Source organism: Perca fluviatilis, chromosome 18 (genome assembly GCF_010015445.1).
Source record: "Perca fluviatilis chromosome 18, GENO_Pfluv_1.0, whole genome shotgun sequence".
NCBI lineage: Eukaryota > Metazoa > Chordata > Actinopteri > Perciformes > Percidae > Perca > Perca fluviatilis.
In genome coordinates this window covers 30,817,449-30,888,441 of record NC_053129.1, presented here as the reverse complement: position 1 = coordinate 30,888,441, position 70,993 = coordinate 30,817,449, and the positions used below count along the sequence as shown (strand labels likewise).

General features: G+C 40.3%; 5 protein-coding genes and 2 pseudogenes across 6 annotated transcripts in view; all 7 read right to left on the bottom strand.

Moving 5' to 3' along the window:
- Positions 1-543: 543 nt before the first annotated feature.
- Positions 544-6,486, bottom strand: LOC120546906 (annotated as a pseudogene).
- Positions 6,487-15,568: 9,082 nt separating this feature from the next.
- LOC120546900 (cytochrome P450 2K1-like) lies at positions 15,569-25,052 on the bottom strand. Of its 2 annotated transcripts, XM_039782152.1 has the most exons (9): positions 24,689-25,052; positions 24,377-24,539; positions 22,569-22,718; positions 21,505-21,665; positions 20,035-20,214; positions 19,337-19,478; positions 17,752-17,936; positions 16,466-16,607; positions 15,569-16,375 (listed from the first exon to the last, which is right to left on the bottom strand). In XM_039782152.1, exons 1-9 carry the CDS (start codon positions 24,893-24,895, stop codon positions 16,182-16,184), a joined length of 1,524 nt encoding a protein of 507 aa, XP_039638086.1. In that variant the 5' UTR covers positions 24,896-25,052; the 3' UTR covers positions 15,569-16,181. The 2 variants fall into 2 exon arrangements, with proteins under 2 accessions (XP_039638086.1, XP_039638087.1); XM_039782153.1 differs by lacking the exon at positions 20,035-20,214.
- A 2,950-nt stretch (positions 25,053-28,002) lies between these two features.
- On the bottom strand, positions 28,003-34,040 carry LOC120546913 (annotated as a pseudogene).
- Positions 34,041-38,164: 4,124 nt separating this feature from the next.
- LOC120546902 (cytochrome P450 2K1-like) lies at positions 38,165-43,387 on the bottom strand. The gene is made up of 9 exons (XM_039782156.1): positions 43,181-43,387; positions 42,866-43,028; positions 42,339-42,488; positions 41,855-42,015; positions 41,514-41,693; positions 40,527-40,668; positions 40,169-40,353; positions 39,143-39,284; positions 38,165-39,056 (listed from the first exon to the last, which is right to left on the bottom strand). Exons 1-9 carry the CDS (start codon positions 43,385-43,387, stop codon positions 38,869-38,871), a joined length of 1,518 nt encoding a protein of 505 aa, XP_039638090.1. The 3' UTR covers positions 38,165-38,868.
- LOC120546903 (cytochrome P450 2K1-like) lies at positions 38,165-50,711 on the bottom strand. Its single transcript, XM_039782157.1, has 10 exons — positions 50,505-50,711; positions 50,226-50,388; positions 49,973-50,122; positions 49,726-49,886; positions 48,288-48,467; positions 47,211-47,352; positions 46,903-47,087; positions 46,430-46,571; positions 46,151-46,334; positions 38,165-38,872 (listed from the first exon to the last, which is right to left on the bottom strand). The coding sequence occupies exons 1-10, from the start codon at positions 50,709-50,711 to the stop codon at positions 38,869-38,871; spliced, it is 1,518 nt and encodes a 505-aa protein (XP_039638091.1). The 3' UTR covers positions 38,165-38,868.
- A 7,094-nt stretch (positions 50,712-57,805) lies between these two features.
- LOC120546904 (cytochrome P450 2K1-like) lies at positions 57,806-61,683 on the bottom strand. The gene is made up of 9 exons (XM_039782158.1): positions 61,252-61,683; positions 60,961-61,123; positions 60,712-60,861; positions 60,460-60,620; positions 60,125-60,304; positions 58,828-58,969; positions 58,519-58,703; positions 58,261-58,402; positions 57,806-58,180 (listed from the first exon to the last, which is right to left on the bottom strand). The coding sequence occupies exons 1-9, from the start codon at positions 61,456-61,458 to the stop codon at positions 57,993-57,995; spliced, it is 1,518 nt and encodes a 505-aa protein (XP_039638092.1). The 5' UTR covers positions 61,459-61,683; the 3' UTR covers positions 57,806-57,992.
- Positions 61,684-67,160: 5,477 nt separating this feature from the next.
- LOC120546901 (cytochrome P450 2K1-like) overlaps positions 67,161-70,993 on the bottom strand; it is a 6,429-nt gene continuing 2,596 nt past the window's right edge. Inside the window, exons 6-9 of the mRNA XM_039782154.1 lie at positions 70,729-70,870; positions 68,524-68,705; positions 68,218-68,359; positions 67,161-67,602 (exon numbers count right to left, since the gene is read on the bottom strand). Coding sequence (XP_039638088.1) covers positions 67,406-67,602; positions 68,218-68,359; positions 68,524-68,705; positions 70,729-70,870 — 663 coding nt within the window. The 3' untranslated portion in view covers positions 67,161-67,405. The remainder of the gene's footprint in view (positions 67,603-68,217; positions 68,360-68,523; positions 68,706-70,728; positions 70,871-70,993) is intronic.

Here is a 70,993-nt window from a genome sequence, read left to right as displayed (position 1 = left end):
GTTAAATGAATAACTGAGGTTAAAGATTCATCTTGACAGTAAAGTAGTAAATATAGTAAATCTTTAAAATATCCAAAGGGAATGGAATAATCTAGTTTGAGGGCAGTTTGCAGTTCATTGGTGCAATATGCATTGGACCTGGAACTAGTTTTTCCGAGGTTAGCACGTAACACGTAAGCAGTAATTTTGTACTGTGCTATTGAAATTTAAACGAAAGAAAAGATGCAAGATAGTTTGGAAGCTTTTAATTATTATTCCTTCTCGTTGGTAGTCCATTTGTGATACAAAGAGCAGTGTGCTTTTATCACTAATGCCACATTTTCATAAACAGGGTTTAACTGCTGACGTAGTAGTCTGGATCAACGTACTACATGCATTTCCCGGATAATTGCCAGACATCTGTAATCTGTGTTGCCATTTTCAAACTCTGTTCGCTTTGGGAAACAACAACAAACTTTGAGCTAGCGAGCTACACGCTGAAAATGGCAAGTTTAGAAGAAAAATATGGATCGTGCAACAAGGCAGGCCTACTTGGTTCCTTCGGGGAATGATTGTAAAGATTTACAAAGAATATGTTTTCTGCATTTACTCTCTAACTGGGACGTTTTCATTTGTGGAAATGTGCAAATGTTACACCAAACAAGTTCCATTCTGCAGAGCAGCCGTGTCTGCGTCCAGAGCTTAGCGCCGTCCTAGACGATTGTAATTAGTTTAAAGAAGTGCAAACAACCCAGAGTGTTTTTTTCCCTCTTGATATTAATCAATTCTGTTGCACTACATGGAATATAATGCTGTACAAAATAGTTTCTACTCTCTTGAACTGAGTTGAAGTTAGGGCTGCCCGATATTTTGTTTCATCGTCTACATCGCGATGTGCGTCACCGCGATAGTCACATGGCATGACGTGCGATGTTTACGCTACAACTTTTTTGCTGCTCGATTGAAAAGTAATCTTTCACCGTTCTCTTTTTAAATGATTGTAAGCGGCCGACCCTTCCCCTTTAAGACAGGTGACTATGTGGGCAACGTGTGTATGTGACGTAACGTTAGTCCGACTAGATTTGTTATAGCCGTGTGTACCGTAAGCGGCAGCTGCCACAGACACAGTGATGCACATCCTTTCCCATGGGTAGTGAACATGCAGTGGTCAATGTTTTATGTTGTTTCATTTTGAAGTGTGGAGTTACCAGAAAGCTGCTATACCAGCCAGGCTAAAGCTAATATAGTTATCCTAAAGAATCAAGGGGTCTGACCTAACTAACGTAACGGTTCAGAGCCGCGAAGCTGGAAACGTAACACTTATCTACAACAGCAGCGTGTGTCTGATATAACGTAATTTACAATGATTGAAGTGTTCTTGGATACAGTTGCTAGTCTGTGACATGCAGGCTCTGCATGTGCAGCGAACCACCAATCACAATCAATGTTGATCAATTTATCCAACAACCACAACCTGAAATTTAGAGGAATCAACATGCATGCATTATTAATATAATTGACATGTGCCTGGATTGATAGTATTATAAAAATACAATGGTGTCATGTGAGTCAACCATTGTATTTAACTACCTTATTTCTAGGGCTGGACGATTAACCGAAAATGTATCGATATCGAAATTCTGGTGCTGGTATCAACGTATTTTTCCCAAGCAGATCATTTTGATAATTTATTACTGTTGATAGGCCTACTTTGTCCTTTAAACCATTCTACCGCGTGTGTAGTCACGTGACTTCGCCCGGAGCAGTCAGCCGAATGGAAAGCATAATGGAGGATAACTCAAACATGGAGTCCGAGTCAAGTGAGCAACTTGTGCCCAAAAAAAACCCGCAGTGTACGTCGCCTGGAAACATTTTGGCTTCAGAAAAGAGGATTTAGAACAAGGTGATTAATTTTTGTTCATATATTGTTATCGAGGTAGAGTGCAACTAATCGTAACTAATTTTGATTTTAGGTCATATCGTGCAGCCCTACTTATTTCCTTCTCCAAAATCACTTCAGAAGAGTAGTCACTGCGCTTACTTGCTTTGGTGTTTGTAAAGTATTAAAATTCAACAAAAAATGATTCACATAAGAAAAGTTAATTATTTTTTACACATTTTTTTATGCACTCCCCTACAAAATCACCACAGTAGTCAAGAATGATTTATTATTTCCAAAAAGAGCTATTTTTTGGCATCCTGTAAAGATTTGTCTGTAGTCTTTTTTCATAGATATATATCGCAGGAAAAGGTTTTTTCCAATATTGTGCAGCCCTAGCATTTTCAAGCCCTACTGCTCACATACAGGAAACAGCACACAGTTTATGCAGTGAAGGGCTGAGGGTGAAGCCCACACGTGGAGTCAGATCCAGTTCATCCTCTGAAACTCCAGGAGGAGGAGTGAAACGAAAGTGCTGCAGGAGGCTGGTGAAGAAGATGAAGAGCTCCGTCCTGGCAAGACTCTCTCCAGGACAAATCCTCCGACCTGTGAGAGAGAGAGAGAGAGAGAGAGAGAGAGAGAGAGAGAACAAAGGAAAATGTTCATCTCATATGCAAGTAAATGAACAAGTGATGGTTAAATAACCACCACTTGTTCATTTACTTGCATATGTGAATTTAATAAATTCACCAACCTGCAGAAAAAGGCATGAAGGCGTCCCGCTTGACAAACTTCCCATCTTTGTCCAGGAAGTGAGCAGGATAAAAGCTGTGTGGCCTCTCCCACTCACTCTCATCATACAGGACAGATGTCAACAGAGGAAATACTGTGGTCCCCTGCGGACAATACAGAAAAACATTCTCTATGAGCAATAATATTTTTAAACTACATTAAAAAAAAGTCACAAAGCACAGAAAGGAATTGCTACATCTTAAATTATTGTCACATTTTGTTTCCTGAAGATGCAGCTACTGTAAACGAAGGACCAAACGGGACTTGTTTGAACGGTGTATTGCATCGTTTCCGGTTGACAGTGCTTATGTTTTGCTGATGGCATCTTGCTCGGGTAGCTCGACGCAGTTAATTCTGTCATATTCTTCATTACAGCAGCTCATTATCCACTTTACATTTAAACCTCAAGCACTCGTATCTCTTTCAGTCTTTTAACGACTTTCTCGCAAATCCCACAGTTGTTTACATGCTATTAGCTCTGTTAGCTGCTTTAGCATAGTTAACGATGGCTACTTTTTTTAGATAACAAAGATGTTAACAAAGTTTTGCTTTGGGGACATAATATGAAGTTGGAATTAGGGTAATGAATTGCAATATATCGCAGAATATTGCAGTATTTTTAAAATCGCAATAATATTGTATCATTGTGATATCGTTTTTTCCTGTTGGCCTGGCTGCCTACCAGGCTCGTACCCTTGTAGGTGAAACACTGCTAGGTGTTTTATTCAGTCTGACCTTCTTAATGAAGTGACCCTGGAAGGTGATGTCTTGGCTCGTTTTGTGAGGCACTGCCATTGGGGCGATGTTGGCCAGTCTCTGTGTCTCATGGATGACAGCGTCGGTGAAGGGCAGGTTCTTCCTGTCCTCGACCTGAACGTTACGACTTCCTATCTCCCTGCTCACCTCCTCCTGGACCTGGTCTGAGAGAGGAAAAGTTTTTTTTTTTTCTTTTATCATGAAGACGATTTGCTAACCTTATTTGCTACTTACAAATCTTGCAAGCTTTTCAACATTGCCAATCCTGCCTTTAAGTTTCTTACCTTGTATTTTGGGATTCTTGGCCATAAACAGAAGTCCCCATCTCAGAGTAGTTGCTGTTGTGTCAGTGCCAGCAGCAAAGAGATTAAAAACTGTCTGCATAAGGTTGCGTTCGTTGAAGTAACTGTTAGCAATCCCAGATTCCTGCAGGTAAAAATAAATTGGTCCAGTTATATAGTCAAATCTGATCCAAAACTTTGTTAAAAATGAAGGATTGTGATGTATTGATGCTGCCGTGGGTTGCACTTTCTTTTCATTCCCTTCCCTCTATTCCTTCTTACTGATAACTACTGTTGGCCAGGGAAGGTAGATAGACAGAGACATCATACCTTGATCATCTACACATCCAGGACATCCCATTGTTCTGATGGCCCATTATTGCGAAACACCAATAGTCTGAAAAATTTGCCTTTGGACCGACAGATCATTATCCCAAAAACAAATGCCCATTGCCCAATCTTCCTGCATTTGAAAACGCGATTTGTGGCCTGCAGTAAGTCCATAAAGTGCAGGTCTACAGACTCTACAGCTAACATAGTTGGTACCAATGGATACTTTAATTTATAATACAGAAATAGATCGATACTGGATTTTGAATTGATATTGGATTAAATGAAAATCATTTTTTTTTTAAACCCATCCCTATTCATAAAGCAAATTTAAATCCAACCCAAGTTGACCAAAGTGCTAAAATAACTAAAATACCATAACATGGTAACAGAAAGAAAGCAGTAGAGATAACATAGCAATACTATCCCATGCTCAAATGGATAAGTAACAGAACAGATAGAAAATATAAAACATAGAAGAGTTAAAAGTGAGGAATAAATATCTTAATTATTAATAGTGATAAGCTTCCCGACCTCCAGATTTTGCTTTCGGACCAGAAAGGCGTCCACAAAGCCTCTGCACATCTGTGGATTGAGGGTCTCTTTCAAACGACTGAACAGCTGTAAGTTCTGTTTCTTGTTGACAGCGAATATCGCCTCTATTTCCTTCTTCCCACCAAACCATTTACCGATCCGTGGAAACATGTTATACAACTGTTTACAAAAATATAGATGCATCAGTATGTACAAAGAGTATTTAACAGGCAAGTAAAGAATCCCATGATTTCTTCAATTCAGTATTATGTATTTGAATATCACAATGCTTAAAAAAGTGTCAACTGAATAAACATGAAATGTCACCTGTACTGACGGGGAGCCCACAAGTTGAACGTATCTGTTTGTTCGATCTACCAGGGATGTAAACTCTGGATCATCATATTCAAATCTGCTGCCATACACAATGGAGCAGATAATATTAGAGACTGCATAGTTTATTGGTTGGGTCGTATCAAAAGCTTCACCTGTAACAAGGGAAACAGTTATGTGCCATTTTGTGATAATTGAACAAAGCCTCTCTCATCAAATCAGAACTAACCTTGAACCAATCCTCCTTTTGCCTGTTGCCCCTTTCTTATCTATCAGCTCTCACATCATCAAAGTGAATCGAGCGATTATTAGAAAATGTATATATTCTTGTCTCATAAAACCTTTAGAACATTGTGGAACTGAACCCTGCGTGTCACTATCTCTGAGCACTTGTAACTGCTTTAAGAGTCAACTCACAAAGGTCAAGCCAGTGGATGATAAGATACAAATCACCAAACAATTGTGAATGGATTGTTTCATTAAAAGAGGATTGACAAAACATTGTTCATCATGCAGTAGGTTAAAAGTCACTTACCTTTAAATTTCTTAAACACTTCAATGAGGTGTTCACATTCCTCAATGATTTTGTCCTCACTCGCCTTCTTGCCCATCCCAAAGTCTCTCAGGTTAGTCAAAGCAAAGCGCCTCATCTCTTTCCACGAATCACCATTGGCCCATATAACCCCTGAGATTAAATTAGTTTTTTTTAACTTAAAAAACTTGGAATGGGTAAAAGACAATAAGAGCAGTCCTTAACTAAAGACATTCTTATTTGTCCACTTTAAATATTTTGACCAGAGATGTGCTAATAAGCTTCTTGGAAATAAGTAATTCAGCATGAAAAATGCAAATGACTGATAGACTTAAGAAATCTTAGTTTCCTAAGACCAAAACGGCCGATGAGTTAACAATCTTAAAGACACATTTACTGGAAAATAAAAAGAACAGAAAAATTATTTCTAAAAAGCTCTTTCCTTACCATGCCCTTCATTATATTCTGCTATAACATTAGATCTCTTTAACCAAACTCACTGCACAGTACACAAGCTGCCGTTTGCCTTACTCTTGCAGCCAGGACTTCCGGTCCCCACGCTCGCGCACATTTACACCACGTGAACACTGATCCATATGTCTTGGAAAGCTAAGAACAGGGAATGTCATGATGTATTTATTATTAAACAAACATTTTAAAAAGAAGGCAATGAAGATGTGATTGTTGTAACAGTGTTGTTGCCTGGAGAGCACACACACAACAAATCCCCCTAAAAGAACAGCAATTTATTCCTCACCTTCAGTAATGTGTTGTAGAGTCTCTTAAGGTCAAGCTGCAGCAGGTTCCCGATTAGGGGAAATGGTTTTGGTCCTGGAGGTTCCTTACTGTCTTCCTTGGAGCTGAAGCTGGAGGAGACGAGGTAGACGAGTAGCAGGACCAACAGACCCCCCAACAGGGAGATAGAGCTGGAGGACTGGAGAAAAGGTTCTAATACCCCCATGACTTGTCTGAAGTTGCTACCTAACTGAGAAAATATGTTGCCTCCTCAAGCCTATAGTTTTGTGAGTGTTCTGGTTAACAGGGATTTCACAACTAACCCTAAACTGCTGTAATGTCCCAACTTCCTGCTGTACATTTATTGGTGCTTACTTGTGGGAGTGACTTCACAAAACTCACATGAAAGCGTTGTTGACCTTTGCTACTACTTCTCTCTTGACTACTGCTGCTGATGCTGCTGCTCATATGGCATTCCAAAAACCTCACGTCCAGTCCAGCATTAACCTAAAGTCTCTTAAACTTTAACTTTCAGCTGTATTTTGTCCCCGGAGGGCAATTGGTTATGCAGCAAGTTATACATGAAAAACAACATGCGACTTGAATACCAGTGTGCTGGAAGACCAACAATAGTCACTGGTGACCGACTTTGAAATTTCCAAGTGTACAAAGCACAGCATCAATAACATCTAAAAAAGCAGCAAAGGTACAAAAATACAAATGCCCACAATAAAGTGCAAAGTGACCAGGCATTTTGAATACATGATCAACATCTCTTCCATCATAACACAAATCATCCTAATCATCATCACCATCATCACCATCACCAACACGAACCCCATCATATCGCTAAGTAAACTACACACTTTGCCAAGTGAATTGGGAGTTATTACCTCCTCCCCCGGCCTGATTTAACAAGTGAAATGGCTGTGGGGATAAAGAAGTGCTTGTACCTGTTACTCTTAATCATAGGGAATCTGAACCTAGAGCCAGAAGGCAAAATCTGAAATTCAGAGTAAAGGGTGTGGGTGCTGGTGGACAGCATGGCTTCAGCTAGTGCTGGCGGTATAATGGTTCACACCGAATACCGGTGTATATTTTCGTTATGATATGAATTTCTAATATACCGCCACTAGCGGTGTTGAAATTAATCAAATAATCGATGCATCGAATCGTGGACATGGACGATGCTGCATCGATAATCGACCAGGCCATAATTGATTATTTCTGTTTACAATTTAATGTAGGCCTAACAACATTTCTGTTTACATATTCTGGTATGTTTTGCACATTCAGGAAGTGCCATGTGCTCAGTGCTGTAGTTTTATGTATCCAATTTATTTAGTATTAGAGCACTGCAGAATGTTTTGTTTTTGAAGCTTGAAAAGCTATGAATTAAATATCCTATATGGCTTTACTAGAAAAATTTATTTGACGCTGACAAAAAGAGGAGCTGTGTGTGTTGTTTGGAGGTTTTGGGGTTTTAAATAATTGTGCTTAATGTACTCGTCACACTAACGTTGGTCGGCCGTGCTAGACCTGTCACCTCAAGCATGCAGCGGAGCAACATAATGAACACAATAACAATCCACCAATGGTCCCACTACAGACCGTCGAGAAAGACGGGTTCAGAGCAATGATTTAAAACACTGGATTTAAGATGTCTTGCCTCACCGAAATACTTCCGCCAAAACACTAACGTTATTCAAACAACACCAAAGCAGCTGACAGCGGAGCTATGCCCACTTTTCTACAACAACCTAACGTTACCTGTGGTCAAGGTAGTGTTTAAACAGCAATCTTCCAACTTTTTGGTTTTGAAAAGGAAGCATGTTAAAGTTGTTTGTATGTGTATTTATTTAATTTAAGTTTATTTTACTACTTTCTATTTTGCACAATAAAAAAATAGTTTAGATTCTGTAACTGTTTCATGCATTTTCCTTCATATAACGTTATATAATGTTGTGGAGCCAAGCAAACCCTTTAGTAATCAAAACTTTTTTTTTTTAGTAAACATGATGACATTGAAACTTTTCTTTTTATATTCTGACAGTACTGAATACTGACAGTATAATAAGCCATTATAAACCTATATTAAAGCTGCGAGCAGCGATGGACGGGCCCTCGCGCCTCTGCGCGCGTCGGGGTTACCGGCGGACGCCGCTCCTTGCGACCGTGCATTCGCGCGGCACTCGGACGCCGCAAATCGTCACCAATGAAAAAGGAACTCCCCGCCGAGTTCAACGATACCTCACACAAGACTCTACGTCATACGGTTCATTAGCTGTGAAAAGGGGCGTGGCTAAAGCATAGGGGGCGGGTCAAACCATCACCAATTAAAAAGGAAGTCTCTGCTGAGTTCATTGATACCTCACACAAGGTTCTATCTTAAAAAGTTCAAATTTTATGAAAGGGGCGGGGCTTAAGCATAGGGGGCGGGTCAAACATAACCAATTAAAAAGGAAGTCTCTGCTGAGTTCAATGACACCTCACACGAGTCTCTACCTTAAACGGTTCAAATGTTATGAAAGGGGGCGTGGCCTGAGTAAGTGGGCGTGGTCATATTATAGGGGGCGGCTCAGTATCACATGTAGACCACACATTCTAAGTTTCATGTAAATCGGATGATGTTTGTCATATAAGGCAGATTTCCTGTGGCCAGGGGGCGCTATGACCAAAGTCAATTTTGGCCTGTAGGTGTCCTCAGGCCTGGACCCTTGTCCATCGCGTGACAAATTTCGCAGACGAATCGAAAACGATACCTCAAGTTACAACAACTTCTTTGGTCATCGCTAAACACTCAAAATGGCCGCCACGCCCGCCCACACCGTCTGAACGAAAGTTTTTCTTTTAATAACTTTTCATCGTTAAGGTGTTGGGATGGTACGGACCAAGTTTGAAGTCCATCGGATGAAATCTCTAGGAGGAGTTCGTTAAAGTATAGCACCTTGACTTTTAGGCCTACTTCCTGTTGCCACCAGGGGGCGCTATGACTTTAAGTAAATATCGGCCTTTATTTGTCCTCAGGGTCGGACTCTTATGAATCCTGAAAAGTTTCGAGGTAATCGGACAACGTACACTCGAGTTACACCCACTTCCTGTTTCGGTGGCGAAACGCACAAAATGGCCGCCCCGCCACGGCCACGCCCTATGACGAAAAGTTTTTCTTTTAACAACTTTTCATCTTTAACATCTTAAGATGGCACAGACCATAGGCGGCGCTAGGCTATTTTTAGGGGTGCTGAAGCACCCCTAAAAATCATCTCAGCACCCCTGAAAATAAAGTCCTTATTGTGATAATGTGAAATCGTTTAGTGCTCAAACTAGTGGCGGTTTTTGGCACGGGCGAACCGGGCAGCCACTTAACTTAAAAAATAAATAATCCTCTGTGCGCGAAAGCGTTTTCTGTTTTCTATCATTTCACTGTGTGGGGAATTGGCAGATCAGCGCGCCCCCAGCAGCTGCAGGTGCCCTGCTAGCTGAGAGAGGTCAACACCCCCACTTTCACAATAAAATGGACTAGTCCGGTCCACAGTACGCCGCGCGCGAAAGATAAACACACGGTGACAGGAGAAATGGGAAGTACACAGAGACAGAGCAGAGCGAAGTCCTAAACGCTCTAAACCTTTCTTTAATGTCAATGGTCTAAACGCCGAAATGAAAAAAGTTACCCAAGCGGCTCAAATAAAGAAAAAGCGAAAGACATGTTTTCGGGAGTAGCAAGACCTTCATCAGCTCCCGTGCCCGTGGGCGATGATAGTGGTATCGGCTACAGTGACATGCACAGTGAGGAGGAAGACGTTAAGGAGAGGGCAGAGTGAGGGAGTGAGGCTACAACCTGCGGTAGGCTAAGCACAACTCCCCTTAAAACACTTAACCCCTTGATAAAACTGAGTGGTGGAAAACTGTTGAAGATAACACTACAACAATAAAAACGTAGGCATGCTTTACTGTATGATTGCATTAGTAGCATATTTAAACGTTGCACATCATGCAAACGTTCTTAACGAGAATTGTAGCTTTTCTATCTGCATTGGCAGACAACAAATCATAATAGACCTCTTCAAATTATAGCATAGGGCCTCTCGAAATGATAATCATAAAGCAAGCTACATATACAGTACAGGCCAAAAGTTTGGACACACCTTCTCATTCAATGCGTTTCCTTTTTATTTTCATGACTATTCACATTGTAGATTCTCACTGAATGCATCAAAACTATGAATGAACACATATGGAATTATGTACTTAACAAAAAAGTGTGAAATAACTGAAAACATGTCTTATATTTTAGATTCCTCAAAGTAGCCACCCTTTGCTTTTTTATTAATAAGGGAAAAACTTCCACTAATTAACCCTGACAAAGCACACCTGTGAAGGTAAAACCATTTCAGGTGACTACCTCATGAAGCTCATTGAGAGAACACCAAGGGTTTGCAGCGTTATCAAAAAAAGCAAAGGGTGGCTACTTTGAAGAATCTAAAATATAAGACATGTTTTCAGTTATTTCACACTTTTTGTTAAGTACATAATTCCATATGTGTTCATTCATAGTTTTGATGAATCTACAATGTAAATAGTCATGAAAATAAAGAAACACATTGAATGAGAAGGTGTCCAAACTTTTGGCCTGTACTGTATATATAGCTTGTTTTATGATTAATTAGGAGTATACAGTTTTAGTGTATTAATAAATGGCACTTTGTTGAAGTATTTAATGTGTCAACTTTCACTGATTCTTGCTTACTCATTACATGGCATTAGTAGTTTTAGGAGTAGGTATACATATTCAGGGGAGGGCAAGGACGGGTACAGCTTTATCAATACTAGTTAAACAGTTGTACAGTTTTATTCCCTATTTTGAATATGGGGGGGCGCTCGGAGGGGGTCTCGCCCGTCATTCAACACAGCCAAAGCTATGAATTCTAGCATATTTTTCTTTCCGTTCCCCCAGTCCAACGCCCCTGGGTACGTGTGCTGCAATAATCATGCTTTGTAGTTTCCATCTTTTTTCACAGCAGATGCCTTGAATCTGTTGATAGTTTGTCATAATTGCATGTCTCAATCTGTCTATTTCTTTCCCCAAAACTCACAAGAAGTCACAATTTAAGGGTTTAAAAAACAAAAGAATCTTATGGAAGCATGCCCCCGAACCCCCCTAGCTTAACTGCTATCAACTTTTCATTAGGGGCTGAGCACCCCCAAAGGTCAGATCCTAGAATCGCCCCTGGCACAGACCGAGTTTGAAGTTGATCGGATGAAATCTCTAGGAGGAGTTCGTTAAAGTACGACATGTGGAAATGGCCAAAATCGCACTAATTTCGAACTTTGAAATCAAAATGGCGGACTTCCTGTTGGGTTTAGGGTATGGCTCTAATGACGTTTATTGTACATCTTGACATGTTACATATGTGTACCAAGTTTCGTGAGTCTACGTTAAACGCACTGGAGGGGCTCAATTTTCTTAACTTTCTAGGGGGCGCTAGCGAGCCATTTTTGTGCGCCTATTCCCGAAACCCTTAAAATACAATATTTTCAGAGCAGCGTACAGCCACTTCCCTAAACGTCTCAAACGGCGCTCTATGTCTGTCAGACGGTCTGAGATCTACCGTATCAGCAGACCAATCACGTAATGCGCAGCAGACTACGGTGCAGGTACATTATTTTCTGAAATATAGTGACTTTATTCTTGTAGGCTAATAGCCTATTATAACTTTATTTTTCACAAAATATCACGACTCCTCCAAATCTCAGAGAGCACAGGTGGGATGAGTTATATTTTGAATGTGCACAAGTCAACTCAAGTTTTGGACATGAGCAGAAATCTTGTTCAAACAACTGAAATATTACAGTCCAGGGATTTATTAAATGAATAATGTATCACTGAGGTGAAAAATTGTCATATGCACATTTACAGAGGTTACTTCCCCAACAAAAGATGCAAAAGAGGGAAGAATAAATTAGGCCTAAGCTACATGTGTGCTGACTCAGATATAATTAGAAAAGTCGATCTAAAGGAGAATAAATAGATGAATGCAATACAGAATGCCTGACAGCCTTACTGCAATATTTTCCATTATGTTTTTATTTTTGGATTGTAATGTTTCCCTTTACATAAAGATATTTCAGGCATATTTATTCAGAAAAAGGTAGAAGTAGATGCATACAAATTCACCAAAATGCAGGAAATATAGTGTTTAATGCTAAAAAAAATTCTGGGGGAGGACCCCCAGACCCCCACATCATAAGTCAGCACACAAATCTGTAAGCAAAACCTTGGCATTTGGGTTGCCAGGCCAGTTATGATTAGACCAAATGTTGGTGCCATCTAACAAACTGGAAGCTAAAATGAACATACACTGGCTATTAACAAGCTGGGCAAGCCAATCACTGTTAAAAAGGCTATAATAGTGGTTTCTGATTCTCTTAAATCAACATAATTTTCTTTGCCAACCAATATTTTCAAACATGTTCAATTTCATACATTTTCCAAGGGTGAAATCCGTTGCCTGCCTGTTAACATTAGCCTATAAAAGGTAAGAAATAATAATAAAGTAAGTGAATTGTAAAGTATTTCTCTTTGTTTGAACTAATCAACCCTACCTTACACATTAATACTGGAAAAAGTGCGCCTTTGGTGTAAAAACACATTAAGTCATTTTACGGCGCGATTTTGAATGACGACCATTCCCCGTAAATAAGGGCTCCCCCTCCCTACAAAAGCCAATTTAACCACTGCATACCGCCCAGCACTAGTTTCAGCCTTCCTCCCTACTTGTCTGTTGAACAGATCAGATAGCATACTCTGCTGTATCCCCAAAATTTTGCTGCTCACTTTCCCAATCCTGGATAGGGCGTTTTTGGCCTTGATGCTGAGGTTCCTGTATCAACAAATTAAAGAAAAGGTTAAAACGCATGATATAACATCTGTAAAATAGGATCATGAGGTCTTAGCAACATGAAACTGAGATAACTTCTAGAGGCAGAAGACGTTGCTCACCCTTCTTACACAGCATCTCAGTGTTATAATTAAAATTCAGCTTGTCATCAATAAAAATCCCCAGGTACTTGTAGTTATCTACAAAGTCTACAACCTGTCCCTTGGTTATACTACTCTCAGGGTTTAATGGCTTTTGCCTAAAATCGATACTCATATCCTTAGTTTTTGTTATATTCAGTTGAAGGAATGCACACCACTGTACAAACTCATCAACAATGGGACCATGGCTGTTTTCACCAGCATGAAGAAGACTAACTATGACAGAGTCGTCTGCAAACTTTAAAATCAATCTGTTGTCGCAACTAGGGATGTTACGAGAACCGATACTTTACTTCTAAAATGACAAAACACCAACGATGCCCATTTTTTTTAAGCACCGTAGGCATCGTTAGAGACAATGCGACGTCTTAGCAGCATCGGTGCTGCGCCTCTTCCAGAACTGATGGGGGCAGTATACGCTTCAGAGTGTTCCAGTCAATATATTCAGAAGTAGGAGGTCACGAACAAGTGGCCAAAGTCACGCCCTTCTACTTCCAGTACATATCTTTCGAAAGTCAACGGAGATACTGTAGATTCTACCCGACCTAAAAAACTGAATGTTCACTGTAAACTCACGGTTATTATATTTATTTTTATAAAAACTGTTGTAATGGAGCCTTTTATACATGTCGTGTTTCTTTAGAAATAAATAATGGACAAATAGAGTCTTTAAATGTAAAGTTATTCACTGTGAAAGTGACACCAAAATGAATGGGAGTCAATGGAATGCTGGCAGAAGGTGATGGCTTGTTAGCCTCAGAATTATTTTTTTTAACCTTCATCCAGGTAAGTCAATTGAGAACAATTTCTCATTTGCAACGACAACCTGTCACATTCAGACAGTTACACATTCATACCTGGAAGCTGCCCAGTACAACCGCAGTCTGATGGCCACTGAGGGCTTAAGGGCCTTGCTCAAGGGCACCTTAGTGGTGGTCACTTTCCCACCCAGATTTTATTCTGCCGGCTTCTTTAACCCCCTAGGCCACCACTGCCTCACGAATCTCCCCATAGGAGGTACGCTTTCCGGATGCTCGCTTACCCCCTTGTGTTCTTCAGACAACGGCAGCCAGGTACAGACTGTTGTTGGATCCTCTACAGTGAAATACAGACACTCTTTTGTAGGGTTGGGTACCGAAACTCGGTGCCAATAGGGAACCGGTGCCGACGTAAACGGTAGTAACGAGACCGAATAAGAACGAAAGTTTCGGTGCCTCATTTCGGTGCTCGACTTTACACTACACCTGACAGCATGTAACGTTAGCCTACCTTTAGCTAGCAGCTGGATTAATCACGGTTAAAATGCTGACAGCTAACGTTAAACAGTGTAAAGTGTGACTGTATTTCACTGTGGAGGACTTCAACAGCTGCCGTTGTCGCAATTCATAGATATACAGTATGTTTATATGGTCGGAATGAAACAACACAGATGGTGCGTTCACTTGCAGCTGCCGTTGTCGGAATTAAACAACACAGACGGTGCGTTCACTTGCAGCTGCCATTGTCGGAATTAAACAACACAGATTCACTTAAAACAGGTAGCCTCGTGGTGCATTCACAGTAATTGTAAAATACCCTTTTCCCATCTGGGGTTCAACAGCAATTTACTGGTGAAATAAGTTATTGTTATTGTTATAGTTATTACATTATTATTAAATCTTTAATTTTGACCATGGCCTTAGCAATAAACCTCACTAATAAAGTCACTGACTGTTGTTTACTACCCTTATTTTTTTTCTTCTTCTTCTTTTTTTTTAACTTTATTGAAAAGTACTGGTTCAGGCACCGTTTAGGCACCGGCACCGTTTTAAAAGTATCGATTTAGCACCGGAACCGAAAAAAAACCAAACGATACCCAACCCTACTCTTTTGCCTCTAATGTCCGTTTCGGCGCATCAGAGAGAAGTGCAGGGTTTTAAGTGGCACCGAAATGAGGCACCGAAATCCGCGTTGCTATAAGTCTGAAGTCTCTGGCCATCTGATCTGTCCCTAACACTGTATCGTTAAATCTTATGAATTCAAAGCATGTCCTGTAGCTACTATCCATACAGTACAGTATCAAAATCAGTTGTAGGATAACTTTATGGGTTCTACTTAACACATCCCTCTAGCCCTTGGACCTGGTAAAATATTAACCTAAGTCTGTCACATTATATGGATACAACTATAAAGATACAATTTGCCTGTTCCCAGCATTAGCACTTTGCCATGGTTAGCTTGTTAACTGTGACAACATATGCAAAATGTAACGTCTCTTTCACTCAAAAAAATGTCTAACGTCGAAGTGGAAATCAAGAGAATAGTGGCAGCGCCACACCAGTTACAGAACAACATGAATCTCAGCGTCAGTCCAAATTACACACAATAAGCAGTTGAGCTCACTGATGTAATGCCATTTATTTTCGAAGTGTTAGTACGCTCAGTGAAACTGGATATCCGACTCAGAGGAGGAGAGGTTAGTGAGGCCAGAGTCTCCACGGCAGGTTACAGTGCGCACGGATCCGCTGCGCCACGCATGGATGAAATAATGAAATAGTAAATAGGACTACAGTAACAGAAATATTTGCAGAATTAAGACAGTCAAGACGGCCCAGTGTTTGGTGGATCAGGTACACCTTGTTCACTTAATAGCCTACAAATCATCCACGGGATCAATTACGCATCACATGAGTTTGCCCACCCGGCACAGCGTTTGTTCCTGAGCAGATAGATCCGTGCATAACGCCTCCTGTGCGCCATGGATGTCTGACTGCTTCTCAGATGGTTTTAGTGTAACATACCATCTGGCTTGTCATCAGATTACTGATCTGCATTAAGTTGCTTATCTGCATAATTATAATGAAGTAAAAATTGTCTTGATTGCATAATTGATATTGAACATATTTAGTGCTGTTGTTGTACTTCATTGATTAAAACACTGTACACATAAGCATCTACTCTACTCTTGTGTCATAAAAGTCATAAAAGCGGGCTAAGCTGCATTTTCAAGCCCTACTGCTCAATACAGGAAACAGCACACAGTTTATGGGGTGAAGGGTTGAGGGTGAAGCCCACACGTGGAGTCAGATCCAGTTCATCCTCTGAAACTCCAGGAGGAGGAGTGAAACAAAAGTGCTGCAGGAGGCTGGTGAAGAAGATGAAGAGCTCCGTCCTGGCCAGACTCTCTCCGAGACAAATCCTGCGACCTGTGTGAGTGTGAGAGTGAGACCAAAGGAAAATGTTTATCTCATCTACAAGTGAATGATCATCAAGAAGTGATGGCTAAATTCACCAACCTGCAGAAAAAGGAATGAAGGCTTCTCGCTTGACAAACTTCCCATCTTTGTCCAGGAAGTGAGCAGGATAAAAGCTGTGTGGCCTCTCCCACTCACTCTCATCATACAGGACAGATGTCAACAGAGGAAATACCGTTGTACCCTGTGGACCATACACCATTTGAAAGGTTATATACTTGGTAAGCAAGAAATAATTAACCTAAAACAGAAAGTAATGGTTCAACAACTCTGATAAATGTTTTATTCATCAGCAGTAGGAGTGGGGGCTGGGGACGCCCATACAATTTTTTTTTTTTTTTAGCCCTATAAGCTAGTTTAGCTGGTTGAAGGCTTGCCACCATGATGCTGACGTCTGCCCGTAGAATGCAGTGTTTCCCACAGATTAGGAAGCAACTTGTGACGGTGGGTGGGTGTCGCCCCGTGTCACCGGGGGGGAAGGGAGGGAGGGAGGGAGGGAGAGAGAGAGACGCAGTTGGATGCTGTCCTCATCTCCTACTTCAATGCCTAACTAATCTATCTCTTTCTCTCCCCTGTCTTTCACTGGTTGAAGCCTGAAAATACTGTAAAACAAATTAAAAACATAAACTAATTACACTGGTGGGACTGTTGAGCTCTGTTCCAGACTGATACCTCCGGTTCAGGCTGGTCCCCATCCTCAACACGGGCCTTTTTCAGTCACGGAAAATACTTTTCAATACTTATCTGGATTGAAGCAGCAAACATTCAGTGTACGAGTAAAAAATGACATAACATTATTTACAATACGTTTATTTGATTCACAGTTCCTACATATACTGTTTTGACCTTGACAACCCAACTGCATTTTACCGCAAACTTGCGACTAGTTAACATTCTAAAGTGGGCACAATCGCTTGTTTGCTAAGAGTCAGGTTGGTGATTGCGTAAAGGTGTTCACGAGATAGATACCAACCTTTCGTGAACTTGTGAATTTCGCAAGCCGTCTTCTCTCCTTGATGGAGACAGACGCTGTGTGCACGGTGGGATCGATGGTGTTTTAAGCCTCCAACGTCGCCTCACAGGCACAAACCCTCACCGTAACCTTAAACATAACCATTGCTGCGGTGCCTGGAAGGTGACGTTTGGGGTCTTAAAAAAAAACAACACCGCATGGTGGGAGGAGTCGTGTGTGTGTGTGTGTGTGTGTGTTTGTGTGTGTGTGTGAGTGAGACATCAAGTGACAGAGAGACGGAGGAGAGTAATGTATTTTAAATAGCGTATAAAAAAATAAAAAATAACCAATAAATAGGTGTTTTATTCAGTCTGACCTTCTTAATGAAGTGACCCTGGAAGGTGATGTCTTGGCTCGTTTTGTGAGGCACTGCTATCGGGAGGATGCTGGCCAGTCTCTGTGTCTCATGGATGACAGCGTCGGTGAAGGGCAGGTTCTTCCTGTCCTCAACCTGAACGTTACGACTTCCTATCTCCCTGCTCAGCTCCTCCTGGACCTGGTCTGAGAGAGGAAAAGTTTTTGTTTTCATGAAGACGATTTGGTAACACTTTATAATAACCATTACTAAATGGTAAATTGATAGCAATTTAAACTTTTGTTAAAGTGGCCATATTATGCTCATTTTCAGATTCATAATTGTAATTTCAGATTGTATCAGAATAGGTTTACGTGATTTAATTTTCAAAAAAATACCATATTTTTGTTGTACTGCACATTGCTGCAACTCCTCTTTTCACCCTGTGTCAGGTCTCTGTTTTAGCTACAGAGTGAGACCTCTCAACTTCTGTGAGATCTTTGTTGTCAGTCGCACATACGCAGTAGCTAGGTAAGGATTACATGAGCTAGCTAGCTGTTTCTCCAACTTCAGCCTGTACATGGCAGGATTAGCCAAGCATTAACTAAACACATGTAGAAAGACTAATAAAGTGTCCAGTGTATGATTTTCTGTGTGTTAGAGCTGTAATCGGGCCTTAAAAGTACGGCCCGAAAAGGCCCGAGCCAGACAGAGTTCGGCCCGAGCCCGACAAGTACATTTTGATTGACAGCTTTTTAAAAGCCCGAACCCGTTTACAGCCTGACTGTAGGCCTACAAAAGGCCGTCTATCAGCAGTCATTAGAGTGTCCCGTCGGGTTCGGGCAAAGATCTTCAGCTCTAGTGTGTGTGTGTATGTGTGTATGAGAGAGTCAGTCAGTCAGTCGTAGCAGTCTGCATCTGCATAATCTGTGCAGCCAGCGTTACGATGTACATTTGTAAAAAATTGCTGCAATGCCTCTTCTTATCTGTCTCGTTAAGAAAATGGCTGGACGTTTGATATTCAGTTGATATTCAATTTTAACTTCCCCTTCGTTCGAGATTGACAACGCAATTCAGGTCAATGACATGATCAGGGTCAACGAAAGTTGGCATTATTACAGAGTATCAAGAGAAAACAACTACAATTATTATTGCTAGAGATTTGTATCCGACATAAAACTTATAGTACTTCATCATCTGTTCTGTCGCTAGGTTGTGTGTAAGGTACCGTCGACAAATCACCGTTTTGGTAGATCGACAGTAGGGATGCAAAACATTGGCTATTTCTTGAAAAAATATTCACTAATAATTTGTTTTCATGATGATTTATATGGAAATGGGACTCAATTTTCTCTGAAAAGTATGACCTGGGTTGGCACATATTCACTTTAAAAAGCGTGTGCGTGCACAAGCACTACGGTCATGTGCAAACTGCCCCGTTTTTAGTTCCGGGAAATCTAGTCACCCTAACCAGAGACACAAAATAACACCCCAAATCCCAGAAAAAGTGATTTTTTTGATAATATGGGCACATTAAACTTTTGTTTGCTACTTTCAAATCTTGCTAGCTTTTCAACATTACCAACCCTGCCTTTAAGTTTATTACCTTGTATTTTTGGATTCTTGGCCATATACAGAAGTGCCCATCTCAATGTAGCTGCTGTTGTGTCAGTGCCTGCCCCGAAAAGATGAAAAACTGTCTGCAAAAGGTTGTGTTCGTGGAAGTAACTGTTGGCAATCCCAGATTCCTGCAGGTAAAAATAAATTGGAGCAGTTATATATGCCTTTGTCATTAAGTGACATTTCATTCCAATATCTTGAGGTGAGAGGTAACCCTTTCAAAATGGCCATACCGTTCTTTTACCTTGTCAAAATGTAGCCTATTTTTGGAGCATTTTTTTAACCCACTTGCCAACAAGCGAGCTTAATATAGTTGGTACCAATGGATTTCTTAGGTGTTCTAGGAATTTATAATACAGACATGGATCAATTCTGGATTCTGAATCGATATTGGATCGTTCAAATGAAAATTGATTTGAATCCAAAAATTTATTTTCTTAGATCCAGCCCCATTCATATAACAATTTAAAAGCAAACCCGAGTTGATCAAAGTCTTTAAAATAACTTAAGTAACATAACGTGGTAATGGCAAGAATGTGGTAGAGATAATAATACTATCCCATGCTCAAATAGATAAGTAACGGAACAGGAAGAAAATATAAAACACAGAAGTGTTAAAAGTGATGTATAAATATCTTAATTGTTTATAGCAATGAGCATAATAGTGATGATCAGCTTCCCGACCTCCAGATTTTGCTTTCGGACCAGAAAGGCGTCCACAAAGCCTCTGCACATCAGTGGATTGAGGGTCTCTTCCAAATGACTGAACAGCTGTGAGTTATGTTTCTGGTTGACAGCAAATATTGTCTCCATTTCCTTTTTCCCACCAAACCATTTACCGATCCGTGGAAACATGTTATACAACTGTTAACAAAAATATAGATGCATCAATATAGTGTTAATTTTGTCACCTATTTTTAATTTAGTCTTGGTCTTAGTCTTGTCCCAAATGCCCTTGTTAGTTTTAGTCTTATTTAGTCATTCACATCACATTACACATTAATATCTTTTTTTGTTAGTCAAGTGTTAGTTGACTAAAAGTCTCATCATTTGTCTAGTTTTAGTCAAAAGAGAACTCAAGGTATCTTAAGTTTTAGTTGACTAAAAGTCTCGTTATTTTAGTTTTAGTCAAAAGAGAACTCAAGGTATCTTAGTCAAGTTTTAGTGAAAACATTTTAGTATTTTTTTAAATAAATTATTTCTGAGATTATTTCTGATAACCATTTCAGTCAAATAGTGTTTCACACATCTCAAATATTGGTTAAATGTCATAATTACCTGACAAAATACACTTGTTGAATGATTTTTGTTGAATGCAACTTTATATTGGTTTTATATCGAGCCTCTTCCTTCATGCAAATACAATCGTACACAGACACATGTTAGATAAGCGCCTGGGCTCTACAGCACGTTGTTTTGTTGCAAGAAGTTGCATACATTTCTCCGTCTGTTTAAGAGCGGCTGTAGGGGCTTCTGCAGCAGGCTGAACCAGGCTTCCTCCCTCTTTCCCTCCCCTTGCCCGGGGCCGGGGCACATCGCTACGCGCTGTAGTGGCTTTCCAGAAGGCTCAACCAGGTTTCCTCCCTCCCGCCCGGGCCACATCGCTACCTGGATGTGTGACGGCTAGACGAAAGAAAGGGGACACGCCGAATCTCTAGATGAGCCGCAGCCGAGCCGCGCCTGATTGAACCGCGCTTAGTTAGATAAAGTTGTGGGGGGAAAAAATACTGGGAACCAAGCAATTGGCCTGTTTGGAACAGACACGCTCTCCAAACGGGCACTGCACTACTTCTATCATGATGGAAAAAGTAGAGACGATTGTAAACGGAAATGAAGGAGAGATTCTATCTTAGTTTTTCTTTTATGCAAAACATTTTAGTCTCGCCTATTTTTGTCAACAATAATGCATGTTAATTTTGTCTTAGTCAGCGTTTTTGGACATTGGTGCAGTCTCGTCATCATCTCGTCTTAGTCATGGAAAAAAAAGGTCAGTGACGAACATACTTAGTCTTGTCTCCTCTGACGAAATTTCAGTATGTACGAAAAGTATTTAACATGCAAGTGAAGAATCACATAATTTCTTCAGTTCAGTTGTATTATGTATCTGAAAATCACAATGCTAAAAGTCTAAGCTGAATAAACGTGAAATGTCACCTGTACTGACGGGGAGCCCACAAGTTGTATGTTTCTGTTGGTTCGATCTACCAGGGATGTAAACTCTGGATCATCATATTCAAATCTGCTGCCATAAACAATGGAGCAGATAACATTAGAGACTGCATAGTTCATTGGTTGGGTCGTATCAAAAGCTTCACCTGTAACAAGGGAAACGGGAAAAAATACAAGTCATGAGTGTTGGAAATATGTTTTGTTGCCGTTTTGTGATAATTGAACAAAGCCTCTCTCATCAAGTTGGTATTATAAATTGTAACACTGTTCTCCCTGAAGATTTATCTGTGTGAACCAACCTTGAACCATCCTCCTTTTTTTCTTTTCCCACTTTCTTATCTATCCACTGTCACATTATCAAAATGAATGACACTATTGTTAGAAAATGTATATGTATATTAATATTGTCTCATAAAACCTTTAGAACATTGTGGAACTGAAACCTGTCGTTCACTATCTCTGAGTGCTTGTAACCAGGGCTGGACTGGCCATCTGGCATATCGGGCATTTTCCTGGTGGGCCGACACACTTTTGGGCCGAATCGCCGATATGAATAGGACTTTTTTTTTGTTTTTTGGCCGCGCCGGTCCATAAAGAACTCACAGTGGCCCATTGGTTAATTTTCTTTATTGGCACTGGCCTGATCCAATCAAATCCAGGAACCGCCTTCCCCACTCCAGGAGAGGAGAGGAGAGGAGAGGAGAGGAGAGGAGGAGAGGAGAGGAGAGGAGGGAGAGGAGGGAGGAGGAGAGGTGAGGTGGCTGGCTATACAGAGAAGCAGAAACAACATGACAGGGAAGAAGCCGAGGAGGAGGAGAGTGACCGTGACAGGGCCATGGGAGCGAGTGAGGAAAAGATGGAAGAGAGAGTAGATGACGATGTGGTAAGGAGTAGGCAAATTAACAGGGACTCCTAAGGTAGGGAGGGAGGCTGTGTGTGTGTGTGTGTGTGTGTGTGTGTGTGTGTGTGTGTGTGTGTGTGTGTGTGTGTGTGTGTGTGTGTGTGTGTGTGTGTGTGTGTGTGCATGCACGCGGTTAAAAGTCACTTACCTTTAAATGTCTTAAACACTTCAATGAGGTGTTCACATTCCTCAATGAGTTTGTCCTCACTCGCCTTCTTGCCCATCCCAAAGTCTCTCAGGTTAGTCAAAGCAAAGCGCCTCATCTCTTTCCACGAATCACCATTGGCCCATAAAACCCCTGAGGTTAAACATGTTTTTTTAACTTAAAAAACTTGGAATGGGTAAAAGACAATAAGAGCTGTCCTCGACAAAAGACATTGGGCCTCATTCACCAATATCTTCCTAAGTTTTCTCTTAAATTTGTTCTTAAGAAAGTCCCTAAGAGAAATCTACGTCGGATTCATGACGTGTTCTTAAACAGAAGAATTGTTTGCACCTGTGTTCTTAGGATTGATGAATCCCACGTCTTCGTAATTGAAAGCGTGTGCCTGTTGTTCCTAATTAGCATAAGAAGACGGGAGACTGCGTTCAAGAGATGATTGTCAGAGTCGCAGATGACTGGTACATTGCAGTGGTGGAGGAAGTACTGAAACTTAGTACTTGAGTAAAAGTACAATAACCAGAGACCTATTTACTTTAGTTAAAGTAGAATATGTCCACTACCCCAAACAAGGCCTGGCTTTTAAAAAAAGTTCCTATCTTAACCAGCATAAAATGGAAATATGTTGTTAGAATCAGAATACGGTTTATGCAGAATGGTTTTATTCATGGATGTATTTTAAGACGGTTTTATTTTCTTTAACCATGCAAATAAGCAAATAAAGTGTGTGAAGCAGCGAAATGGGAAGGAGATGTGAAGAGGTCCAGCCAAATAAATAGGCCTAAGATATGAACACGTCTTACGCTGCCTGGCAGAAGAGTAGACAACGCTGTGGAGAAAAATAGATGGCAACTATGACTTAAAAACGTGAATAATAAAAAACAAACATTTTCATTTTCACTTTTACCGGAGGCTGTATTACCGGGGGTCAGCAGCGCTGCGCCCGGGCTCGGGAGCACCGGAGCCGGCTTGGAAGCCGATGAAGGATGGGCGGTACCCCATATCGATGGCAACCAAACTTCACTGGTGAGACAAACGTGTGACGGTCAGGAGGACGTTTTGGCAGGGGGGAAAACTGATCAGAAAATGTAACGGAATGTAACTACAGAAATGTAGTGGGGTAGAAAGTAGGCTATAGATAATTGCTGCAAAATGTAGGCTAACGAAGATACGTGAAAAATGTAGGCTACTTAAGTACAGTAACAAAGAATTTGTACTTTGTTACATTCCACCACTCCATTTTGGCTCTATCAATAGCGCGATCAATCACCAAATAACGCAGGATTTAATCAGTTCAATTGCTGATGTAAATTGCAGTATAATGTTTCTTTGCATACTATTATTTCTTTTTCAATAAATGATCAGAAATACATTACTGTACAATACTATCATTGTAAATGACTGTAGAATTAAATAAAATGCAGTAACCAATCATTTGGAGTAAATTATCATCACTCAAATGTGCGTAGGAGTGCTTTTCAGTGTTCGTAGATTTTGTTCTTCGCTAAGAACAAATCCAAGATAAGAAAACATTAGTGAATGTCAGAATCTTCGTAAAAAGTGTGTAAGTGGGATTTAAGAACACATTTCTTAAATCTGAGTTTCTCCAGAAAGAGTCGTGCAAAAGCACCACTATTATATTTTGACCAGAGATGTGCTAATAAGCTTCTTGGAAATAAGTAATTCAGCAAGAAAAATGTCCTTAGACCAAAACAGCCGATGAGTTAACATTCTTAAAGACAAACATTTACTGGAAAATTAATAAAAAAATGATTTTGCAAAAGCTCTTTTCTTACCATGGCCTTGGCTATATTCCTGCATTATTAACATTGGATCTCTTTCACCAAACTCTTCAGCATAGCTGAGAAGTGCCTCTTTCACCGTCTTGTACCCAGCCAGGACCACCACTTTTTGGGGTCCCAAATACACAGTGAACACTGATCCATATGTCTTGGAAAGCTAAGAACAGGGGAATAATGTCATGATGTTTTTTTTTGTTTTTTTTCATAAAACGAATGCATTTTAAAAAGCAGACAATGTGATAGAAGAATTGTAACAGTGTTGCTGCCTGGAGAGCACACACACATACTCCTACTACACTTTCTCACCTTCAGTAATGTGTTGTAGGGTCTCTTGAGATCAAGCTGCAGCAGGTTCCCAATTAGGGGAAATGGTTTGGGTCCTGGAGGTCCTTTTCTGTCTTCCTTTAAGCTGAAGGTGGGGGAGGAGACAAGGTAGACGAGGAGCAGGACCCCAAGACCCCCCAACAGGGAGATGGAGCTGGAGGACTGGAGAAAGAGATCTAAAATCCCCATTACTTTAAAAAAGTGTCCTGAAGTTGATACTTCACTGACTAAATATGTTTCCTCCTGGAGCCTTTAGTTTTGTGAGTGTTCTGGTTAACAGGGATTTCACAACTAACCCTAAACTGCAGCAATCTTCCCACTACCTACCGTACTGTGATTGGTGTTTTACTTGTGGGAGGGGCGCACATGAAAGCTTTTCTGACCTTTGCTACTTTTGCTCTCTCCGCTACCCCCACGTCCACTGTTGATAAAAGAGATCAAACGTTGCATGCTTGTACCTGATTGCCTGTTCATGTGAAGTCCTCCCGCGGCTGCCTCCCACCCACCTTATGGGCCAGGACCTGCTAGGCCTGTTGCGATAGTCAATAAATCAATTAATTGCACGATAAAAAAATTAGCTCCATAATTTTTCCAGCCACGATAATTTCCATTTGTAACGCTTGTTTGTTTTCCTTGTCTCTCTCTCTCTCTCTTTCTCTACCAAAGAGACTGGATGACCACTTTAGGTTCCTTAGCATAACTAGGAGTGAACCCTCTTTTCAGTTGCATGTCTTTGTGTGGAGAGGTGGGACTCCTTGAGGAGAGAGAGAGACAGAGAACACTAGTTGGGTTGAGAGTTGGAGCAAGGTTTCCCGCAGCACTATGCAGTTAAGGCGCCATAAAAAAAAAGAAGTATATGAGCGATATCCGCCATGTTACTCGGTGTCCTGTTTACTCCCTTTCATTCTAAACCATGCAGTTGACAACCTGCAGGTGGAGGCAGTGGAGACAGGCTCTGATACACATGCCATGGGCTGCTGTGGACTTGTCAGTCTCGCAAGCGGTTTCAGGAAAGTGGTTGCATGTGTCCGACAATGTACAGAGCATTAACCGGTACAAGCCTACAGTTGTCTGCTGTCAGCGTGTCAGAGGCTCCCGGACGGTGAACTGAGACTTCGTTACCTGCTTGTCAAAAATTGCCACTTACTAGCTAATGAATTAGCCTGAGGTAAACGCTAGCTATCAGTAAACAGAAGTGACATTGTGTGTGTGTGTGTGTGTGTGTGTGTGTGTGTGTGTGTGTGTGTGTGTGTGTGTGTGGGTGTGTGTGTGTGCGAAGCTCCGACCTGCAGAGGAGCAGAAGAAAGTAGCTGCACCTTCGCCAAAATAAACAGAACTATTTTGGTACAAACATTTACTTGCCATGTGGTAAATAGCCACATAGAAATAAATAGATATAATGTATTAATTATATTATTTAACTTTAATATTATTGTTTAATAAATAATTGTTAAATGTAGTACAGAGTCTGTAGTCTATTGCACAAACACTCGAGGAATGCTGCAAACATTTGACAGCCGGTAGGCTACGAATTGCCTGGGAGAACATATGTGTCACAAACGGCAATTCCCCAACTGTACAACAGCGTGAAAGACGACATACTCAAGGAGATCAAAGACATATTGTGGATATTTAAAATGTCTTCCAGTTCCAGTGTTAAATATTCTTTAGAAATAAAAGTTTATTGATCTTTGAAAAGGTGTGCCTGCATTATTATGCCATTATCATAATATTAGATGAAAATGGTCTGAGAACGACAATATTATCGTTTATCGCAATCATTTCTGGGACAAATTATCATCCAGCAAAATCTGTTATAGTGACAGACCTAGAACCTGTACATGGTTGTTCAGGCGCGCACATGTTACTACAAACAAATAGATGTCGACCGATACAGGTTTTTCTCTGGGCAATTTATTCTGCTGTTTTCTAGGATTTCAATGCCTTTAAATGCTGTTTTTGGTGCTTTTGTCACTTTTATGTCATTTTAGTCAACATTCTTTGATGTTTTTTTAAACATTTTGATTGCGAAGAGCACTGAGTTGAACCATCCAGGTTATTTTTGGGCAATTTTGTTGAAAGAAACGCACATTTCTGCTATAGAAAACTTTGAAAATTGGTCAGACTTGACCCGAGGACAACAGGAGGGTTAAATCGACCTGCAACGCAATGTTTCACATTTCCCCCATTTTAACTGTAATACTCATAAATGCTTTTGTAATAAATACATTAACTACAATCTGCTCTGTAGTTCACTTTAGATTAGTCACATTTTAATTGAATGGTGCCTAACAAATGCACATTCCGAAATGTAAACAAAGTATTATTATTGTCAATGTACTGTACATTTGCCTCTGCCTCATACACGCTCTCCCTCCCTCCCTCATCTGTCTTTGTTTTGTTTTTTCTATTTCTATGTTAACACTGAAATAGCAAATATATCTATGGTGATTAATCTTCCATGGAAAGGGGGGAATAGGGCTGCAGCTATCGATTATTTTAGTAATCGAGTATTCTACCGAGTATTCCATCGATTAATCGAGAAATTGGATAAGAAATGCTTTTGCTTATTAGTAAACAGCAATAGTAAATATACAAAAGAGAGGCTTTTTATTTTTTAGAAAAAGCAAATTCTTTATTGCCTAAATAGCATACAATAACAGGGATAGATGCTAATATTTTTAAGCACTGGTTGCATGGACCAACAAACCCCTTATTCTGTTGGCAAAAGTAAATCTTTGGTGGCCCAAATGTAAATCTTTTTTGCCCCCTTCCCCTTCATGCCTCTGGCTCATGACACTGGATATGAAAAAGAGCTGTTCACTAAGCCCAGGTTAATGTGACTGTACAAAGCTTACAGCAGGGTTATTCAACTACACTGTTGTTGAACTGTTCAGGGGGACACATTTCAAGAAAGCTAATTCTGAGTGAGGAGAAAGAATGCAGACATAACCGGCATGGTCCGATCATGTCATTCACGTGCATATTAAGTAGCCATGAGGTTGACCGCTCCAGCGGGGAGGCCTGGTTTGTCTCCGGCAGCAACTAAGTTTACAATAATTTGTCCAGATTTCAAGATTCTGAGCATTCGTAGACGTAGCATTGACGGCATGCTATTGTGGTAAGCTAGTTCGATTTTACAATAGACTTAAAATGATCCCAAACTTTCCATTGTTTTTCATGACTATTTGCAGCTTTGAGTTTGAAGCATTTAGAAAGGGGTGAGTATCCCGAAGATTAATGCTGTGGTACTCTGGTGGAAAACATCAGGCTGAAAGGCAATTACTGCCAAAAAATTCAGATATCTTTTTTGTTTATTGTCTACATGAAAATATTACATTTCAATTTTGCTATTTACAAGAAAGCCTTTTTGTAATAGTTTCAAGATGATTGTGCTCTGCAGACGTGCATAGTAAGTAGCTAATGAAGAAAGTCGATTGCTGGAACATGAGCACTTCTAAAGCAAACATTCAACAAACATTTTCTTAATTACATCAGTGGTGTTGAACATTTTCACTACTTTAAAAAAATGTAAAGCCCTAATGTACGGGGGACAACACACACTTTATGAGGAAGCTGACAGTATTTTTATGGTTTCAGACCCCAGACAGACATACCCCTTTTAATTCTGTATGGAAGGCCTAGTTTGATAACATATTTGGCTCAAATGTTGAATATGAATCTTAAATTCCAGTCTGCTGTCAAGCCAAATTCTTAGGTATTTATGTGGCTCAGCAAGAGTGATATGGATACCATGTAAACTTTTAATGGCAGGATAGTCAGAGATGCCAATGGATGTAGAGAATACCATCTACCTGGTCTGATTGGCTGACCTTGAATGCAGCTAGATAGTCGCGGTATCACAAGATCACATGAAACTCCATCTTTTCAGGCTTCAAGTAATGCATTTGTGTCTCAACTACCAGCTTATCGAACCAATCAGCTTCCGGTATGGAGCTACTGGTATCTATGGGCTGTGGTTTAGGTGTATGTGACGCCTGAGACTGTTAGTTAAAAACACAATGGCAGAAGTTATAGACAGATCCAATCACCTGCCAGGTATTTTTTTAAGTGCCTGCCCTTTTCCAAACAGTTTCCAATGATGACTTCACAGATGGTTTTGTGTAACAAATCATCTGGTGCATCATCAGGTTACTGATCTGCAGTTAGTTACTTATCTGCAAATCTTTGATGAAATGAAAGTTCTGTTAATTGGATCATTGAAATTGAACATTTTCGGTGCTGTTGCACTACATGGAATATAATGCTGTACAAATGAAAATCTACTATCTTAAAGTGAGATGAAGTCATAAAAGTGGGCCAAGCTGCATTTTCAAGCCCTACTGCTCAATACAGGAAACAGCACACAGTTTATGAGGTGAAGGGCTGAGGGTGAAGCCCACACTTGGAGTCAGATCCAGTTCATCCTCTGAAACTCCAGGAGGAGGAGTGAAACGAAAGTGCTGCAGGAGGCTGGTGAAGAAGATGAAGAGCTCTATCCTGGCCAGACCCTCTCCGAGACAAATCCTGCGACCTGTGTGAGTGTGTGAGAGAGCAAAGGAAAATGTTTATCTCATATACAAGTGAATGATCATCAAGAAGTGATATGGCTAAATTCACCAACCTGCAGAAAACGGCATGAAGGCTTCTCGCTTGAAAAACTTCCCATCTTTGTCCAGGAAGTGAGCAGGATAAAAGCTGTGTGGCCTCTCCCACTCACTCTCATCATACAGGACAGATGTCAATAGAGGATATACCGTGGTCCCCTGTGGACAATACACCGATTTGAAAAGTTTTATACATGCTAAGCAAGAAATAATTCACCTAACACAGAAAGTAATGGTTCAACAACTGTCCCAAATGACAACTCTGATGAATGTTTTATTCGTCAGCAGTAAACAATTTTTTTTTTTAGCCCTGTAAGCTAGTTTAGCTGGCTGAAGGCTTGCCACCATGATGCTGACGTCTACCTGCAAGATTGACAAAACACTTTGTTCTACAGCAGCCACACTGGCTGGCCACAAGGCTGCCTGGAGATGTGTCTTCAGACATTTATTCCTGATCGCAGGCATCGGCTGATGCTGACTCAAAATGGCATAGATCCACCTGAAAATCCATGTGTATGCCTTTCTCCACACACAATGTGGTCGTTATAAAGGAAGAAAGTGCGGTGAGAATGTGTGCACCTCTTCAGACAAGGCATACAAGTGGTTTTAGGTGAGATAGCTGCTGGTGAAGTTATAAAGAGACGGTTAAATATCCATTGTGGTTGTTTAAACATTTTACTGATTGTGATTGTATTTTTTGCTACAGAGCATTCTGTAAAATTTCATGAAGGTGCTTTATAAAAGTTCATGTGAAACTAGTGTAAAATAGGTGTTTTATGAGCTGACCTTCTTAATGAAGTGACCCTGGAAGGTGATGTCTTGGCTCGTTTTGTGAGGCACTGCTATCGGGAGGATGCTGGCCAGTCTCTGTGTCTCATGGATGACAGCGTCGGTGAAGGGCAGGTTCTTCCTGTCCTCAACCTGAACGTTACGACTTCCTATCTCCCTGCTCAGCTCCTCCTGGACCTGGTCTGGGAGAGGAGACGTTTTTGTTTTCATGAAGACGATTTGATGACACACTATAATAACCATCATTACTAAATGGTAAATTGATAAAAATTTAAACTTTTGTTTGCTACTTTCAAATCTTGCTAGCTTTTCAACATTACCAATCCTGCCTTTAAATTCCTTACCTTGTATTTTTGGATTCTTGGCCATGAACAGAAGTCCCCATCTCAGAGTAGTTGCTGTTGTGTCAGTACCAGCCCCGAACATATTAATAACTGTCTGCATAAGGTTGTGTTCGTGGAAGTAACTGTTGGCAATCCCAGATTCCTGCAGGTAAATATAAATTGGAGCAGTTATACAGACAAAAAATCTTTGAGGTAGTAGTAGTGATGGTGGTGTGGGTTGCAATTCATTCCTTCTCACTGATAACTCTACTGTTGGCTAAGGGGGACTGCCCATTTTTCCGACGCTTCATTGTTCCGACCTCTCAATAACCCCAAAAATTCCCTTTGGTCCTACAGCACATTAGACCAACGTCCCTTTGCTTTGAAAAAAATAAACCCTCTGCTCCGACATCATTGTTCTGACCATATAGGCTTTTGTGGATCAACTCCCATAATCTAAAATCTGAATCAGCAATAACAAGCGGAATTACTTTTCTCTAGCTTATTAACACATTTAAAACAGCCAAGATGAGACGTCGTCTCACTTATCAAGTTAGTTTCACATTGGCTATTGCTGGGATATGCCCCATTCCTATTCATTATCATTGTAGGCTTATATAAATATACATACATATCCAACCCGAAACTAACTTTACCCTGTTGGACTTTGGACATAGCCTACATTTTCATTTCAGTTTTTCAAAGATAGGCTAAACATTAATATCTATATTAATATATATTGCTACACATGGATTTCATCAACAAATTCAAGCAGTCAGATATGTATGAACAGATGAAAGGCAAAAACAAAAAAGGAGTTTATTAAAAAAATTAACAGGTTCCTTCCTTATGCAATAATCGATTATGGTCTGTCACTGCATCGATGCAGAATCCTACAGGTCCGCATCGATGCAATGATTCATTTCAACACCCCCACTGTTGGCCAGGGAAGGTAGACAGACAGATACATTATAGCTTGCATCTACGCATCAGGGACTGCCCATTGTTCCGATGGCCCGTTATTTCGAAACACCAATAGTCCAAAAAAAATAAAAAATAAAGATTTGTGGCCTGCAATCAGTGAATAATGTGCAGCTCTACAGACTTTACGGTATGTGAGTATTAAGTGACATTTCATTCAGATATCTTGAGGTGAGAGTTAAAGGGAACCCTTTCAAAATGGCCATGCCAGTTTTTTATCTCGTCAAAATGTAGCCTATTTTTGGAGCATTTTTTAACCCCCTTCCTGAAACAGTAGCTTAATATAGTTGGTACCAATGGATTCCTTAGGTCTTCTAGGAATTTATAAGACTTGGATCGATTCTGGATTCTGAATCGATATTGGATCGTTAAAATGAAAATCAATTTGAATCAGAAAATATATTTCTTAGATCCTGCCCTATTCATATAGCAAATTTAAAACCAACCCGAGTTGACCAAAGTCTTTAAAATAACTTAAGTAACATAACGTGATAATGGCAAGAAAGCGGTAGAGATTATAATACTATCCCATGCTCAAATAGATAAGTAACGGAACAGGAAGAAAATATAAAACACAGAAGACTTAAAAGTGATGTATAAATATCTTAATTGTTAATAGCAATGAGCATAATAGTGATGATAAGCTTCCCGACCTCCAGATTTTGCTTTCGGACCAGAAAGGCGTCCACAAAGCCTCTGCACATCTGTGGATTGAGGGTCTCTTTCAAACGACTGAACAGCTGTAAGTTATGTTTCTTGTTGATAGCAAATATTGTCTCCATTTCCTTCTTCCCACCAAACCATTTACCGATCCATGGAAACATGTTATACAACTGTTAAGAAAAATATAGATGCATCAGTATGTACAAGGAGTATTTAACAAGCAAGTAAAGAATCCCATGATTTCTTCAATTCAGTTCAGTCGTATTATGTATTTGAAAATCGCAATGCTTAAAGTCTAAGCTGAATAAACACATGAAATGTCACCTGTACTGACGGGGAGCCCCCAAGTTGAATGTTTCTGTTTGTTCGATCTACCAGGGATGTAAACTCTGGATCATCATATTCAAATCTGCTGCCATAAACAATGGAGCAGATAATATTAGAGACTGCATAGTTCATTGGTTGGGTCGTATCAAAAGCTTCACCTGTAACAAGGGAAACAGGAAAAAAATCCAAATCATGAGTGTTGGAAATATGTTACGTGCCATTTTGTGATAATTGAACAAAGCCTCTCATCAAATCAGCTTTCTTATCTATCAGCTCTCACATCATCAAAGTGAATCGAGCGATTGTTAGAAAATGTATATATTCTTGTCTCATAAAACATTTAGAACATTGTGGAACTGAACCCTGCGTGTCACTATCTCTGAGCACTTGTAACTGCTTTAAGAGTCAACTCACAAAGGTCAAGCCAGTGGATGATAAGATACAAATCACCAAACAATTGTGAATGGATTGTTTCATTAAAAGAGGATTGACGAAACATTGTTCATCATGCAGTAGGTTAAAAGTCACTTACCTTTAAATTTCTTAAACACTTCAATGAGGTGCATTCCTCATTTTCCCCCCTTCCTTTTCTCCCCTCCAACATCTTTTATCTAGATAGACTCAAAGCTATCTTCATCACCATGCCTCTCCTGGACCATAAAACCCTGAGATTAAACATGTTTTTTTAACTTAAAAAACTTGGAATGGGTAAAAGACAATAAGAGCGGTCCTTAATTAAAGACATTCTTACTTTTCCACTTTAAATATTTTGACCAGAGATGTGCTAATAAGCTTCTTGGAAATAAGTAATTCAGCATGAAAAATGCAAATGACTGATCGACTTAAGAAATCTTAGTTTCCTAGAACCAAAACGGTCGATGAGTTAACTATCTTAAAGACAAACATTTACTGGAAAATAAACAGTACAGAAAAATTATTTTGCAAAAGCTCTTTTCTTACCATGGCCTTGGCTATATTCCTGCATTATTAACATTGGATCTCTTTCACCAAACTCTTCAGCATAGCTGAGAAGTGCCTCTTTCACCGTCTTGTACCCAGCCAGGACCACCACTTTTTGGGGTCCCAAATACACAGTGAAAACTGATCCATATGTCTTGGAAAGCTAAGATCAGGGGCATAATATCATGATGGTTTTTCGTTGTTGTTTCTTTTCATAAAACAAACAAATTTTAAAAAGCAGACAATGTGAAGAATTGTACAGTGTTGCTGCCTGGAGAGCACACACACAACAAATCCCCCTTAAGGAAAAACTATTTATTCCTCACCTTCAGTAATGTGTTGTAGGGTCTCTTGAGATCAAGCTGCAGCAGGTTCCCAATTAGGGGAAATGGTTTGGGTCCTGGAGGTCCCTTTCTGTCTTCATTTGAGCTGAAGCTGGAGGAGCAGATGAGGTAGACGAGTAGCAGGACCAACAGACCCCCCAACAGGGTGACGGAGCTGGAGGACTGGAGAAAGAGATCTAAAATCCCCATTACTTTAAAAAAGTGTCCTGAAGTTGATACTTCACTGACTAAATATGTTTCCTCCTGGAGCCTTTAGTTTTGTGAGTGTTCTGGTTAACAGGGATTTCACAACTAACCCTAAACTGCAGCAATCTTCCCACTACCTACCGTACTGTGATTGGTGTTTTACTTGTGGGAACAACATGTTCCCACTAAGTACATGAAAGCTTTGCTGACCTTTGCTACTTTTGCTCTCTCCGCTGCTGCTGCTCATACAGAATTTCAAAACCCCCACGTCCACTGTTGATAAAAAAGATTTTTTTATCAACATAATGAGGAAACCCACATACATAATACTGCAATGCCTAATATATAACAACACATTCTCATGCTGACCTGTCTCATACTGACATTTTTTCATTGGCGTTAAGTCTTTTCAAAATTCTGGGTACACCTGGACGTCAAACTGAGGCTCCACTACAGTTTAAACAGTCTTTGTATTTAAACTAGGGATGCCACGATTTTATGGACTGCCGATCATTCAATCAAGTTGATATTTACTAAAAACGCGTGATTGGGTGCTCGGCCTTAATCTCTTCTAGCCGGCAATAAACTACTACACACATATAAAACATATGGCTGAGAACAAACATTGCATGCTTGTACTTGATTGCCTGTTCATGTGATGTGAAGTCCTCCCTCCCACCCACATTATTGACCAGGACCTGCACGTTTGCTCACGCGCGCACGTACATGCTACTACAAACAAAACAATAATTGGAGAGTCGTCACCAAGCAGAGCATGGCCAGTTTAAGCTCAAATTTGTAGAGAGTGAGGGGAAAAAAGGCTGAAAATGCGGCAGACAAACGCCAGATAGGAACACAAGCAACGATAACTAGTCAATTTGGTGTCTATTCTTAACATCGCTGCATGACGCTCACTTACGCACGCTAGAGACCACCTACCCGTTTGGGGAGTGTGTCCACCGCCATTTCCACTCTTCCCATTCATTTTATTATTTTTCGAGCTTTTCCGCCTTTATTTGACAGGACAGCTAGGTTAGAAAGGAGAGAGAGAGAGAGAGAGAGAGAGAGAGAGCGAGAGAGAGGGGGAAGACATGCAGGAAACCTTGGACCTTTATGTCGAGGCATAAACCTCCAAGTATATGTGCACCTGCTCTACCCAATGATCCAATCCGGCCCCCTTCCCATTCATTTCTATGGGAGCAGCTGTGCAGTTCATTTGGATAGTGTCGCGGGGCTTCTGCCTCTCGATCTACAATGAAGACAGATTCAGCAACTGGATAGGCCATTTCTTGCATAAAATGTTTTCAGAAACACATTTTCAGTGAACTATTTTGTAAAATAAGAGATCGTATTCCAAACGAGCCGCCATTATGGTCTGTTTTGAAATCCTGGGAACAGATATCCTAGTTTTCTTTGCTTGTCAGTGGCTGCAGAACAAGCGGTCGGAGAAGAGGAGCGTTTAGTAGCGAAGATTTCAAGTGAATATACAGAACATGGCAGTTTTGTGCATTGTAAGCTGGGGATATGACCCATACCTTTGGTGTGGGAGATCCGGGTTTGATTCCCACTGCACTACATCAATCATTGTGTCCCTGAGCAAGACACTTAACACCAGTTGCTCCAGAGGTGTGCGACCTCTGATATATATAGCAATTGTAAGTCGCTTTGGATAAAAGCATCAGCTAAATGACATGTAATGTAATAACATCTTTGGCTCCAATGTTGAGTATGAATCTGGAATTCCAGTCTGCTGTCAAGCAAATTTCCCAAGTATTTGTGTGGCTCAGCAAGAGTAATATGGATACCATGTAAACTTTTAATGGCAGGATAGTCAGAGATGCCAATGGATGTAGAGAATACCATCTACCTGGTCTGATTGGCTGACCTTGAATGCAGCTAGATAGTCGCGGTATCACAAGATCACATGAAACTCCATCTTTTCAGGCTTCAAGTAATGAATTTGTTTCTCAACAACCAGCTTAACGAACCAATCAGCTTCAGGTATGGAGCTACTGGTATCTACGGGCTGTGGTTTAGGTGTATGTGATGCCTGAGACTGTTTGTCAAAAACACAGTGGCAGATGTTATAGACAGATGGTATATTGTTGGAGAAATTTTGATTGACATACTTTCTCTCTTGTCATTATTAAACTGTTTGCATAGAATATGATACTGAATTATCTAAACAAGATAACATGGAGCTATTGCGTGTCCTTGTCTGAGCACGGTGTGTTCCTGTGGGCGTACATGCCCTCTCAGACCAGATAGGGGAGACGTCATCAACTCTGACCAGATAACAAATGACGACATCTACTCTGTGTAGCCGGTTGATTGGTCGCAGGTGTTTTCAATCACACTCACTCTCTCTGGACCAATCAGGAAGTAACTGCATGCTATATAGGCAGGGGGTTTGACCTCTTGATACTCTTTGTTGCTGGAAGCACATTTCTGCTTTGGGTCCTTTTGCGTGGTGCAGTCACGGTTTTACGACTTTCATTTTTGTTGAGACCTTTATGGTTTATTTGTTAATTTTGGTTATTTGTTATGCTCTAGGCAGCTATTTAGACACCTTTGCTGCCTAGATTTGCCTTAGATTGGAGTTGTTTTTCATTTATTTTTGGTTTGATTCATTTTCCCTCCCCCCAATAACTGAATGTTCTTCTCTCATAGGTGCTGAGTGTGTCTTCCCTGAGACCCCACACCCTTTGACCCTGTCCTTCCACCGGTAAGGCCTCAGCACTTATTTCCCACATTTAGTGTGTCTGGTATTTTAAATAGTATTTTATATTTGGTGTTTTAGTAATTGTATTAATAAAATCATTGTTTGACGGAACTACGTCTCTGGCTTCATGCATAAATTGAATCTGTGTGCTTTCTGTATTTTGGTGGTTTAACTATTTTACTTGTCAAATCCTATTCTCGGGGTGAAATTCCCCGGGTGGCGTTGCCGGTGTCTTCCTTGGGTCTGGGTGTTGAGCGGGCCAAAAAGGCGCTCCACACCAAAAGAGTCCCACTCGCCACAGCTGTATCATGATTCATCACATTTGCACTTGGTATTATAAAAAGCAGCTGTAGAGAGCTTTTCGTTCAGGTCATTGTCCGTACTATTCTGTAGTACGGAGACTGCCTCCTTGTTGGGTTCTCAAGTAAAATAAACTTTATATCTTCAGTGGTCCTGCCTATCATTTGATAATGTGATTATTCTAACATATCCAATCACCTGCCAGGTATTTTTTAAGTTCCTGCCCATTTCCAATGACAGTGTTGCCAGATCTCACGAGACAAATAAGCAACTAGGCCTGTGAAAACAAGTTCAAAACAAGCGACTTTTTCTACGGAACCCCCCTAGGTTCCTGGAAGAGAAAAATAAAAAAAAAACTGCAGTTTTACAATCTGTGGGTGCTGTAGAAATATATTGGGTTTAGAATAAGAATGTCCTGTAGCCTGGGATGGCCTCGCTGTCTGTAAGATAAGACGGGTTCAAAATTAGTGGAGCGAAAGTGCTCCTGATTTGTTGAATAAACAATTGGAACAGAATGCACCTAATGAAACCCCTAAAGGAACAGACTATCTTTAGGCCATGAGAGGGCGATCCCCAAACACAACCCCCCCCTTCTCTCCTCCCCCCAAAAAGCCAGAGGGGGTCTGCACCTAACAGCCCAGGCGCACCGCCCCAGAAAGAAAGGGAGGAGTATTTTTTTGGCTAGAGACACCTCTCCCCCCCCCCCCCAGGGCCCCCCGAAAAAAGAATAGGGAAAAGGAAGGTCCGTTATACCCGGAAAGACTTTGTTGGTGGATAGGGAGAGAAAGTCTCGAAGGAGCGGCTGATCCATATGCATATGAAATATCTGTTTGCAATATCATTTTACTAAAGATTGTTATAGTTTAACTGAACGAATCCTGAGTATTCATTTCTTGGTCTGCCTTTCAACGAACACAAAATTAAAGGGGGAAACTTTGAGAAGTCACCGGTGGTTCTTAAAAGACTGGCTTTTCGAGGCCAGAGTAGAATCTGTCGCTTTTTTTCCTACAGTACAGATTGTAAATTTAAATGTTAACAGATTGGTAAACTGTGCGCAGTTTTGCAAAACTGTACACACGGTAGTTTATTTATTTTTCTCCCCCGAGTTTCAGGACAATGACTACAATAGGGAGTTAAACCACCTTTTAACATTCTTTAACATTAGAAAACTGATGGGATATCAAATGTAGACTGATGTACCAAGTACATTAAATACACAGTAAACCTCTGATAATTAAAATTTGCACACACAAATATCATCTTGAACAATTTTGTTATTTATTATTGCATTTTTAAATAACTATAACCCAGAAACAGGAGAAATTATTCTATGGTCTCTCTATGGTCACCATCAGTCACACTCGTGCATATTTTCAGTTAAACATCACTCACTGACGTTTTGCTAAAACAGAAAAAAACAGATTGCCCTGCTCTGCCTCTGATTGGCTAGCACTCGTTGCCATCTGGGTCAGAGCCAATTAGAAGCAGGATGTGGGTGGGAGAAAACTCTGCTGTCTCCTGTGTGTATGGGGAAAGGGGAGGGACAGAGGGAACAGGCAAGACTGCTTGACAACTTACTATGGAGCTGGGAACAAGCCCAAATAAGCAACTACACTTTAGAAATGAGCCCCAAAAAACCACGAACCGCGACTACCAATATTTGTAAGCGACTTTACAGAAAAACAAGCCCAAAGTCGCTTATAATAAGCGGACTTGGCAACACCGTCCAATGATGGCTTTTCAGATGGTTCTGTGTAACACATCATCTAGTGCATTTAGTTACTTATCTGCAAATCTTTGATGAAATGAAAGTTCTCTTAATTGCATAATTGAAATTGAACATTTTCCGTGCTGTTGCACAACATGGAAGATAATGCTATACAAATGAAAATCTAGTCTCTTGAAGTGAGTCAAAGTCATGAAAGTGGGTCCAAGCAGCATTTTCTTTTAGCCCTACTGCTCACATAGAGGAAACGGCACACAGTTTATGGGGTGAAGGGCTGAGGGTGAAGCCCACACGTGGAGTCAGATCCAGTTCATCCTCTGAAACTCCAGGAGGAGGAGTGAAACGAAAGTGCTGCAGGAGGCTGGTGAAGAAGATGAAGAGCTCCATCCTGGCCAGACTCTCTCCGAGACAAATCCTTCGACCTGTGAGACAGAGAGAACAAAGGAAAATGTTTATCTTATCTGCAAGTCAATGATCATCAAGAAGTGATATGGCTAAATTCACCAACCTGCAGAAAAAGCCATGAAGGCGTCCCGCTTGACAAACTTCCCGTCTTTGTCCAGGAAGTGAGCAGGATAAAAGCTGTGTGGCCTCTCCCACTCACTCTCATCATACAGGACAGATGTCAAGAGAGGATATACCGTGGTCCCCTGTGGACAATACAGAAAAACATTCTCTACAAGCAATAGTATTTTCAAACTACATACATAATAAGTCACAAAGCACAGAAAGGAATCGCTAAATCTTAAATTATTTTAACATTTTGTACCCTGAACATGTAGCTATATGAAGGACCAAACAGGACTTGTTAGAACGGCATATTGCGCCATTTCCTGTTAAGTTCATTCTGACATATTCTTCATTACAGCAGCTGATTATCAGCTTTACATTTAAACCTACACTAGTTCACTCAAGCACTCATAGCTCTTTCCGTCCTTCAGCGACTTTCTCGTTAATCCCACTGTTAGCTCTGTTAGCTGCTTTAGCTGAGTAGTTAGTGATGGCTTCTCTCTTTCCCCTTTACTCCCTCCTGTCTTTTAATTACATAATATAACAGTCAAATGATAATTGAACATCTTGAACAGGGGGAGATGCTTTTAAGTTCCTTACTTCCTTAAAAGCAATATAGCATTTAAAAGGCTATTTTAAATGGAGTCTGGCGCAATGCTCATTCCACATAAAAAGCTACATTAAAGCACTTCCAGCAAACGGAGAACAATGAGGGCAAAACAGCATCACCATCTGTTTTAACCAAATATTCTCTGGTCTAGCTCGGCTAAAAATACATGAAACAAACAGAGAATCTGTTTGCACGTTAGCGTGTTGTTCAATAACAAGCCTGTTTATAACCGGTAGGCTACCAACAACGTTTTAACTGATTTAGCAGTTTAGATAACACACTCGACTGTCTTGCTGATACAGATGTGAACTAACCATAGTCGGTTAATTGCTCATTAAAAACATTTTCTTTGGCCTGGCTGCCTTCCAGGTTGTACCATTTATAGGGGAATCAATGCTAGGTATTCAGTCTGACCTTCTTAATGAAGTGACCCTGGAAGGTGATGTCTTGGCTCGTTTTGTGAGGCACTGCTATCGGGAGGATGCTGGCCAGTCTCTGTGTCTCATGGATGACGGCGTCGGTGAAGGGCAGGTTCTTCCTGTCCTCAACCTGCACTTTACGACTTCCTATCTCCCTGCTCAGCTCCTCCTGAACCTGGTCTGAGAGAGGAAAAGTTTTTGTTTTCACGAAGACAATTTGGTAACACTTTATAATAACCATTGTTACAAAATGGCAAATTGATAGTTAATTAAACTTTTGTTAAACTTTTGTTTGCTACTTTCAAATCTTGCTGGCTTTTCAACATTACTAACCCTGCCTTTAAGTTCCTTACCTTGTATTTTTGGATTCTTGGCCATGAACAGAAGTCCCCATCTCAGAGTAGTTGCTGTTGTGTCAGTGCCAGCAGCAAAGAGATTAATAACTGTCTGCATAAGGTTGTGATCGTGGAAGTGACTGTTAGCAATTCCAGATTCCTGCAGGTAAAGATAAACCAGTGCAGTTATTCAAACAAATGTGATTCAAAACTTTTTTTGAGGTCTTTGTATTGATGGCGGTGTGGGTTGCACTTTATTCCTTCTCACTGATAAGGGTTAGGGTTACCATTGGCCAAAGACAGACATGATGGCTTGGTCATCCAGTAGGAATCAGGGACTACGCATTGTTACGATGGTACATTAATTTGAAACCCCCCCTTCCCATAGTCTGATAAATTTGCCTTTGGACTGAAAGCCCCATTGTCCTGTTGTCTATTGCTCCAAAAATACACATTCTTCCTGTAGTTAGAAAGGTTTATGGCCTGCAATTAGTCAGCCCTGCCTCCTAAAGTTCCACACCCTCTTTCCCCCGGGTTGACTGGAAGCATCTGTGTATGACAGTCAGAACTGATGTCCGGTAACTAGCCAACTACACCACTAACTCCAACAAACGGTCACACCGTCACTATGTGTGTGTCCATGAAAAAGTAACTTTTTCTTCTTAGGGGATTAGGCCCTCACTACCATGTTAATTAAATCAAAGCTTGTTAGCTTGGTTGCTCCTGTGAAGGGCAGGACAGATGACAGCCATCCAAGCTCCGGCCAACTTTCAACCTGAGCAGAGTTGAATAAGCCACATTAACAGAAATCACGTGTGTGTGTGTGTGTGTGTTTTTTTGTGTGTGTGTGTGTGTGTGTGTGTGTGTGTGTGTGTGTGTGTGTGTGTTAAGAGGCTTTAAAATAACTAAAATGACATGGTAACGGCAAGAAAGCAGTAGAGATTAAAATTTGTAACCGCAATGAGCATAATAGCAATTCTAATAGGTGATGATCAGCTTCCCAACCTCCAGATTTTGCTTTCGGACCAGAAAGGCGTCCACAAAGCCTCTGCACATCTGTGGATTGAGGGTCTCTTTCAAACGACTGAACAGCTGTAAGTTCTGTTTCTTGTTGGCAGCAGTTAATGTCTCGAATTCCTTCCTTTTAGCGATCAATTTACCGATCCATGGAAACAGGTTATATACCTGTTAAAAAATGATATATACATATTAGTATGTAGGCATAATGCAATTAAGTTTAACAGGCAAGAGAAAAAAAGAAACATGTCTTCAATTCAGCTCAGTTGTAATATGTATATGAAAATTAATGTTGAAAATCTAAGCTTAATAAACATATGAAATGTCACCTGTACGGACGGTGAGCCCACAAGTTGAATGTTTCTGTTTGTTCGATCTACCAGGGATGTAAACTCTGGATCATCATATTCAAATCTGCTGCCATAAACAATGGAGCAGATAACATTAGAGACTGCATAGTTCATTGGTTGGGTCGTATCAAAAGCTTCACCTGTAACAAGGGAAACAGGAAAAGAAATCTAAATCAGGAGTGATGGAAATATGTTACATGCTGATTGGTTATTATAAGACACTTATCATTAAATGTGTTGAACATCTTATTCTTGTCTCATAAAACCTTTAAAACATTGTGGAACGAAACCCTTGGTGTTTTTTTTTTTTTTTCTTTTTTTTTTTTTTTTTTTCTTCCCCCTCACAAAGGTCAAGCCAGTGGATGATAAGATACAAATCACCAAACAATTGTGATTTGATTGTTTCATTAAAAAAGGATTGACTAAACATTGTTCATCATGCAGTAGGTTAAAAGTCACTTACCTTTAAATTTCTTAAACACTTCAATGAGGTGTTCACATTCCTCAATGATTGTGTCCTCACTCACCTTCTTGCCCATCCCAAAGTCTCTCAGGTTAGTCAAAGCAAAGCGCCTCATCTCTTTCCACGAATCACCATTGGACCATAAAACCCCTGAGATGAAACATGTTTTAAATAATTTCAAAAACTTGGAATGGGTAAAGACAATTAGAGCTATCCTTGACTAAAGACATTCTTAGTATACTTACACTTAATTAGTCAATTTAACTTACAGGTCTGTAAAATTGATTTCCTCTCCAAAGAATTTTGCCAAAACACCACGTAATGTGTTCATAGGTTTTTTGGAAATAAGTAATTCAGCATGAAAAATGCATAAAAACCGATTAATAGACTAAAGAAATCTTCGTCAACTAAGACCAAAACGACCGATTAGTTGACTAATTGACTGAGGGAGCAGCCCTAAAGACAATAAACATTTACTGAAGGATAAACAGAACAGGAAAATGATTTCTAAAAAGCTCTTTCCTTACCATGGCCTTGATTAGATTCCTGCATTATTAACATTGGATCTCTTTCACCAAACTCTTCAGCATAGCTGACAAGTGCCTCCTTCACCGTCTTGTACCCAGCCAGGACCACCACTTTTTGGGGTCCCAAATACACAGTGAACACTGATCCATATGTCTTGGAAAGCTAAGAACAGGGGAATAATGTCATGATGTATTTATTATAAAACAAACACATTTTAAAAAGAAGACAATGTGATAGAAGAATTGTAACAGTGGTCTGCCTGGAGAGCACACACACAACAAATCCCCCTTAAAGATCATCAATTTATTCCTCACCTTCAGTAATGTGTTGTAGGGTCTCTTAATGTCAAGCTGCAGCAGGTTCCCGATTAGGGGAAATGGTTTGGGTCCTGGAGGTTCTTTTCTGTCTTCCTTGGAGATGAAGCTGGAGGAGGAGATGAGGTAGACGAGTAGCAGGACAACAAGACCCCCCAACAGAGAAATAGAGCTGGAGGACTGGAGAAACAGTTCTAATACCCCCATGACTTGTCTGAAGTTGCTACCTAACTGACAAAATGTTTCCTCCTGGAGCCTATAGTTTTGTGAGTGTTCTGGTTAATAGGGATTTCACAACTAACCCTAAACTGCAGTCATTTCCCAACTTCCTGCTGTACATTGATTGGTGCTTGTGTCTTGTGGGAGTGACTTCCCATAAATCACATGAAAGCTTTTCTGACCTTTGCTACTACTTCTCTCTTGACTACTGCTTGATGCTGCTGCTCATATGGCATTCCAAAAACCTCACGTCCAGTCGAGCATTAACCTAAAGTCTCTTAAACTTCAACTTTCAGCTGTATTTTGTCCCCGGAGTGCAATTGGTTATGCAGCAAGTTATACAATACATGAAAAACAACATAGTCATACAATACTGAAGGAAATGGGGGTTACTTGAATACCCGTGGGCTGGAAGACCAACACTAGCCACTAGTGACTGACTTTGACATTTCCAAGTGTACAAAGCACAGCATCAATAACATCTAAAAAAGCGGCACAATGGCGAAAAAGCTACAAATACCCACAATAAAGTGCAAAGTGACCTGGCATGTTGAATACATGATCAACATCTCTTCCATCATAACACAAATTGTCTACATCAGTGGCATAGACTTCATCATTATCCTAATCATCATCACCATCACCAACACAAATCCCATCATATCGCTATTTAAACTACACACTTTGCCAAGTGAATTGGTAGTTATTACCTCCTCCCCCGGCCTGATTTAACAAGTGAAATGGCTGTGGGGATAAATAAATGCTTGTACCTGTTACTCTTGACAGGTATTTTTCTAAATAAATTATTGCTTGCGTAATGGTCAGTGTGCGGGACTTCTTCTAAGCTTCTGATCTGCTACTTTTGATCACATCCTACGCACCTGCCTGACAAAAGAGGTGTGCAAAAAAGCTTTCTTACGTAAAACATATCAACAAACAAATCAAGGGTGTGAAACCTAAGAAGATAAAACTCATTAAACTCCTACGCCAGCTGTTTTATCAGATTTTAAAACCACTTAAGAATCACCTTTGTGTTGCTTTTGTTTTTTGACCCAAGAATAGTTTTTAGACCATCCGATGCAGAACCCAAATTACTGTTGCCAAGTTCTCTTTCTAACTACTACTACTTCTGGGGCACTTGCTCTGAATGTGATTACAGTTGAAAGCCTGATGTATCTTGTACAGATACTCAAGGTTGCCTTGTGCGTAGGTATCAAGCGATGAAGGCCGTGACAGAGTGTCTGTAGTTGATACCCTTGGAATGAGAATGTACACGTACAGCAAAACGTACAGCAAAACAACAAGGGTCCTAGGTTGACGTCCTTTTGAAAGTTGAAGCTGACTTAACTGCAATGCGTGGTGTTTTAAGTGATTGAACAGATTCGTTGTACTGTTATGTTTAGCAGCAATCGTTTTGTGCCATTTTATTTTGCAGAGGATAGCAGTCTGTTCCACATCTGCTTTCTGCAATCTTTCTCTGTTTTTAATGACGTCAACTCAGTATAATGACTGACGTTAAACCGGTGGAGCCATGCATGTTGTTGGTATGCATAACAGTATGATGGTATTAAGTCAACAAGACGGAATATGGCCATTATCATGATATGACTTGTATCGCGACAGCGACGCCGTTATTGTTTTCACCTTGTGAGTCTGTGTTTCTCATCATGGAAAAGTCTGGTCCTGGAGTCATGTACTTTAGTGGGAACAACCGCAAAGGCTTCTTTTGTGCTTTGCCAGATGTCTGCATCCAGATTTTGTTACCATGTTGGCATTGCGACCGTGCAAGATGTAGTCACGAAACTTTACAGGTGTGTAGTTGAGATCAAAATAAAGGCCAAGTTTGAAAATGAGTGTGGTTTGGAGCAAGGGTATTCGAAGTGGAGGTGTTGTGAAATGTTTGTTTATAGCACGTGAATAAGCAATTTGTGTCGTTTAGTTAAAAACAGGAAAATGTTAAATTATAGTGTGGTGAAAAGTCACTATTTACAATATTTACAGTACTTGATTTACAGCTAATATGTGAAAAGGTACACAACCTTATTTGTTTAACAGTAATTCAGTTCTACTACAAACCGTTACAGGAAGTGAAACATTTCAGGCTGTAAAGATTACTGCCACAAAGGTCAGAAATATTGAGGTCTTTATTGTGTACATGACAATATTAAATTTGCATTTACCTAGTTACAAGAAAGCCATTTCTGTTATAAGTTTCAAGATGACTGTGCTCTGCAAAAAATACTGTACAGTATGTAGGTAATGAGGAAAGTCCATTGCTGGAAAATGAGCACCATGTACTTTGTCTGATCTGCTTACCTTAAACGCAGCTGGAGTGCCATATCAAGAGATCATGAGAATCACAGGATCACATTTCACAAGAATGTTAATCTTTTCAGGCTTCAAATAATGCATTTGCATCTGAACTACCAGCAGCTACCGGCAAGGTTTAGGTGAGTGCAACTGCCATGACAGTTAATTCAATCACCTGCCAGGTATTTTTTTATAGTGCCTGTCCTATTCCAAACACGTTTGACAGCTTCTCGGATGGTTCTGTGTAACACATCATCTGGTGAATCATCCGGTTACGGATCTGCATTTAGTTACTTATCTGCCAATCCACAATGAAGTGAAAGTTCTGTTAATTGTATCATTGATATTGAACATTTTCAGTGATGTTGCACTACATAGAATATAATGCTGTATAAATTTGAATCTACTCTCTTGAAGTGAATTGAAGTCACTACTGCTCACATAGAGGAAACGGCACACAGTTTATGGGGTGAAGGGTTGAGGGTGAAGCCCACACGTGGAGTCAGATCCAGTTCATCCTCTGAAACTCCAGGAGGAGGAGTGAAACGAAAGTGCTGCAGGAGACTGGTGAAGAAGATGAAGAGCTCCATCCTGGCCAGACTCTCTCCGAGACAAATCCTGCGACCTGTGAGAGAGAGAACAAAGGAAAATGTTTATCTTATCTACAATTAAATGAACATCAATAAGTGGTAAAGAAAGAAAAATGCTGAATTCACCAACCTGCAGAAAAAGGCATGAAGGCGTCCCGCTTGACAAACTTGCCATCTTTGTCCAAAAAGTGAGCAGGATAAAAGCTGTGTGGCCTCTCCCACTCACTCTCATCATACAGGACAGATGTCAAGAGAGGATATACCGTGGTCCCCTGTGGACAATACAGAAATTGAAAAGTTTTCTATATGCATACGTGGTGGTGAAGGTGCAGTGGATATGACGCATGCCTTTGGTGTGGGAAATGTGGGTTCAATTCCAAATGTGATAAATAAAACCAAAGTGTCCCTGAGTAAGAAACTTAACCCCTAGTTGCTGCAGAGGCGTGCCACCTCTGATATATAGCAATTTTAAGTCACTTTGGATAAAAGCGTCAGATAAATGTAACAAAAATGACATGTATATGCTGAGCAAAAGAGAATTCATGAAGCAGTGTTTTATGAAGTTAATTTGAGATTAACACTAGGTGTTTTATTCAGTCTTGCCTTCTTAATGAAGTGACCCTGGAAGGTGATGTCTTGGCTCGTTTTGTGAGGCACTGCCATTGGGGCAATGTTGGCCAGTCTCTGTGTCTCATGGATGACAGCGTCGGTGAAGGGCAGGTTCTTCCTGTCCTCAACCTGCACTTGACGACTTCCTATCTCCCTGCTCACCTCTTCCTGGACCTGGTCTGAGAGAGGAAAAGTTTTTTTTTTTCATAAGAGGTTTGTTGTGTTGGTAAAGCAGATATACAGTATTGTAACTTGGAGTGTTGGTTGTTGTATGGAAATTATGGATACCATAAGTCCGTTACCTTGTATTTTGGGATTTTTGGCCATTAACAGAAGTCCCCACCTCAGTGTAGTTGCTGTTGTGTCAGTGCCAGCAGCAAAGAGATTAAGAACTGTCTGCAGAAGGTTGCGATCGTGGAAGTGACTGTTGGCAATCCCAGATACCTGCAGGTAAAAAATCATCAGTGCTGTGATTCTGGCCACATTCAGAATTGAAGGTTTATGATAATCTTTGATTGTGTTAACTAAAAAAGATGTTGGATTATTTAATATTAAAGGGGAACTTTTATATAGCATTTTCAGGTTCATACTTGTTTTTTGTGTTTGTACTACGACATGTTTAAGTGCTTTAATGTTCAAAATACACTTTATATTTATCATACTGCCCATGGCTGCTGCACCTGTATTCACCCTCTTTATGAGACGCTCTGCTGGAGCGCCTGTCTGTTTAAGCCCCTCCTCCTGAAAATCCCAGTTTGCTCCGATTGGCCAGCATGTTTCCTTATATCTCCGCTGTGCTCCAGTTTTGTTTCACTAGTAACAGCTGGAGTTACAGCAACCGAGAATAAAGTTGGACTTTGTACCATGAAAAACCACAAATAAAGGCTTCTGTAAAGATTACAGTTATCCAGCGTTAGCATGCAGCTACTAAATAATTAGCAGTATGCTACCATTAGATTGTAACACAGCACTTTCTACCATGAAAAATTGCAGATAAAGGTTTCTGAACCAAATACTACATAACCAAACATGTTTCAGGAGTAATGTGACCCTGAATTGGAGAGAATTTAACCACATTGGCAGCCAAGATTACATATTTTAATGCTGTTAGCGTGTAGCTACATGCAACAATGTTAACACCGCAGTAGCTTAAAAAAAACACTCCAGTCCTGCCTACCTGGAGCAGATGACCAATCATTGAAGGCCGGCTTGGAGTTGCCACATTTAACATTAAAATCCGACATTATAACATTGTAGATATACGGAAAAAACATATGTCCACTTCAAGCTGTACATCAAATCACATTCAAGAGTGGGATCTGTCTGTTTTTTTAAACATAATTTGTAAAATCTTAATTCTTAATAGCAATGAGCCCTACCTCTAGATTTTGCTTTCGGACCAGAAAGGCGTCCACAAAGCCTCTGCACATCTGTGGATTGAGGGTCTCTTTCAAACGACTGAACAGCTGTAAGTTCTGTTTCTTGTTGGCAGCAAATATTGCATCGATTTCCTTCTTCACAGTAACCCATTTACCAATCCATGGAAAAATGTTATACACCTGTTAACAAAAGAATGTATACCAGTATGTACAAAAAGTCTTCAACAGACAAGTGAGGAATTACATAATTTCTTCAGATCAGTTTAGGGCTTTGACTTTTGCCCAAAAATCATATTCAAAGTTTGTTCCTTTATATATTAATTAATATTTGAATATATTTGAATATTTATTAATACTATTTTGACCATTAAATGTCTTGAGGAAGACCTATGTTTGTATCAAACTTAACTTGTAGATGTTCTGTCCACCAGAAGAAGAACACACTGCCATGACAGTTTTTTTAATTAAAAGTCAGACCCTGGATTAAATACAGACAGTATGCTTTCGACAGGAAGTTCAGAGCTTTCCCCGTAGCCTATGTAAGTGGTCTGAAATGTATACTTGTGTGCTGGTGTGTGCATAGAGCCGGTGTGTGTGTGGTGTGTGTATGTGTGTGTGGCTCAATGGTGTTTTTTGCCCCCAACTGCTCCATCCAGGCAGCGCTGCGACTGCTGCCTTCAAGGCACCTAACCCTAACCCTAACCCTAACCAGTGCATCCCAACGGTGCCTTCCAGGCATCGCTGCCTGTAAGGCACTGTTCGGGACAAAAAACACTGATAAGCGTGTGTGTGTATGTGTGTGTGTGTGTGTGTGTGTAGGCAGTGTTGCCAACTTAGCCACTTTTCAGACCCCCTTAGCGACCTTTTTTTCACAAAAGCGACTAGCGACAAATCTGGCAACTTTCTGTAGTAAAGACAGCAACTTTCTGTAAATGAAAGTTGCCAGTATTGTCCAGCGAGCATGCAAGGTATTTCTCTCCTGTGGCTGCCAAAAAAGTCACCTCTCTCTCCTGTTCTGTGACTGAGGAGCAGCCCCACCCTCCCCTCTGTGCTCTCTCCTCATGTGTTGCAGCACTGAGCAGGCAGGTAGGAAGGGGAGAAGGGACAGGGTGTAGGGGGCCGGTGTAGGTAGGAGAGACAGCGGCACGCGACGGGAGAAAGACGTCGCTGAGCTGGCCTGGCCCTGGGCAAGCCAGCCTTCTTGGATAATTAGGGGGGAATGCAACGCTACCAAGCCACGGCCGATTTTGAAATGCGTGAAAAAGCCTCAGAATTTGAATTGAATGTTTGAATATTAAGGGCTGCCTAATATTCGTTCGAATATCATTATTTTTTTAAATATTTGAATTATATTCGAATAACGAAGTTCGGAGTCAAAGCCCTAGTTCAGTTGTAATCTGTATATTAAAATCCCATGCTATAGTATATGGAAAGTCACCTGTACTGACGGGGAGCCCAGAAGTTGAATGGTTCTGTTGGTTCGGTCTACCAGGGATGTAAACTCTGGATCATCATATTCAAATCTGCTGCCATAAACAATGGAGCAGATAATATTAGAGACTGCATAGTTCATTGGTTGGGTCGTATCAAAAGCTTCACCTGTAACAAGGGAAACAGGAAAAGAAATCTAAATCAGGAGTGTTGGAAATATGTTACATGCTGGTTGGTCATTGTAAGACACCTACCTTTAAATGTCTTAAACACTTCCAGGAGGTGGTCACATTCCTCAATGATTTTGTCCTCACTCGCCTTCTTGCCCATCCCAAAGTCTCTCAGGTTAGTCAGAGCAAAGCGCCTCATCTCTTTCCACGAATCACCATTGGACCATACAACCCCTGAGGTGAAGTAGATCAGCAAAACATGTTAACAAATCAGCTGATGATGAGCAAAGGCTGTGAACATGAGGAGGATAAGTGTTTGTGAAAAACCTTGGCTCACCATGTCCTTTATTAACGTCCTTCACAATTTGGATTTCACCTCGGTCTCCAAACTCTTCAGCATGATTTACAAGTGCCTCCTTCACCGTCTTGTATCCAGCCAAGACGACCACTTTTTGGGGTCCCAAATAGACAGTGAACACCGATCCATATTTCTTGGAAAGCTGAGAACAGCAGCATAAGTTTGGATATAAGAAACACACAGGAGAAAGAAAACAGGTTGAGCTGCACAATAGCACAAACTACCCGTCAAAAAGCTACTCCTACTACACTTTCTCACCTTCAGTAATGTGTGGTAGGGTCTCTTGAGGTCAAGCTGCAGCAGGTTCCCGAGTACTGGAAGCGGTCTTGGTCCTGGAGGTTCCTTTCCCTCCTTCTGGGAGCTGAAGCTGGAGGATGAGACGAGGTAGACGAGCAGCAGGAACAGCAGAGCCCCCAACAGGGAGATAGAGCTGGAGGACTGGAGAAAGAAATCTAATATCCCCATGTTTAAAACCCCATGGCTTTAAAACGTGTCCTAAAATTCCTACTTCACAGACAAAATATGTTTCCTTCTGGAGCCTTTACTTCTGTGAGTGTTCTGTAAAGAGGTATGCCAAAACTTACCCTAAGTAAACCGCAGTAACCTCCCCACTCCCTGCTGTACTGTGATTGGTCCTTCCTTGTGGGAGTGAAAGAGAAGAAGTAGAAAGAATGCTGCTGCTTTTGCCTCTGAGTGTTTGAGTGTGAGTCCTCCTTTTGTAGGTCCAGGTAAGGGAAACAGCCCCGCCCAAAAGAAAGGGAAAAGTTCACCGACAGAAACTAGTAAACCACTGTCTTTATCAGCACCATTTTCAGAGTAGAGTGCTTTGTTTGTTGTTTGAGATTAATGAGATAGGTTTGCACTTTTGTTATCTTTACTGCCATATCTTAACGTTGGCATGTGATCAGAAACGATTGAGTAAGTCAGTCTGTACACAGGTTGAAGGAACAAGTGAGATAAAGTTTCGCCCAGACAGGTAACTCTGACCCAGTTCAGTTTCTACGCACCACATCTGGAACAAACTCCCAGAAAACTGCAGGTCTGCTGCAACTCTGTTCTTTTAAGTCAACGCTAGAGACTTTTCTTTTTTAAATCAAGTAATTGCCAATTCTTCTTGCACTGTAACTTTTATTCTTATTTTATTACCGTCTTATTCTATATTAGCTAAATCAGTGTTTTAACTGCTGTTTATTGTTTAACATAAAGCACGTCAGTGTTTTTTATTTTATTTTTTTTATTTATTGAAGGAATTGCACAATACAGATTACATCAAACAGTACATTTTCCTCCTGTTTTTCTTTTTTGTAGACAGGAACAAGATTACCCTCACCCACCCTCCCCATACACCTCTTGGCAGATAGTATGTTCACACACACACACAAAAAAAAAAATTCTCAATTGTGAATGTACATTCTTACAGCTTTGCATAATTATTATTTCAAAGTATAGGCCCACATCTGTCTATAACATATTAGGTGGCTCAAATTCAGTAATTATTTACAATGTGTCAACCATTCCGTGAGGCGATCAAATACCAACAGAAAAAAAAGATAAATAAATAGGCAATGAATAGAAAGAAGAATGGTTTATTAAAAGAAAGAAATAAAAAAGCAGTGGAAAGGATATAGGGGGAGGGCGGTGTGTCTCAGTTACAATTAGGAACACTCACCCAGTCGGCAACTCTTTCAGACTTTCAAAATATGACAAAAACGTTCCCCACTTGAAGTAGAACCTTTCCACAGACCTCTCAATGTGCTGTACATGTTATCTTCTCTAGCTTTAGAAAAAAACATATCTTCCAGCCAAGCAGAAGCTGAAGGGGAAGTAGAAGATTTCCAAACTAACAAAATTCTCCTACGGGCCAAAAGTGATGTGAATGCAATGATGTCCGACTGGTTTGCATTTAAACTCAGAATTTCATCAGCCACACCAAATATTGCTATAAGTGGACAGGGTTCCAGCATCGCTCCAAGAACCTTGCTAATTGTTTTAAAAACTATTGTCAAGTAGCCTGAAAGTTGGGGGCAGGACCAGAAAGAATGCACGTTGGCTAGAGAAAAAATGTATTAATCGCAGCTAGCGTCCATCCCAGCAGGGTATATGTTGGGCAAGCCTTGCCTTGCTTAAATGTACCCTATGCATAACCTTAAACTGTATAAGCCCCAGTTTAGCACATGAAGATTACGAATTGACTCTTTTCCGTGCCTTTGCTCAATATTCCTCATGCAGGTCTATACCAAGCTCATCCTCCCACTTACTTTTCAATTTGTTTAGGCTTTGATATCCATGAGACATCAGTTGAGAATATAATAGAGAGATTAGTCCTTTATTCACAAAGGTGAGAGTGAGTTTGTCCAACACTGTGACAGCAGGGAGATCAGGAAAAGGAACCAATTTACTCTTAAAGTGACGACTCTGTAGAAAAACTACGACGTAGGTTTTATCATCTACACAGATTATCAAAACTGTCAATTATGTTATCTGTATATACAGTAGATCTGTAATGTATATGAGACCATTTAAACTCCACTGTCTAAATGTTGAGTCGAGCGGAGAAGGGGGGGAAAGTTGGTTCTTATAAATAGGGCCCGGAACTGACGCCGTTATTGTTTTCACCTTGTGAGTCTGTGTGTGTCTCATCATGGAAAAATCTGGCCCTGGTCTTGTACTTTAGTGGAAACAACCACAAACGTGTGTTTTTTTCTTATCTGCATCCATATTTTGTTACCTTGTTGGCATCGCGACCGTGCAAGATGTAGTCACGAAACATTACCGGGGTGTAGTTGAGATCAAAATAAAGGCCAAGTTTCAAAATGAGTGTGGTTTGGAGCAAGGGTATTGGAAGTAGGAGGGTGTGGTACTCTGTTGAATCATTTCAGGTTGTAAGAGTTACTGCCATAAAGGTCAGAAATATTGAGGTCTTTATTGTGTACATGGAAATGTTGTATTTAGCTAGTTACAAGAAAGCCATTTTTGTTATAGTTTCAAAATGATTGTGCTCTGCAGATATACAGTATGTAGCTAATGAGGAAAGTCCATTGCTGGAACATGAGCACTTCTAAAGCAGTGTTGTGGAAAATCTCTTTGGTGTTCGGATGAAGCTGGAAAATAAGTTTGTCTGACACGCTGGAGTTCTCTAAGTTATTTTCTTTATTCTTTTGCAAAAGAAGGAGACAGTTTAACAGACTGACAAGCAATCCGAGAAAGTGTGTCGGTGAACAAAGAAACTTCAGGGTTTTTATAGCTGAGCATGAAATGGGAGGGACTGTTTTCCTGCTGACACTGCTTCTTTTACTGCTGAGTCTTGAGCTTTTTGCGGAAGTCTTCCTCAGGCCGCGGAAGTCTTCCTCAGGCCGCTACCTCATGTAGAGGAAGTCTTCCTCAGGCCGCGGAAGACCTCCTCAGGCCGCGGAAGACCTCCTCAGGCCGCTACCTCATGTAGAATGTGCATGAGGGAGAGAGAGGGGGCCGCATAGGCTTGCATGACAGATACAGGAGAAGCTATGATCACCGTTTTAGAATAATAGAGTACCATACTGAATCCCTATAACTGATATATTATATTATATAGAAAACAGAGTAAAAATTGTATAGTATAAAGTTAATATATATAAAATGATGAGAATATAAAATAACATGGAGTAATGGATAAAATATGAAAGAAATATCACACATCAGTATGACAAATAAAAACTTTCCACTACAGCAGACATTCAACAAACATTGTTTTTAATTACATCAGTGGTGTTGAACATTTTCATTACTGTAACTACTTTTTTTTAACTTAAAGCCCTCATGTACAGGAGACAACACACAATTTATGGGGAAGCTGACAGTATTTTTACAGTTTCAAAGACAGACTGCCAGGCCTGGTTTATATTTTGGCTCAAATGTTGAATCTTGAATTCCAGTGTGCTGTCAAGCCAAATTCTTAGGTATTTATGTGGCTCAGCAAGAGTGATATAGATATATTCTAAACTTGTAATTGCAGGATAGTCAGAGATGCCAATGAATGCAGAGAATACCATGTACTTGGTCTGATCTGCTTATCTTAAATGCAGCTGGATTGCCATATCAAGAGATCATGAGAATCGCAGGATCACATATCACACGGATGTTAATCTTTTCAGGCTTCTAGTAATGTGTTTGCATCTGAACTACCAGCTAACCTAACCAATCAGCGTCCGGTGAGGAGGTTTAGGTGTGTGTCATGACAGTTCATTCAATCACCTGCCAGGTATTTTTTATATTGTTGCACTTTTCCAAGATTTTTTTTTATCTGGATGAGCTTCCACCTGTTACATTCAGCAGCATCGATGTATCAGCACTCCTTGGCAGGATTGAACAGCTAAATAAGGAAGCGTGAAAAAGATGAAAAAGATAATGGAAACTCAAGTAAGCATATGTGAGGATCTACGACCGGTAACGGCTGTGGACCAGCGTGTGGCCGAATTGGAGAGGCCTCGTGTACCAGATCATAACCACACCACCGGTATTGGTTGGGAGGGAGATGGATGATATGCAAGCAGCCTGGTTTCGGACACCCCACCAAGAAACGCGACACTGAATATGCCTCCTCGAACACAATCGCAGTCACCTAAATGGATGCGATTAAGCTGGTCGGCAATTAAAGCCGACGCAGAATAACTCGAATGCTGTGGCGGGGCATCCACAGCCAAAACCCTATAACACTCATGAACAAGCGAGAAGGTAGAGAAAGCAGATCGGAATAGTTAGAACCGGTGATAATATAGTGGTAAAAACCAAGCTGGTGAGTGTGTTTGCCACTAAATTTGCTCCTGATCTTGAAGCTGACACCTTAAGTAACTATCCGTCTAAAAAACTGGGCAGATCAGTTACGCGTCGGAAGATTGTATTGTCATGAAACAGGTTCAGCTCTTTTCACTCCACGGCTGAATGCAATGGAGTAAATGAAATGTACGATCCATAACTTTGGCCAGCTGGAATTTATGTTCGGCATTACTATGAAGCTCGTCTGCCCCGTATCATATCAGCTGATGGAGGGCATAGAGCGAAGGGAGCCACTGGAGGCCAGTGGCAAGAAAATGCAGTTGCTGTCCCTTCTGGTGGCCGCAATCTGGTGATTACTACGACCCAAGACAACGGGCACGTGAGCTCTGCCCAGTCATTATAAAAGGCGTGATATGAAGTTTCATGGGTCATATAATGCTCGTGGCCTGCGTCTCGGACACAGTGCAGGGGATAAGTCATGTCGCTTTATGGTTGATAACCTTCTTGACAATTGTGATGTTTTGTGTAATCAAGAGACTTTTTTAGCTAAACAGGATTTGGAAGGTCTAAATACATTACATAATGAATATTATGGAGCTTTTGCCTAATAATAGTTATACTTACATCAGTGCGGCATGGCATACTACCACGTGGCTAGATCACTGTGTATGTACAACTGATGCACATGCTTCTTTGGATGCTATGGACATTCATTATGATTTAGCCATTACCGATCATATACCGTTTTCTGTCTCTAAATGTTAAGAAGCTACCAATTTTATCTACTGTGACTAATCGCATTAGGTACAGGAAGATTAGACTGGACTAAATTAACCATGGAAGATTTCCAGAAGTATCATATTAAGACTAATGGGTTGCTGGTAAAGATTGCACTGCCCAAAGATGCCATAAGATGTTGTGATATTAATTGTAAGAATGTCTGACTCTTTGGCATGTAAGATGGATAATAGAAGTTATAATGACTTCTGCAAAACGGTCAGAGCCATGAACAGTAGTAAAATGTCTTTACCCTCAAATATTGAGGGAGTCAGTGGCTCAGATGTAATCTGCCAGATGTGGTGGCAACATTATAATGAGTTGTTTAAATGTATTGGAAGGAATACTTTTGAGGTGGAAAATTTTGATAATAATGAAAATGTGGTTATTAATACAGAAGAGTTACAATCTGCAGCATTGGGATTAGATGACAATGAAGTGTGTGCCGCTGATAAAAGAACTGCTGAACATCTAAAATATGCAAGCAAGGAACTTATTCCTCTGTTTTGCTATTTGTATTTGTATGTTTCTTAGTTCATGGGACTCTGCCTGAAACTATCTTACCTGTATTATTAGTGCCTGTTACCAAAGACAAAGCTGGCAAAATAAACAGAATGGACAATTATAGCCCTAGCTAGCATTGTATCTAAAGTCTTGGAGAGAATTCTTCTCAACAGGTTGGAACAGTTTATTCGTGACTGACAACCAATTTGGTTTTAAACGTCAACACGGTACAGTCTAGACTTGTGTATATTTGCCTTAAAAGAAATTTTAGATCATTATAATAGCCAGAATTCCAAAAATTGTATATCTTGTTTCATAGATGCCTCTAAGGCATTTGATCGTGTAAACCATGAAACATTATTTCTTAAATTGCAACATAGAGGAGTCCTAAAAGTAATTATAAGAATTCTAGTCTTCTGGTATTCTCATCAGTTTATGCAGGTGAAATGGGGGGGTTCTCTATCAGAACCATTTCTTGTTGGTAACAGAGTTCGTCAGGGTGGTATTTTGTCACCTTTCCTTTTTAATGTGTATATGGATAATTGGTCACAAAAATTAAATAAATGCAGTACAGGATGTATGATAGGCTATACACTCATCAATCACTTTATGTATGCTGATTATTTGGTAGTTATTTGCCCATATAGTGCTGGGTTACAACTTTTGAAGGTTTGTTCTCAGTACAGTGTGGATTTCGATATCAAATATAATGCAAAAAAGAGCAATATTATGATTGTTAGAAGTAAAGAAGACAGGAAATTAGTATTTCCTGATGAGATTAAATATCTTGGACATCAAAAGACAGTGTCGCAAGATGTATGCTCAGGCTAATGTGCTTGCACGTCAATTTGGCATGTGTTCTGCTAATGTTAAGGCAGCTTTATTCAAAGCATTCTGTTCACCACTATATGCTGCCCACTTGTGGTGGTCTTACAGAAAAAACAACATGCAGGGTTGGAATGCAGCATATAATGATAGCATGAGACTGCTTCTAAAACAGCCAAGATGGTGTAGTGCTAGTCAAATGATTATTAGTGTTGGTGTGCCTACATGTTCTGCCTTAATAAGAAACCTTATTTATCGATACATGTGTAGAATGTCTGTCTCAGAAAACAGAATTATACAAGCTTTAGCCCACATTGATTTTAGCTCTGTCAGGTATGCATCTAGACTGTGGAGACATTGGCGCTCCTGTTTGTATATTACAGGTGAAGGTTGTTGAACTCTGTATTAATTTATATGAATTGTACTGTATATTTATTGCTATATGTTTGTAAATATTGTGATTCGTGTCCTGAATAAAGTTATTATTATTACATTCTGTTAATTGCAACATTGGTTCTAAGTTTATTTGATTAGGACAATGCACATTAATCAACATTTCTGTAAATGCACCAGTGTTAGCCAGTCTGCTAATTTTCATCTGTAGTCCTAGTATGCATGTCTTTCTGGTGGGAAGAAACCGGAGCACCCGGAGGAAACCCACGCAAACACGTGGAGAACATGCAAACTCCACACAGAAAGGCCCAGAACCTTCTTGCTGTGAGGCAGAAGTGCTAACCACTGAGCCACTGTGCTGCCTTATATTGATATTGAAAATGTTCAGTGCTGTTGCACTACATGGAATATAATGCTGTACAAATGAAAATCTACTCTCTTGAAGTGAGTTGAAGTCATAAAAGTGGGCCAAGCAACATGTTCAAGCACTACTGCTCACATACAGGAAACAGCACACAGTTTATGGGGTGAAGGGTTGAGGGTGAAGCCCACACGTGGAGTCAGATCCAGTTCATCCTCTGAAACTCCAGGAGGAGGAGTGAAACGAAAGTGCTGCAGGAGGCTGGTGAAGAAGATGAAGAGCTCCATCCTGGCCAGACTCTCTCCGAGACAAATCCTGCGACCTGTCAGAGAGAGAAAACAAAGGAAAATGTTTATCTCATCTACAATTAAATGAACATCAATAAGTGCTAAATTCGCCAACCTGCAGAAAAAGGCATGAAGGCGTCCCGCTTGACAAACTTCCCGTCTTTGTCCAGGAAGTGAGCAGGATAAAAGCTGTGTGGCCTCTCCCACTCACTCTCATCATACAGGACAGATGTCAAGAGAGGATATACCGTGGTCCCCTGTGGACAATACAGAAATTGAAAAGTTTTCTCTATGCTGATCAAAAGAGAATTCATGAAGCAGTGTTTTATGAAGTTAATTTGAGATTAACACTAGGTGTTTTATCCAGTCTTGCCTTCTTAATGAAGTGACCCTGGAAGGTGATGTCTTGGTTCGTTTTGTGAGGCAATGCCATTGGGACAATGTTGGCCAGTCTCTGTGTCTCATGGATGACAGCGTCGGTGAAGGGCAGGTTCTTCCTGTCCTCAACCTGCACTTGACGACTTCCTATCTCCCTGCTCAGCTCCTCCTGGACCTGGTCTGAGAGAGGGAAAAGTTTTCGTTTTCATAAGATGATTTTTTGTGTTGGTAAAGCAGATATACAGTATTGTTACTTGGACTGTTGGTTGTTGTATGGAAATTATGGATACTTTATGTCCCTTACCTTGTATTTTGGGATTTTTGGCCATTAACAGAAGTCCCCACCTCAGTGTAGTTGCTGTTGTGTCAGTGCCAGCAGCAAAGAGATTAAGAACTGTCTGCAGAAGGTTGTGATCGTGGAAGTGACTGTTGGCAATCCCAGATACCTGCAGGTAAAAAATCATCAGTGCTGTGATTCAAACATATCTGATCCAAAACTTTGATACAGAAAATATTGACTGGGTCCTTGTCACTACTAACTCTACTGTTGGCCTGGGAAGGTTGGAGACAGACAGAGAGACATGGCAGCTTGATCAACTGGTAGGAGTCACTGGATGAACTTACTTTCCACCAGGCCCCCAACACAAGCTCTGGGCTGTGATGGAATTTTAGTTTAGTGGCCACATTCAGAATTGAAAGTTGTGTGATGATCTTTGATGTTGGATTACTAAGGCTTTAAAACCAAATACTACATAACCGAAAATGTTTCAGGAGTAATGTGACTAGGAATTGGAGAGAATTTAAAGTGGCCATAATATGAAAAAAAATCACTTTTTCTGGGATCTGGGGTGTTCTTTTGCGTCTCTGGTGCTTCCACACGCATACAAACTTTGAAAAAAAGTCCATCAATGCTGTTTTGAGTGAGATATGGTTTCTGAATTAGCGTTAGCATGCTAACGCTAATGCTAACGCTAGCATGCTACCCCGTTCTCAATAGCAAAGCACTGCTACAAAACACACAAGTTAACCATAATTTACAAAAGAACTACTTACATGTGCGCCCTCATTTAGAAGTCTCCCAGCTAATCCTGCCTTGTAACTGACCAAAGTTGAAGAAACAGCTTTCTTTTACTGTCTCTAGAGTTAGCTAGCTGACATGCTCTACATCTGAACTACTGTGCATGTGCGAGTGCAATTAAAAGATAGTAGTAGAAGGAGAAGAAAAGAGGTCTCACTCTGTAGCTAAAACAGAAACCAGGTGAAAAGAGGATCTGCAGCAGGTAGAGAGAGCTGTGCAGTACAACAAAAATATGGTGTTTTTTGAAAATTAAACCATGTAAACCTATTCTGGTGCAACCTTAAAATACAATTATGAACCTGAAAATGAGCATAATATGGGCGCTTTAACCTAATTTTATGAAGTTTTGGACACATTTAACATTAAAATCCATCATAACACTGTAGATATACGGAAAAACATAATATATCCACTTTAAGCTGTACTTCAAATCACATTCAAGAGTGGAATTTAAAAGTGGAATCTTTCTGTTATTTTAAACATAATTTGTAAAATCTTAATTATTAATAGCAATGAGCCCTACCTCCAGATTTTGCTTTCGGACCAGAAAGGCGTCCACAAAGCCTCTGCACATCTGTGGATTGAGGGTCTCTTTCAAACGACTGAACAGCTGTAAGTTCTGTTTCTTGTTGGCAGCAAATATTGCATCGATTTCCTTCTTCACAGTAACCCATTTACCAATCCATGGAAACATGTTATACACCTGTTAAAAAAAAAAAAAAAAAAAATATATATATATATATATATACCAGTATGTAGAAAAAGTCTTCAACAGACAAGTGAGGAATTACATAATTTCTTCAGTTCAGTTGTAATATGTATATTAAAATCCCAATGCTATAGTATATGGAATGTCACCTGTACTGACGGGGAGCCCACAAGTTGAATGTTTCTGTTTGTTCCATCTACCAGGGATGTAAACTCTGGATCATCATATTCAAATCTGCTGCCATAAACAATGGAGCAGATAATATTAGAGACTGCATAGTTTATTGGTTGGGTCGTATCAAAAGCTTCACCTGTAACAAGGGAAACAGGAAAAACAATTAAATATCACGAGGATTGATAAAACTTTGCTCAACATGAAGTAGGTTATAATAAGACACCTACCTTTAAATTTCTTAAACTTTCCAATGAGGTGTTCACATTCCTCAATGATTTTGTCCTCACTTGCCTTCTTGCCCATCCCAAAGTCTCTCAGGTTAGTCAAAGCAAAGCGCCTCATCTCTTTCCACGAATCACCATTGGACCATAAAACCCCTGAGATGAAGTAGATCAGCAAAACATGTTAACAAATTATTAATTATTATGAGCAAAGGCTGTAAACATGAGGAGTGTTTGTGAAAAACCTTGGCTCACCATGTCCTTTATTAATGTCCTTCACAATTTGGATTTCACCTCGGTCTCCAAACTCTTCAGCATGATTTACAAGTGCCTCCTTCACCGTCTTGTATCCAGCCAGGACGACCACTTTTTGGGGTCCAAAATAGACAGTGAACACCGATCCATATTTCTTGGAAAGCTGAGAACAGCAGCATAATGTCACGACATGTTTGGATATAAGAAACACACAGGAAAAAGAAAACAGGTTGAGCTGCACAATAGCACAAACTACCCGTCAAAAAAGCTACTCCTACTGCACTTTCTCACCTTCAGTAATGTGTGGTAGGGTCTCTTGAGGTCAAGCTGCAGCAGGTTCCCGAGTACTGGAAGCGGTCTTGGTCCTGGAGGTTCCTTTCCCTCCTTCTGGGAGCTGAAGCTGGAGGATGAGACAAGGTAGACCAGCAGCAGGACCAGCAGAGCCCCCAACAGGGAGATAGAGCTGGAGGACTGGAGAAAGAAATCTAATATCCCCATGACTTTAAAAACGTGTCCTAAAATTCCTACTTCACAGACAAAATATGTTTCCTTCTGGAGCCTTTACTTCTGTGAGTGTTCTGTAAAGAGGGATACCAAAACTAACCCTAAGTAAACCGCAGTAATCTCCCCACTCCCTGCTGTACTGTGATTGGTCCTTCCTTGTGGGAGTGAAAGAGAAGAAGTAGAAAGAATGCTGCTGCTTTTGCCTCTGAGTGTTTGAGTGTGAGTCCTCCTTTTGTAGGTGCAGGTAAGGGAAACAGCCCCGCCCAAAAGAAAGGGAAAAGTTCACCGACAGAAACTTGTAAACCACTGTCTTTATCAGCACCATTTTCAGGGTAGAGTGCTTTGTTTGTTGTTTGAGATTAATGAGATAGGTTTGCACTTTTGTTATCTTTACTGCCATATCTTAACGTTGGCATGTGATCAGAAACGGTTGAGTAAGTCAGTCTGTACACAGGTTGAAGGAACAAGTGAGATAAAGTTTCACCCAGACAGGTAACTCTGACCCAGTTCAGTTTCTACGCACCACATCTGGAACAAACTCCCAGAAAACTGCAGGTCTGCTGCAACTCTGTTCTTTTAAGTCAACGCTAGAGACTTTTCTTTTATAAATCAAAGTAATTACCAATTCTTCTTGCACTGTTACTTTTATTCTTATTTTATAACGTGAAAAAAACTTTTTTGCACACCTCTTTTGTCGGGCAGGTGCGTAGGATATGATCAAAGGCAACAGATCAAAAATAGTAGAGAGAAAACACACATTAAGCAAATTTAAAAAAACACTGTTACTCACAGGTAAATACACATCACTCAACCATATATATTTTACTAATACAAATACAGTGTTGAATACTATTACAAATCACTCCACCACAATTTTAGCAAAAAATATATATAGTCACTAAAACTTGAAAATAATGGATATCAGTACAATATCATAGCCCATTAATTTGTTACGCTTAATCAAAGAGACATAGCATCAAAGAGTATCATCACACTAATTAACTCTATTGATTATATTGTAACAGTCACAATAGAAGTTTTCTGAAATAACTAACATAACTAGAAAGATAAAAAACATATATACAATATCAAATTAGCCAACATAATGTTGAGATAAATTATATTTAGCTTTTGGCATAGCGTCTGCAAAGTAAATATCAAAACCTTTGTGAATGGATGACGTCATTCAACAGCTGTACTGATTGGCCTGATTAGTCAACAAACTATTATAGGCTATGGTTGAGGTGAATGTGTGAATTTACCTGATGAAGGTCTGAGACCGAAACGTTGTATTTTTCTAATAAATTATTGCTTGCGTAATGGTCAGTGTGCGGGATTTTCTCTACTATTCTTATTTTATAAGAAAGTCCAATTTTTTTCAGTATTTTAACGACATGACTACATGACATTAACTGATAATTTAGAAAGAATAACTTTTTACATATTAAACAAATTAGACTTAATGATGATACAGTTAAAATTATTGGGACACTATTCTGCATCAGACACAATTTCAGGGTAGTTATTAGTGCTGCACGATATGAGGAAAATATGCGATATGCATATCACGTTGTTGGATATTGCGATATTACTTACAATACATAAACACATTAAAATGTACTCAGTTCTGCCTTTCTGCTGCTTTCAGTATTCTGCTAAAATACAATAAATTGTTTGTTGAATTTAAAACAAATGAAAGGAAAGTGTAGCAGATAAAATACCAGATTACCTGGAGCCCAAATGTTATATGTTTACGATTTTTGATATCATCTGAGCAGATTTCTGTCATTATAACAACTCTGAGTTGTAGTTTAAAACTTTTACAGCCAATTTAATAAAATTAAGGGTTTTATTTGGGCTTGAGTCCATAAATTTGGTTAATGGATACAGGCACGGAGAAATGAAGGCTCGGTTAGCAACGATTAGCAACGATTAGCTCCGTTAGCGGTTAACTCTGGTCAGCTCCGGTTAGCTCCGTTATGAGATACGCTTGCGGAGGAGACTGCAGCGGAGAGGGGTAACGTTAACAACCAGACTCTGATAAATGACGTCCGGGGAGCTTTCACAGTGGTGTGGCTGCGGTGTTTCTACATTTTTATTAGTACCCCAGCAGCATGCCTAACGATAGGCTCTGCCTGAAGTGCAGCGTTGACGCTGTCATGAGGGGAGGGCCGGAGGCCGCTGGTCTGTGTCTGCTGGAGAAAATACACTGTTTAATTGGAATTGGATTTTATCTACCTGGGCGGGGCGCCCAAGTAGAACCTATGTATGGGAAACACTGCACGTTGAATTGCTTTACTGCTTTTATAAATAAAGCTGCCTTGTCTTGTCAGTCTGTTGGTTTTGGGTTTTTCAACATTTTCTGACAACTGTAGACTAGACTGCTGTGGAGGGTGGCTTGAAAAGAAAAGCCAAGTAAGAATTTAAAAATAGATCTTTGCTGTTCCAGAACATTAACTGGTATTTTGAAGTCCCACATTTTCCTTTGTAACTTGATGCAACTTGAGTTCAGCCAGACATATCTGACATAAGCTAGTATAGCAGCCCATTGACTCTGTGTTGGGTTGGGTGGAAGGATGATGGAAAGCCAGCATCTATTTCTGTGCTGACATTTATTGTCTGGACAGGAACTAAATATATGTAATACATATACCTTAGTGTGACGTTACAATCCAACATTTACAGTCCTCTTTGTTTATATTGCCCTTTGACTGGGAGGGGGTGGTGCCCAAGTTGGGTCAAAATGCATGAGGCAAAAAAACGGATAAAGTGGTTCCGAGTTTAGGTGTCATGTCGCGGCCATCGGACTCTCCACGTTTTCCTTAACTGTTTAACTGATTCCCTTTTCTTCCACGTGTGTTAAGTTTTGTTGTTGTCTGTTTGAGTGTTAAACTAAATGAACCCTTGCCAAGTGACAAGAAACTGAAGAGTGGGCTGTTCCAGAAAAGAGTGGCGAGCTGAGTTGGCAAATAGCAGAAGCCTTGTGAGGTGGCAGGGCCCAGCCATTTCATTCTCTGGTCAGTGGTCAATCATTTAGTTATACATCAAAAGCGTATGATATAACAAGTCTTTGGTGGTAAAATCCATGACAACGAGAACTAACAGTCAAAGGGTTGGTTTTAACATCACATTAGACTCTAAGGCTTAGAGTAAGAAGGAGGTATTACGGATATACAGTATTTGCTATTATGAGCGATAACATGATCAATACTCTTGATCAAACAAAGGCATTTCAGCAGAACTAATGGACAGATAATAAAGACATGATGACCTTCGGAATCTGATATTGATTGAAACTTTCAGTTTTTTTGTGATTTGCAGCTGATACCAGATCTGGCAACACTCCTGCAACACTCAAATGCTGTGGAGTGAAGGTTAAACCTGAATGGCTTGATTTACACTGATGAGAAAACAGTGGCATGGTTCATGGGTAATCTGCTCACCCTTGACCAGTTTCAATAAAGACTGAACATGAGCTGTTGTATAAGTTTTAGCTAGATGTACCTAATAAATTATGATGATTAATTTACGGGATTGCTCCGGTGCCGCCGGAAGATCAGCCGGTTGTCCCTCACCTTCTGCTTTCTTTGTGTTGGCGTTCTAAAATCCGGTCGATTTCTGAGGACTATGGTTAACTGCTTCTCAGATCTCTGCAGGGTAAATCCAGACAGCTAGCAAAATGCTACCTCAGTCCCCAGGAAGAGGATTGTGTCTTTAACACTTGAACTACTGTCTGTTTGAAATTAATGAAATGAAACAGATCCATACATTAAGTTTTTTTGCTGTACCGAACTTACACCGAACCGTCACTCCTAAACCGGGGTATGAATTGAACTGTGACTTTTGTGTATCATTACACAATTTTCCTTTCCTTTCTATTTCTTACCTAAATTGCATCATTTTTTAAATGGAACTATATCTTAATGTGCAATCTGGGAACCTTAACACTCACTGCCACAATAGAAAAGCTTTTAGCAACAGTTACCATCCTGCTTAATGCTAGTAAAGATCTGACCGAAACTGAGACAATGACTTATGGCACAGTATCCACATATTGTATATGGGTTAAAAATATATGCACACACAGAACCTCAGATGTATCTTTTACCTAGATATTGTAAAACCTGGTAAATTATCAACTTCACTGGATCAAATTTATAGCTTACCTTGAATTACATAACATAAATTGGTGGCAAAGATCATCATAATAAAACATTTCTACAAGGTTTTTACTTTGTTCTGTCCCCTTTCATCCAGTCACATTATCTCAGATGTTCCTTTCTACACAAATAAGTTAATGCATTTTATGCATTTTGTCCAGACTATCAAAAACATTTTTGTACACAACTTTTACAAAGTTTGTCATGTCTTATGCTGCCAGTCGGTGAGCTTAGGCATCACTTCTTGTACCTTTAGCTCACAGATGACCTGAAGCTTTTCATTTGCTCTTTCTCACAGGTCACAGGATTTGTCTCTAAGAAAGTTCGGCCAGGATATAGATCTCCATCTTCTTTTACCACCCTCCTGCAGGCACGTTTTGTTTCAGATGGTTAACTGTTAATTATTGAACCAAACTATGGCTGTAAATGTAGTGAATACTGGACTAAACCATTAACTAAAACAGTTAATAGTAGACTTTGTATAATGTGTTATTCACAACAAAGCCTCGGAAATGCAAGGACATTGTCGGTGCGTTCGGACTCTAGGTTGTTTATTGTCACGGATTCTGTTAGTGATTTAAATGGAGAATTTTGGTGCAGCAAATGATTAGTGTCAAATTTGTTGACCTCAAGGTGTCTTCATTACCACATCACTTTAGGCTGAAAGAGTCAGACTTGGTACTCCTCATCATCCTCCATCCATCATGATTCTATTAAACATTCTGATCCTAAAGGTCATTACTGTCATACTGTATTGCCGCATGGTTAGTGGGGCAGCTGGGCAGCAATATTCAACACAATTGTGCATTTTGTAATAAAAGCAAAACATTTGGCACTGATATAGGTTTATGTTATGAAACTAAATTGACATTGGGGCGCTACAAATGTGGCCCCTGAAGCTGCGTGCACATGATCCGCAGTAAAAATGTCTCTACACCGACTGTGCCATTGAGGAAGCACCAGCCTACCCTTGACGTGGCGCACCGCTTAAAATTGCCGCTGCACTAAAAGTTAAAAGTATTTCAACTTTGACCTTGTTGCGGCTGACCTTTCAAGGCTTTTTTAAAATATTTTATTTTAACTCGGTGAACTTTACAATTATGTAAATAAACAGTAATACTTGTTTTTTAACCAGATACAGAAAATATACTGTACAATATAGCAAGGTGGAACCAAACCCAGAAGCGATGATGACGTATACCTGCGCTTTGCTTCTGTGGCTGCAAAATGCTCAGCGCCCTGCCTTGCGGTTTTGCCTCTGATCATAGGCAGCTGGAGGGCCATGGCAGCCTTTGGAAGAAGATAAAGGGCTCCATACTGGCTAGACTTTCTCTGAGACAATATGTTGAAAAGTATTTTTTGGATGAATATTTAACCAAAACCACATTCAGTATACATTTCATTTCTAGTAGATTTGCAACAAAATGATTTGCAGCTTTGAGTTTGAAGCAGTTGGGAAGGGTGAACACCTCCAAGATTAATGCTGAGGTACTCTGTTAGAAAACTTTAGGCTGACAGAGAGTTACTGCCACAAAATTCATTCATTCATTCATTGTTTATTGTGTACATCAAAATGTTAAGTCAAGTTACAACACAGCCTTTTTTGTAGTAGTTGTAAGATGCTTGTGTTCTGCTGGCATACATAGTAAGTAGCTAATGAAGAAAGTCCAATGCTGGGACATGAGCACTTCTAAAGCAAACATTCAACAACATTTTCTTAATTATATCACTGGTGTTGAACATTTTCATTACTTTTAAACTACTGTTTAAATTCTCAAGCCCTACTCTTCCTCATGTACAGGGGCAGCACACAATTTGTGAGGTAAGGGGTTGAGGGTGAAGCCCATATATGGAGTCAGATCCAGTTCATCCTCTGAAACTCCAGCAGGAGGAGTGAAACGAAAGTGCTGCAGGAGTGTGGTGAAGAAGATGAAGAGCTCCATCCTGGCCAGACTCTCTCCAGGACAAGCTCTATGACCTGCAAGAGAGCGCGATGGAAAAGCTTCCTGTCATCTGCCGGTAAAAAAAGGTCTTTTGTGTAGACCGCAGGAAAAATTGGCAGCCAAAGAGGTATTACAGACTGATCTCATGAAGTGGCGTATGTATGACACGTCATTTCGTATGCCGTTTTTCCGTGTTATCAAGACGCATACTCGCTTTTTAGCGTGTTTATCAACGCCGTTTGTCCTCCATTGACTTACATTAACTTGCGATTGCGTGTGAATTTATGCCGTAGCGAGCAGTATGAAAGGGGCGAAAATCCGCGTAGGAAGGTTGGTCGGGGAGGTGGATGGGTCAAACAACACAGGACTTTCACCCAGGAGACCGGGGATCATGTCCCGCATGTCACGTTACCTAAACTCAACCGTCGCTGTCTTCTTTTACTAAATCAAACCCCGTTGTTCTTTTCCTAAACCCAACCCGTCTGCTGTATACAGCGCTCAAAATGAGTGCAGATAACAAGTCTTTTAGGAAAGCCGAGATGGAAGAGGCATTTCTTGTTGCTGTGCCTAACCAGCAGGTATCGCATCGACTCGCGATAGTCCCTCGCCTGCATTCACGTCAGTGTGACCCTGGTTTAAAGCTCACCAACCTGCAGAAAAAGGCATGAAGGCTTCTCGCTTGACAAACTTCCCGTCTTTGTCCAGGAAGTGAGCAGGATAAAAGCTGTGTGGCCTCTCCCACTCACTCTCATCATACAGGACAGATGTCAGAAGAGGAGATACTGCGGTCCCCTGTGGACATTACCAGAATTTAAATGATTTTCTATATGATAGGTGATAGCATTTTTTCAAAAGTCCTTAAAGTGTCTCACACCCAGAAAATACTTTCTACATGTAACAAATGTCACATTGAAAATGACTATGGAGGGCATATTATGTGTTTTATTCAGTCTGACCTTCTTAATGACATAACCCTGAAAGGTGACATCTTGGGTAGTTTTGTGAGGAAGTAACGGGTTGATGCTGGCCAGTCTCTGTGTCTCATGGATGACAGCGTTGGTGAAGTGCAGGTTCTTCCTGTGCTCGACCTGCACTTGACGACTTCCTATCTCCCTGCTCACCTCTTCCTGGACCTGGTCTGGAAGATGAAAAGCTTTTGTTTTAATGAAAACAATTTACTCACATAGTTTGAGTTGGACTTAATGCTTTTTCTATGAAAGCTCTTTAACTTCTATTTTTATATACTTGGAAATAAGCAGAAGTTAGCATTATCTTGTAAGCATTTAGCTGAAATTACTGTTGTAAAGTCTCAGTGATCCACTAATGTAGTTGTAGAGTTCTCAGTCGTTTTCACATGTGAACTCTGGACAGTGTCTCATGCAGAAGACAGGACAGGCAAGCCTGTAGGCAAAGGTCCATAATAGAATTTCATTTTCTTTGTTGTGAACTGTTTTTGTGCCTTTTTAAACCGGACAAATTAGACATTTCTGTATTTTCTGTCATATCTACAATGGTATAATGTTGGATTTTCATGTTAAACATGGCCAAATAATGAGGTAAACATATTTTAGACAAATCCCTTTGAGCTAAAACGTTCAGATTTCCAACTGTTCTGAATGCTCCGGGTTCACCATTTTTTTCTACTCTATGCCGGCCTTCTATGATTGGTCATCTGCTCCAGCCCGGCAGGACTGGAGGGGGGGTTTAAGCAACTGCAGCGTTAACATTGTTGCATTTAGCTACAGTACATGCCAATGGCAGTAAATTATGTCATCTTGGCTGCCAATGTTGTTAAATTATCCCCAGTTCCGGGTCACATTACTGCTGAAACATTTTCGGTTGTGTAGTATTTGGTTATAAAGCCTTTAACTGTGCTGCTATTAAGATTGGGTACCGAAACTCGGTGCCAATAGGGAACCGGTGCCGACGTAAACGGTAGTAATGAGACCGAATAAGAACGAAAGTTTCGGTGCCTCATTTCGGTGCTTGACTTTACACTACACCTGACAGCATGTAACGTTAGCCTACCTTTAGCTAGCGCAGCTGGATTAAACACCGGTAAAATGCTGACAGCTAACGTTAAACAGTGTAAAGTGTGACTGTATTTCACTGTGGAGGACTTCAACAGCGGGATGTAACAGTCTGCTCTGCAGCGCAGCAGCAGCTGCCGTTGTCGCAATTCATAGATATACAGTATGTTTATATGGTCGGAATTAAACAACACAGACGGTGCGTTCACTTGCAGCTGCCGTTGTCGGAATTAAACAACACAGACGGTGCATTCACTTAAAACAGGTAGCCTCGTGGTGCATTCACAGTAATTGTAAAATACCCTTTTCCCATCGGGGGTTCAACAGCAATTTACTGGTGAAATAAGTTATTGTTATTGTTATAGTTATTACATTATTATTAAATCTTTAATTTTAACCATGGCCTTAGCAATAAACAAGTCACTGACTGTTGTTTACTACCCTTATTTTTTTTCTTCTTCTTTTTTTTTTACTTTTTTGAAAAGTACCGGTTAAGGCACCGTTTAGGCACCGGCACCGTTTTAAAAGTATCGATTTAGCACCGGAATCGAAAAAAAAAAAAACATACCCAACCCTAGCTGCTATACTCAATTAGTGTCTACTGCTAACTGTAGTAGCTACATGCTAACTGCAGTAAAATATTTAATTATCTGCCACGGGCAGTAGGCTGACAGCATGAAGATTTCGGCGTTTGCCCTTTCGGCAGAATTGTTCCTTACCTTCAGATGTTTGTTTTCTTTCAGTTTTGCTAGAGTCAACGGAAACGTCATCAAACACGCCCACCCACTTGCTGTGAGTTCTCACACTTTGAGCTCAATCGGCCATCACCCAGATTTTGTACAAGGGAGCTGGCTGGCTACAGACCGTTTGGTGTCCAGTCCAACAGATTCAGATATTTGAGATTTCACATACAGCTCTGCTGGGTAACGTCTAGGTAATGAGGTTTGCATGTGTGAAAGGGTCTTCATAGTAGGGCAGTTTAGTGTAACAATTGTACATTTTGATAAAAGCAGAAATCTCAGCCAGGAAAAACCCTGGTCTTGTTATTATGATGGTGATTTGTGTTGATAAAGTACAATAGCTTGGCCTGAATGTTTAATGTAAGCGGACATCTACAGTATAACTCCTTACCCTGTATTTTTGGATACTTGGCCATGAACAGAAGTCCCCATCTCAGTGTAGTTCCAGTTGTGTCAGTGCCAGCAGAAAACAGATTCTGAACTGTTATCATAAGGTTTTCATCGTGGAAATGACTGTTGGTAATCCCAGATTTCTGCAGGTAAAGATCAGCACATTTATTCAAAGAAATCTTGATCCTTGATACTTTTTTTGTTTTTGATCTCTGGTCCTGACTCAGCAAAAAAGCCTCTTGGAAGAATATCCTAAACCCAACAGG

Bases quoted from the DNA above. Each gene is read 5' to 3' on its own strand.
- LOC120546903 (XM_039782157.1), bottom strand. From the start codon at position 50,711: ATGGGGATATTAGATTTCTTTCTCCAGTCCTCCAGCTCTATCTCCCTG. The intron at 46,572-46,902 runs GCAAGACTGAAT...TATTGTCCACAG, and splicing joins AGGGTCACTTCATTAAGAAG to GGGACCACGGTATATCCTCT. The intron at 46,335-46,429 runs GTTGGTGAATTC...TCTCTCTCACAG, and splicing joins CTTCATGCCTTTTTCTGCAG to GTCGCAGGATTTGTCTCGGA.
- LOC120546900 (XM_039782152.1), bottom strand. From the start codon at position 24,895: ATGGGGATTTTAGATCTCTTTCTCCAGTCCTCCAGCTCCATCTCCCTG. The intron at 21,666-22,568 runs GTAAGTGACTTT...CCCTTGTTACAG, and splicing joins AGTGTTTAAGACATTTAAAG to GTGAAGCTTTTGATACGACC. The intron at 16,608-17,751 runs GTCAGACTGAAT...TATGGTCCACAG, and splicing joins AGGGTCACTTCATTAAGAAG to GGTACAACGGTATTTCCTCT.
- LOC120546904 (XM_039782158.1), bottom strand. From the start codon at position 61,458: ATGGGGATATTAGATTTCTTTCTCCAGTCCTCCAGCTCTATCTCCCTG. The intron at 58,970-60,124 runs GTAGGGCTCATT...TTTTACCTGCAG, and splicing joins TCCGAAAGCAAAATCTGGAG to GTATCTGGGATTGCCAACAG. The intron at 58,181-58,260 runs GTTGGCGAATTT...TCTCTCTGACAG, and splicing joins CTTCATGCCTTTTTCTGCAG to GTCGCAGGATTTGTCTCGGA.
- LOC120546902 (XM_039782156.1), bottom strand. From the start codon at position 43,387: ATGGGGGTATTAGAACTGTTTCTCCAGTCCTCCAGCTCTATTTCTCTG. The intron at 40,669-41,513 runs GTTGGGAAGCTG...CTTTACCTGCAG, and splicing joins TCCGAAAGCAAAATCTGGAG to GAATCTGGAATTGCTAACAG. The intron at 39,285-40,168 runs GTCAGACTGAAT...TATTGTCCACAG, and splicing joins AGGGTCACTTCATTAAGAAG to GGGACCACGGTATATCCTCT.